This window comes from Suricata suricatta, chromosome 1, assembly GCF_006229205.1.
Source record: "Suricata suricatta isolate VVHF042 chromosome 1, meerkat_22Aug2017_6uvM2_HiC, whole genome shotgun sequence".
NCBI classification, from domain to species: Eukaryota; Metazoa; Chordata; class Mammalia; order Carnivora; family Herpestidae; genus Suricata; species Suricata suricatta.
The window spans coordinates 41,162,618-41,234,512 of record NC_043700.1 but is presented as its reverse complement, the minus strand read 5'-3'; the positions used below and the strand labels follow the sequence as shown (position 1 = coordinate 41,234,512).

The 71,895-nt window shown below is 40.7% G+C and overlaps 2 protein-coding genes and 1 long non-coding RNA gene across 10 annotated transcripts in view; 1 reads left to right on the top strand and 2 right to left on the bottom strand.

Annotated features, from left to right (window-relative positions):
- The window catches only part of LOC115289718, a 21,350-nt gene extending 14,580 nt beyond the window's left edge, over positions 1–6,770 (top strand). The window contains exon 3 of the long non-coding RNA XR_003907774.1: positions 6,674–6,770. This is a non-coding gene — a long non-coding RNA (uncharacterized LOC115289718). The remainder of the gene's footprint in view (positions 1–6,673) is intronic.
- NPM2 (nucleophosmin/nucleoplasmin 2) overlaps positions 1–7,625 on the bottom strand; it is a 19,080-nt gene extending 11,455 nt beyond the window's left edge. For 3 of the 6 annotated variants that reach the window (XM_029937083.1, XM_029937091.1, XM_029937117.1), the window contains exons 1-3: positions 7,008–7,283; positions 6,829–6,914; positions 6,553–6,678 (exon numbers count right to left, since the gene is read on the bottom strand). In XM_029937083.1, coding sequence (XP_029792943.1) covers positions 6,553–6,678; positions 6,829–6,914; positions 7,008–7,152 — 357 coding nt within the window. In that variant the 5' untranslated portion in view covers positions 7,153–7,283. The other 3 variants (XM_029937097.1, XM_029937107.1, XM_029937100.1) reach the window with 3 other exon arrangements.
- Positions 7,626–16,473: 8,848 nt separating this feature from the next.
- Positions 16,474–57,119, bottom strand: XPO7 (exportin 7). Of its 3 annotated transcripts, none has more exons than XM_029937052.1 (28): positions 57,059–57,119; positions 56,384–56,530; positions 54,233–54,326; positions 53,539–53,705; positions 51,717–51,809; positions 48,912–49,016; positions 47,134–47,299; positions 46,467–46,540; positions 44,691–44,810; positions 41,505–41,651; positions 40,163–40,335; positions 37,788–37,984; positions 37,011–37,116; positions 34,084–34,219; positions 33,506–33,579; positions 32,279–32,359; positions 31,298–31,361; positions 30,785–30,893; positions 29,738–29,844; positions 27,159–27,247; positions 26,364–26,471; positions 24,106–24,188; positions 23,671–23,885; positions 23,282–23,420; positions 21,319–21,479; positions 19,864–19,962; positions 19,090–19,217; positions 16,474–18,096 (listed from the first exon to the last, which is right to left on the bottom strand). In XM_029937052.1, exons 1-28 carry the CDS (start codon positions 57,077–57,079, stop codon positions 18,003–18,005), a joined length of 3,297 nt encoding a protein of 1,098 aa, XP_029792912.1. In that variant the 5' UTR covers positions 57,080–57,119; the 3' UTR covers positions 16,474–18,002. The 3 variants fall into 3 exon arrangements, with proteins under 3 accessions (XP_029792912.1, XP_029792922.1, XP_029792929.1); XM_029937062.1 differs by having other exon boundaries at positions 37,788–37,981; XM_029937069.1 differs by having other exon boundaries at positions 37,788–37,981; positions 51,744–51,809.
- Positions 57,120–71,895: the final 14,776 nt, after the last annotated feature.

Sequence of the window (71,895 nt, the reverse complement as noted above, 5' to 3'; positions counted from 1 at the left end):
GAATAAAGGTAAAAAGAAAAGTCAATAATGTGGGGTGACTGGGGAGGCTCAGTTGGTTAAGCATCTGACTTTGGTTCAGGTCATGATCTCGCAGTTTGTGAGTTCAAGCCCCACATCTGGCTTTGTTGGGCTCTGTGCTGATGGCTCAGAGCCTGGAGCCTGCTTCAGATTCTGTGTCTCCCTCTCTTTCTGCTCCTCTCCCACCTCATGCTCTCTATCACTCTCTCTCTCAAAAATAAACAATGTTTAAAAAATTAATAAGGTAAGATTCTGCCTTATAAAACTAGAAAAAGAGAAAATTAAACCAAACAGAAAAAAGGAAATAGAGACTAGAGTTCAAAAAAATACAACAGTGGGTAACCAATAGAGAGAAGTTGAGACCAAAAACTGGTTCTTGAAAAAGATGGATAGGGGCGCCTGGGTGGCTCAGTTGGTTGGGCATCTGACTTCAGCTTAAGTCATGATCTCACGGTTTGTGGGTTTGAACCCCGTGTCGGGCTCTGGGCTGACAGCTAGCTCAGAGCCTAGAGCCTGTCTTTGGATTCTGTGTCTTCCTCTCTCTCTGACCCTCCCCTGCTCACACACTCTCTCTCTCAAAAACAAATAAAATACATTTAAAAATTTTTAAAAAGAAAAAAATGGATAAAAATATTAAACCTCTAACCAGACTGCACAAAGAAAAGGGGAAGAAGACAGAAATTACCAATATCAGAAATAAGAGAGCAGAGTTTACTACAGATTTTACAGAAGAGGAAGAAAGGGAATATTATGGACAACTCTATGCCAATGAATTTGATGTGGACAAAATGAAAAAACTCCTTGAAAGACATAAGCAAAGTTCTCTTAAGAAAAACAACCCAAATTGTCCTAAATCTGTTAAAGAAATTTAACTTGCAGTTAACCAGATTGCTTCTCATGAGTTCTACCAAAACATTTAACAAAAAAATACCAAATTTAGATGAATGGTTTCAGCAAACAGAAGAGAATAATTTCTTTCTCATTTTATGAGGCCAGCATGACCCTAATACTAAAGCTAGACAAAAACATGACAAGAAAACTACAGTCCAATGTTGCTCATAAATACAGACACAAATATTTTTTAAAAAGATTTTATTTTAAGTAATCCCTATGCCCATTGTGGGACTCAAACTCACAACCCTGAGGTTAAAAGCCATATGCTCCCTTGACTGAGCCAGCCAGGCACCCCAAAACAAATATCCATAATAAAATACTAGCAAATGGAATCCAGCAGTATATAAATATGATAATATATCATGATCAAGTGGGGTTTGTCCCAAGAATGTACAGTGGGTTTAAAATTTGAGTGGGTGCCTAGCTGGGTCAGTTGGTAGAGCATGAGATTCTTAATCTTAGGGTCATGAGTGCAAGCTCCACTTTAAGTGTGGAGCCTACCTAAAATAAAAAAGAAAAAATTAACAAAAATAAAATTTGAAAAGGATAAATGTAATTTGCCATATAATAAAGGAGAAAGAAAAATGCTCAATAGATTCAGAAAGAATTCTTGGACAAAATTCAATAACCATTCATGATAAAATATCTCAACAAATTAGAACCAGAAGGGAGGGATGCCTGGGTGGCTCAGTCGGTTGAATGTCTTGACTTCAGCTCAGGTCATGATCTCACAGTTTGTGAGTTTGAGCTCCACATCAGGCTCTGTGTTGACAGCTCAGAGCCTGGAGCCTGCTTCAGATTCTGTGTCTCCCTCTCTCTCAGTTCCTCCCCTACTCATGCTCTGTCTCTCTTAAACACAAATAAAACATTAAAAAAAAAAAAAAAAGAACCAGAAGGGAACACTGTCATCCTCATATAGGACATCTACACAAAATTCCTACATGTGTCTTAATGGTAGAAGAGAAAAAGGCAAGGACAGACCTGCTGTCACCACTTTTATCTGACATTATACTTGAGGTCCTAGTCAGTGAAGGAAGACAAGAAAAAGAAATGCAAGAAGTTGAAGTGACTTTATTCACAGATGACATGAATAAATCCATAGGAATCTGAATAAATCCATAAGGAATTAACAAAAGGTGCTAGATTTCTATGCAAGTTTCGCAAGGTCAAATAACAAAAAAACAATTACATAACTATATATTGCTACTGAACAATGATAAAATGGGATTTTAAAATGCCATTTGCATACTTTATACTATACACAAAAATGATCTCAAAATGGATCATGGACTTAACTATAAGAGCTAAAACTTTAAACTATAAAACCCCTAGAAGAAAACATTGGAGCAAATTTTCGTGACCTTAGATTAGGTGACAGTTTCTTAGATTCAATACTAGAAGCACAAGCAACAAGATGAACCATACGCAAATCACACTACATCAAAATTCAAAATTTTATGCTGCAAATGATATCATCGAGAAAGTGAGAAGACAGCTCAGAAAATGGGAGAAAATATTTGCAACTCATCTGATAAGGGGCTTGTATGCAGAGTATATAAAGCCCTCATACAATTTAAAGTAAGAAGACCAATATTAAAATATCAAACTCAAATGCAATTTAAAAAAATGAAGCCCTGAATAGACAATTCTCCAAGAAAGATATACAAATGACCAATAAACAAATGAAGAGAGACACAAAATCATTAGCCATTAGGTAAAGCAAACTAAAACCACATTGAACTGCCAGTTCATAACCACTAAAATAACAAATTAAAACTACAGACAATAGCAAGTATTGCAAGGATGTGGGAAAAGTGGAATCCTTATATACTGTTGGTGGGATCATAAAATGGGGTGACTATGTTGGAAAATGGCAGTTCCTCAAAATGTCATATACATAAAGCTACAATATGACCTAGCAGTTGCACTCCCAGAGATATGCTCGAGAGCAATGAAAACATATGTTCACACAAAGGTTTGTATATGAATGTTCATAACATTTATAATACCCAAAAGGTAAGCATAAAACAAGTGTCCATCAACTGCTGAATGGATGATTTTATATATATCCATACAGTGTGTATTATTTGGCAATAAAAATAAAGTAGTGTTATATGCTACAACATGGATGAACCTTAAAAACATTATGCTATGTGGGGCACCTGCGTGGATCAGTCAATTAAGCATCCGACTTTGGCTCAGGTCATGATCTCGTGGTCTGTGAGTTTAAGCCCCGTGTTGGGCTCTGTGCTGACAGCTCAGAGTCTGGAGCCTGCTTCGAATTCTGTGTCTTCCTCTCTCTGCCCTCCCCCTGTTCATGCTCTGCGCCTCTCTCTGCCTGCCTCTCTCTCCTTAAAAAAAAAAAAAAAAAAAAAAAAAAAATTATGCTATGTGAAAAAAGTAGTCACAAAAGACCACACATTTTGAGATTCCATTTATATGAACTGTCCAGAATTGGCGAACATAGAGAGGCAGAAAATAGATGAACAGTTGTCTAGTGCTGCGGGTGAGTGTGGGAAATGGGGAGTGACTGCTAGTAGGAATGGAGTTACTTTTGGGGATAAGGAGAATGCTCTATACTTAGACTGTGATGGTCATACAACTCTTAAGTTACTAAAACCCATCTGATTGTACATTATAATAGGTAAAGCTTATGGCATGTGAATTATCTTTCAATAAATATGTTAATACCCTTTTCAATAGCACCTAAAATCATGCAGTATGTTGGGGTAGATCTTACAAAGTTCCAGTTCCCTGAAAACTACAAAATATTAGTAGGAAAAGTTAAAAATGTACATTAGAGGAAAAAGTGAAAGACTTAAATACAGAAATATATGCTTAATTATTAATGACTAAAAATTGTTAAATGCCAATTCCCTCCAAAGTAGTCTATAGATTCAATACGATCTCAGTCACAATCCCAACAGACTGATTTTTAAAGAAAGCCTATTTTGAGATCTATATGGAAATGCTCAGGACCTAGAATTGCCAACACAATTTTAGAAAAGAAAAAAAAGCTGGAAGACTCACACTAATTTTAAGACTAACCATAAAACTATAATAATCAAATCAGTCTGTCATGAGAGTAAACATAAAAATACAAATCAATGAAACAAAATACAGAAATACATGCATACATACACAGGCAACTGATTTTTGGCACAATGTCAACATAATTGTGTAGTGAAAGGATAGGCTTAAAAAAAAAAAAAAGGAAAGTAGTGCTAGAGCACTAGTTTTCAGCTTGGGGGAAAAATGTTTCTCTTAAACCACTTACTTTATACCACACAAAAATTATCTGGAAATGGAGGAACACAGACTTAAATATAAGAGCTTAAACAACAGCACTTCTAGAAGAAAACTTAGAAAAAGACATTTGCAACCTTAGTTCAGGGAATGATTTCTCAGGACACCAAAAAAAAAAAGAAAGAAAAAAAAAAGAAAAAGAACCGTAAGAGAGAAAAAAAAGCCAAATTGGACCTTATAAAAGTTAAAAACTTGTGTTCTTTGAAGAAATTAGTATGAATGAAAAGGCAAGTCATGTACTAGCAGAAAATATTTGAAATATTTTTGATAAGACTTGTATCCAGAATATCTAAAGAACTTCTACAACTCAATAAAAATAACTTGATTTAAAAATGGGCAAAACATCTAAACAGGCATTTTACAAAAGAAGATATCAAATGACCAGACAAGATGATCAATATCACTAATCATCAAAGAAATATAAATAATAACCACAATGAGATGCCACTATACATATGGCTAAATTTATGAATGGCTAAAATTAAGATTGACAATGCAAAGTGTTGGTGAGGATGTGGAACAACTGGTAGGAATGCAAAAATGGTGTAGTAATTTGGAAAATAGTTTTGCAGTGGTGTGTAAGATTTAACATATGCAAGAGGATGGGAGGGGGGAAATAAAATTTAACATATGCTTACTAATGATCCTGCAGTCTTACTCCTATGTATTTACACAAGAGGAATGAAAATATATGTGCATACAAACACACTCAAATTTCAAGGCAGCTTTATTCATAGTATAAAACTAGAAACTACCCAGGGCACCTGGGTGGCTTAGATGGTTGAGCGTCTGACTTCAATGTGGGTCATGATCTCATAGTTTGTGAGTTTGAGCTCTGACAGCCCTGCTGTCAGCGCAGAGCCTGCTTGGGATCCTCTGTCCCCCTCTTTCTCTGCCCCTTCGCTGCTCACACTCTTTCTCAAAAATGAAAAAATAAACAAAAACTAGAAACTATCCAAATGTCTGTTATCTAGTGAATGAATAAATAAATCTTGACATATGTATGTATTTGTAAAAGAGAATGTTACTCAGATATAAAAAAGGAGCACAGTACTGTTTTACCAACAACATGGAGAAATCTCAAAAGCGTTATGCTAAGTGAAAAGAGCCAGGTACTAGAGACTATGTATTGCATGAGTCCCTTTAAAATGAAATCCTAGACAAACAGAAGATAGTGAAAGTAGATAAGTGGTTGCCCGAAGCAGTGATACGTGGAAAGGACTGATGGCAAACAGGCATGAGGAGATATTTGGGGGGCAAAGAAGATTTTCTCTACCTTGACTGAAGTGGTAGTTACAAAATTATATACATTTGTCAAATGCATCAAGTGGTATACTTAACACTGATAGATTTTATTATATATAAATTATATCTCAATAAAGCTGATATAAAAATTGACTCAAAGAAATGGAAACATCTAGACCTAAAACTTAAATGACAACAGTTTGAAATCAAACCAGTCTAGGGGCTCCTGGGTGGCTCAGTCGGTTAGCGCCCGACTTCAGCTCAGGTCATGGTCTCACGGTTCGTGGGGTTGAGCCCTGATTGAGCCCAACCAGCTGAACCACCTAGGCGCTCTGGGAAAGACTTCTTCAATGAGATGACATAGTAAAAAGGGCTGAAGTGAGAGGCAAGTGAATTCCTAGCATGGGGAATGCAAGACTCCCAGAAGGGGGTATGTTTGGAATTTTTAAGGTACAATCAAAAAAGCCAGTGTGGTTTGACCAGGATTAGGGAGAGGAGAGTAGCAAAGGGTGAGATTAAGAGAGGTTTCTAAAGACACATCTGTGCCTACCAGATGTGCCACACTTAATGGAGAAACATTAGAAGCATTTCTTTAAAAATACATACACACACATATACACATATACACACACACACACACACACACACACACACACATACATACACATATATCAAGAAAGGAACAAGGACATCTACCATTACAATCTTCCCCAATACTACACTGGCGGTCCTAGACAGTGTGGTAGAATAAAAAAAAGACACAAAAACTGCCATTAACAGTGATGATTTGCATAGAGAACTCAAGATAAATTATTAGAGATAAGAGAATTTCTGGATACACAATCAATTTGGAAGTCATCAACAGTGTCCTGTTACTAGTATCAAAAGGTTTAAAATAGCGATTTTGAAGAGACGTTACTTGCCCAAGCTAGTAAAGGGTGAGCTAGATGGAAACGGGGCTCTCTGGCTCCTAAGTCCAAGGCTCTCAGTCATGCCCCCTGGCATTCCACCTTTGTGTCTGTCGACGCCCACCCAGGGTGTGAGTGCCCGGGGCGGGCAGCCTCCCTCAGCCTGCGGGGAAAGGCTCACCATGGGGAGCACCGAGGCCTGAAGAGAGGCGATGGTGATGGGCTTGGTCTTCTTGTCTTCCTGGCTGGCTGGGTGCAGGATTTCCACGAGGTTCATCTCTTCTTTGGCTTTCTCCCCCAAGCAAATCTGAGAGCGGTTGAAGACAGGCCACCTCACCGCCGGAGGGAAGCCCGTTCCACCTGCAGGGACCCGAGAGACCCACCTGCTCCCCCGCAGCAGTCCACGTACGTCCCGGCTGCAACCCTACCACCCCCTCCTGGGGGCCGGGGCACCCACCGTACTGAGCAACAGCTTACAGTCCTGCTTCCCTTCCTTCTGGGGTTTGACGGTCCAAGTCCGCTTGTCCTGGTTTAGTTCACAGCCTGCGGAAGGAGCGGGGCGAGAGGGCCGGGCCGGCTCAGGGAGGTTCCCAGTTTCTCCTCTGCCGCCGTCCCCCCGCCGGGCCCCCCACTCACCCCAGAGCACGGCTGTGGGCGCCTTCTCGGCGCTGCTCGTGCGGCTGCGGTTCATGACTCTGGGCGCCGGAGCCCGGGTCCCGGCGGCTGCGAGGAAGGGGCGCTCGCGGTGAGACGAGGCCCAGTTCCCCCCTACCGCCCGCATCCCGGCCACCAGTCCGGATTCCGAGCCCCTGCCGGGCGCGGCTGCCCAGCCCAGCGGCCCGCAGCCAGCGGTGCGGGGTCCCCGACGCTCAGGTCGCCCGGGCTGGAAAGGTGCTGGGCGCCGTCGCGGTACCGGCCGTACTTCGACTGGGGCCAGACCCGCTCGCCAGCCCGCCTCCGCCTCCGGGGCTCTGCGCGCTGGGCGCTTCGGGCTCCCCCACTCCGGCCTCCTCGCAGCCCCACCTGAGGGCCGCCGCCGGCTACAGGCTGTTAGGAGGCCCGGGAAGGGGCAGCAGGGGGCCGGCCGCTCCGTCTTAAAGGAGAGGCCCTTCTTTCCCCGTTCCGCTCCCCCATTCGTTGCTCTCCGTGCCTCGGCGCACCTGGAGGGCTCGTTAAGGCACCCGGTCAGGTCCCGGCGCCACGGTTTCCGGTCGTGGGGGGCTGGATAGGGGGCCAAGGTGATTTGCATTTCTAAAGGGTTTCCAGGTGAAGTTGCCGGTGCGGGTCCGGGACCGCGCTGTGAGCATAACCTTCATGGCCACTGGAGATTCACCAAAGCCTACTGCGTGACCGCCTAGCTTAGACTTGCTTTGCCACCCAGTGGAAGCAGCATTAAGGCTTCTTCTGCCCGACGCGTTCCTTTTTTCGGACCTGCCTCGGTGCGGGCCTTTTCCAAAGGCCAGGAGGGCCAGTCTTCCAGGGTTATGGGTCCCAGAGAAGAGCCCTGTTTCCAGAAGGGTAATTTCTCCCACGGACAGGAAGGGGAGAGGATGAGTTGGGACACCAGAGGTTACCAGCTGTGGCAGCTGGTAAGGAATATAGCATGGGACACAGTGAGTGACTTTACCAGGGCCGGTCATCTAACAGCAGTTCACAGGGCACGGTGGGCGGGGGTGGGGGTGGGGGTGGGGTGGAGAGGAGGTTGCCTTTCAGCCGGCCACATCCCCCTCTGTCCTGCTCTGCTCCTGTGACATCTCTGGAAGTAAAAAATAACCAGGGATATCTCTCTTTGAATTCCTTTTCCTTCCTTTCTCCCCCCACCCCTTTCAAAAAATGAAGTATAGTTGATCTCATTGCATCTTTATCCTTCCCTTCCATTCTGGAAACTTCTCACCTATACATAAAGTTCAAGGCTTTTCAACAAAAACAGTAAAGTAATTCAATAAGGAGAGGATAGTCTTTTCCAAAAATGGTGCTAGAGGAACTGGATATATATCGCGGGAACCTTGATTGGAGCTTCTGCTGTGCAGAAATCAGCTTTTAGTTTTTCCTTTTTAACATGTCAACTTTATTGAGACATATACAAAAATGCACTCCCTTAAAGTGTATAATCTGATGAATTTTGACAAACGTATATACCTGGGTAGCCACCACCACAGTCCAGTTATAATATCCATCATTCTCCCAAATTTTCTTTTTTCCCTTTGCAGTCCATATCCTCACATTAATGCCTAATTGCTTTCTGACACTGTGGATCATTTTGTAACTTGTTTCTGTTTATTGTTGAGTAGTATTCCCCAATTTGTGTACTCAGGTACCTGCCGGTCAGTTTTCTGTGTCAATGTGTCTAGGCTATTATACCTACTGTTCAGTCAAACACTAGTGGTGTGACTGTGAAGGCATTCTGTAGAGGTGACGGACACCTATAATCAGCTGTCTTTGTATAAAGATTACTCTCAGGAATGTGGGTAGGAGGTTTTCCTGAAAAAGTTCTGCCTGTGGATTGCAGCATCAGCTCCTACCAAAGAACTTCCAGTTTGCTTTTCCTGATGACTTGCCCTGTGGATTTCGGACTTGTAGCTAACCCCCATAACTGCATTAGCGAATTCCTTGTGATATGTCCCTGACCATTATACTCGTTGATGGATATTTGGATAGTTTTCAGTTTTAGACATATATTATAAATAAAAAAATACCACGACCATTAGAGAGCAAGTCTTTGCATGGAAATATGGTTTAGTTCTTGTTTGATAAACACCTAGGAGTGGAACTGCTGGATCATTTTGTAAGTATGTATTAAACTGTGTGAAACTGTGGGGCACCTGGGTGGCTCAGTCAGTTGAGCATCTGACTTGGGCTCAGGTCATGATCTCAGTTTGTGGGTTCAGGCCCTGTGTCAGGCCCTGTGCTCACAGTTCAGAGCCTGGAACCTGTTTCAGATTCTGCCTCCTTCACTCTGCTCCTCCCCAGCTCATGCTCTGTCTCTAAAAAATAAATAAACATTAAAAAAAAAAACCCCTCTGTAATGCCAGATGTTTAAAAAAAGGCTTAAAAAAATAATTTAACTATGGGAAACTGTAAACTACTTTCCAAAGTTCTGTACCGTGTTGCATCTCTACCAGCAATGTATGAGATTCCAGTTGTCATAGATCTTTACCAACGCTTGGCATTGTCAGTCTGATTAATTTTAGTCATTCTAGTGGATGTATATAGTGGCATCTTCTGTGTTTATTTGTTTTTGTTTGATGACAAGTGATGCTGAGTATCTTTTCAAGTGTTTACCGGTCACTGATGTGTCTTATTTTGCAAAATACCAGTTTTAATACTTCATCCATTTTTAAACTGGGCTATTTTGATTATTCTTACTGAACTGTAGAGATTGTTTATATATTTTGAATACCTGTGTTATGTCATGTATATGTACCACAAAGATTTTTTTACTCTTGCTTGTAGTTTGTCTTTTATTTTTTAAAATGGTGTCTTTTGGGTTTTTTGTTTAAAAAAATTTTTTTTTAACATTTATTATTTTTGATAGACAGAGAGACAGATCATGAGCAGGGGAGGGGCAGAGAGAGAGGGACAACACGGAATCAAAAGAAGGCTCCAGGCTCTGAGCTTGTCAGCACAGAGCCCGACGTGGGGCTCAAACCCACGAACTGTGACAGAGATCATGACCCGAGCTGAAGCTGGACGCTCAACTGACTGAGCCACCTAGGTGCTTCTAAAATGGTCTTTTGAAGAGCAGAAAGTTTTAACTTTGACAAAGTTCATTGGCTCATGGCTTTGGTCTTGGAAGAAATCTTGCTTCACCCAAGGTTGTAAAGTTTTCTCCTAAGTTTTCTTCTAGAAATCTTGTACTTTGAGCTTTTACATCGGAGATTGATTTGAAGTTAATTTTTTGTATGTGGTGTTAGCTAAGGGTCAGGTTCATTTCTTTTCCCTCACAAGTGGATCCCCACTCAGCTCATCTAGCAATATTTTTGGAAAAGCCTATCCTTTCTCTATTGAAATACCATGGCATGCTTGTTGAAAATCATTTAAACATGTACATGTTGGTCTTTTTCTAGACTTTATTCTGTTCCATTGATCTGCCATAGTGCCAACACTACAGTCTTGATTACTGTAGCATTATAGCAAATCTTGAAATCAGGTAGTTGAGCTCTCCAAATCTGTTCTTCTATTTCAGAAATGTTTTGGCTATTCTAGATGCTTTGTATTTTCACAAAAATTTTATTTTACTTTTAATTAGAGAGAGAGAGAGAGAGAGAGAGAGAGAGAGAGAGAGAGAGAGAGAATGAGAATGAAAATGAATTCCAAGCAGGCTCCACGCTCAGTGCAGAACCTGAAGTGGGACTCAATCCCATAACCCTGGGATCATAACCTGAGCTGAAGAAATCAAGAGTTGGACACTCTACTGAGCCACCTGGGTGCCTGGATTTTCATATAAATTTTAGGATTAGCTTTCCATTTTTGAAAAAAAAGCTTTCTGGGATTTTTATTGGGATTCCATTGAATGCATAGTTCAATTTGGGGAGAAAGGGCATCACAATTTTGAGTCATCCAACACATAAACGTGTTATGATCTCTCCATTTGTTTAAAGATTTTCCTCTACAATGTTGTACAGATTTTAGTGTATATATACTTGTTATGTATCTTGTTAAATTTATTCCTGTTTCATGTATTTCATGTATTTGCTATAGCAAATAGTATATATCTTTTATTTTAAAGTTTTATTTATTTTGAGAGAGAGAGGGAGAGAACAGGGGAGGAGCAGAGAGAGAGAGAGAGAGAGAGAGAGAGAGAGAGAGAGAGAGAGAGAGAGAATCCCAAGCAGAGTCTGAGTTGCCAGTGCAGAGCCCAATTTGGGGGTGAATTTATGAACCTGAAATCATGACCTGAGCCAAAATCAAGTTGGATGCTTAACCAACTGAGCCACCAGGTGCCCCTAATAGTTTTAGTATATAGAAATACAGTTGGTTTTTGTATACTGACCTTGTATTCTGTGATTTTGCTAAATTCACTTATTCCAGTAGCTTTCTGAACCCCAAATCATGACATTTGTGAATAGTGTTTCACTTCTTCCTTTTTTTACTGTGCACTATTAATTCATTAATTACGTGCTGATGTGCTCTGGTTAAGACCTGAAGTACAATGTTAAATAAAAGTGGTAAGAGTGGGTACCCTTTCCTTGTTCTTGATTTTAGGGGAAACATTTACTCTTTCACCATCACATCCTATTGGTAGATGTCTTTTAATAGGTAAAGGATGTTTCCTTCTATTCCTTTTTATCATGAGTACTGAATTTTGTCATGTGCATTTTCTTTATCTGCTGAGATGATCAACTTTTTGTCTTTCATTTTGTTGATACAGTGAATTATACTTATTGGTTTTCTGAATTTAAAAAATATTTTTAGAATATTTTTTGAGAGAGAAAGGGGGGGAGAGGGAGAGAGAAAGAGAGAGGGAGGGAGGGAGAGAGAGAGAGAGAGAGGGAAAGCACACGAGTGGGGAAGAGGGAAAGAGAAACAATCTCAAGCGGGCTCCATGATCAGCACAGAACCTGACATAGGGCTTGATCCCATGACCCCAAGATAAAGACCTGAGCTGAGATCCAGTATTTGATTCAGATGCCCCAGGTTTTCTTAATGTTTTAAACCAATCTTGCATTTCTAGGATCAAACCCACTTGGTCATGTATTATCCTTTTCATGTATTCTTGGATTAAGTTTGCTTGTATTAAAAACTTTTTTTGGGGTGCCTGGGTGGCTCAGTCGGTTGGGCTTCTGACTTTGGCTCAGGTCAGATCTTACATTTGTGGGTTCAAGCCCCGCGTCAGGCTCTGTGCTGACAGCTAGCTCAGAGCCTGGAGCCTGCTTCGGGTTCTGTGTCTCCTTCTCTCTCTGCCCCTCACCCTCTCATGCTCTGTCTCTCTCTGTATCAAAAATAAATAAAACATTAAAGAAAAAAGTTAAAAAAACCTTTTTTTGCATTTACAAAGGGTTTTGGTATCAGGGAGATGTTTGTTTCATAAAACGACTGGAAAGTGTTCCCTCTTCTGGTTTCTTATGTTTTATGCAAAAGCATGGACGTCTCCTTGGATCAGAGTTCCATTCAGGCTCACCAGGAGCTCTGCACTCATCCCTACATTGTCTCATGCTTCCTCTGCCTTGACTCAGTTGCTGCTCCATTCTAGAACCTGAGAATCCTATAGGATCCTCTATCCTTTATTCTTCACATCCAACTGGTCACAAAGTCTGTTGATTCCAACCTCCACCCCCTACCTCCCCAATCTTTCTCAATTCCCCCCCGCCCCCCACGGTCCTTGTCTTAGTTCAAATCCTTATTACCCACTAGCTGATGGGTTAAACAAAGAATGGTCACTAGCCTGCTTTGCAAAGTAGTCTTTGGAAACTTGAGGCTTTTAGAATCAAATCCCAATCATTCTCTATCTCTTTTTAAATGTTTTATTTGTTTTTGAGAGAGAGAGAGAGAGAGAGAGAGAGAGAAAGAAAGAAAGAATATGACAGAACGTGAGCGGGAGAGGAGCAGAGAGACGGAGACAAAGAATCCGGAGCCCGGAGGCGTGAGATCATGACCTGAGACCAAAGCTTAACTGACTGACTGAGCCAGCCAGGCGCCCCTAAATCCCAACCCCTTGTACCCAATCCCTCACCAAGACATGTACACTTTCCAGCCCTGCAATTTTTGCACCTTCGAGAAAGGTACAAGATGTTCCATGCTTCAGCTTTTTGCACTGCCTGAATATTCTTCCCAGCCTTCTTCCATCCGGCTCGTTCTGATGATAGGGCTCGACTAGGGGTCGAGGGCTGGGCTCCTTGGCACTCCCAGAGCATACTGAGCCGCCAATGATCACCCTTCACAGCCCGTTTGCCCACTTCATTGAGTCCTTCCCAGCCATGCAACAAGTTCTTAAACAATAACTCTATGATTACTACCGCAGATAGTGGGTGTGAAGCCACGCTACTCGTAAACTCGAACCCCTACAACGCACACTGTTGGGCAAGGGTTTTGCTGCAGCATTTGTAGTCTGGTTGGTAAAGTTCATAAATTGGTTTGCTTTGTGGCACACCTGTTCTGCACAGCAAGGTATTAAAAGGTAGGCCATCGGCTTTCTGATAAATAGAAATGGTAATAGTCTGCTATCTTAACAAGTGGCTTTATTTTGATTTTCCAGTTGAATTAATTCAGCCTCTAAAGGTTGCTCTACGTTCACTGCACAATATAACCAGTCTTTAAGAGCTGAGAAGAGCTTGGGTGTTTTGACTTTGAGAATGCTCTTAAGGTCACCCACCCTGTTACTCTGTCAGACTCTGTATAGTGGCCTGAACTTCATGAGGTCGAATCTCTCCCAGTTAATTAGTTTTCATCTTGAGTTTGGTTGTCCTCCAGACCTTGAATGGACTGAATTTGTTACCTAGTAGCAGGGGTTAGGAGATTGCCCACTTGTCACTCTTCATTCCTTTGTAACTGATAATGGGGTGATTTGTCCCATTATAGGTAATGCTGTTTGTTTGATCTATTATGAATTGTCTGTCTTCATGGTTATCAAACAATTAAAAATATAATTGTGATGCTTGCATAACAGTGTAAGTTAACTATGTTTTGGAGTTACTTTGTACGCTGGAGGGATCTTCTGGGGGAAGACTGGAAATGAATTTGCCTTGCACATGATACATGATGTTTGCTTTGGAGTTTCCTTTTCTGTTGCTGACCATCAAAAGGTATTTATCCTGAAGTGGATGCTAAGTATTTGATAAATGAACAGGAAGCAACAGTCAGGCTACCTTGAAAACCATAATGGTTTTCTGAGGACGGGGGATAATATTCTGAGCTTGATCCCATCCTCCGTTCTGATCATCTGATGTCCCATGGTCTAGCAGCTGATTTGTTTAGTTGACCCACTGCTCCTGAAATACATCAAAGCGGCTGACCAGTGAATTCCAGGGTATCTAAGAAATACAAGATAGATGTAATGGACCCAGGAGACACTCTACAGAGGCAAGACTTCTTAGACATTACCTAGCACTCGGTTGGCAGTTGTGTTAATTATGGTTGGTGTGTACATTTTTATCCTTTCAAATTTATTTCTGAAATATCTAGTGTAGGATGTTTAAAATGTTTACAATCATTTACAATTTATCAGATTTATGGTTTGTGCAGATTCCCTGTATTCTCTTTCCTTTTTTGCCATGGCACTTGGCACCTTGGCAGCATTAGAAGGCAGCCTAGGTATGTTTGTGGATCTAGCCAAAAATCTTGGGTGGAGAAGGGTTGGCTGGTGGCAAATGGATAGAGAGGTGCTTTGGTTCTTTACTCTCAATTCCTGTTTCCTCATGACCTTGGGTTAAAGTCATTACTTTTGAAAATGTCAAAACTTAGAATTTGACCCTGGGCCAAATCTTTGTCTATCTGATTTATACTTTAGTGGGAATAGATAACCCTTGTTTGGGCAGAGCCAACAAAAAAACACGTACATACATAATACAACTTAGTCATCTGCTGTATAGATTTTAGGTGTTTTGGGGGCACCTGGGTGGCTCAGTCGGTTAAGCGTCTGACTTCGGCTCTGGTCAGATATCACGGTTCGTGAGTTCGAGCCCCGCGTCGGGCTCTGTGCTGACTGCTAGCTCAGAGCCTGGAGCCTGTTTCAGATTCTGTATCTCCCTCTCTCTCTGACCCTCCCCTGCTCACACTGTCTGTCTCTCAAAAATAAATAAAAAGCATTAAAAAAATTTAGATTTTAGGTGTTTTGTCAACGTAAGGTACAGTTCGTGTAAGGAAACAGTGTCTAAAGACACCTAACTTGACAACCATAGTGCTCGAGGATAGCCTAGAAACTAATAACTCTTTTCACTGAATAAAGCCTGCACAGGACTTCTTGGGGGAAAACCAAAGTTTAATAACTGGCTTTCACATTTATTAGGTTGGATCATGTTCAACTGCTGAAAATTTGACCAGAAAAAAAAATCTTATTTGGCTTTTTTGGGGGTGCCCCTCTTGTAACTGTCAAGAAAGTAACAGCTTCACTGTTTAAAAAGTTTAATGTGGTTGTGGAAGATTTTAATTATGGCGGTTTGTCATGACTGCACAGCGTTAGGGCTGCACCGAGGAGATCACCATGTTTGGGGAGTCTCTTACCTCTAAAATTTTTGTGGAAGGGAAAGGAAGGCTCTACCATTTTGCTGGTCAATCAGTATCTCAGGATAGTTGGGGGAGAGGAGGTTCTTTAAGTACTGGTGAGAAAACCTTTTGTCTCATTTACTACAGAATTAGAATTCCAGATCACTGGGGCTGTAACTGGCGTTTTGCGTATTAACGAAGCCTGACCATTTTCGATTTCTCTTAGACTTGCAGAAAGACTTGGCTAAGGTGAATCAATTCTATTTGCCTTCCAGCAATTAGAATACATTTTTGCCTTCAGAATAACTTAGGACCAAGACACTACCCAGAACACTGAAACAACAAACAGAGGGAGCAGTATGTACATCTAGATAAGGTGGACAAGAGAGGCATTCTAGAGCCTGTGATTCATTGGCTATAAATCCACATTAGGTACAGATACAGTGTTTCTGGCAACTAAGTTCTCTTATACCTAGGTACTACATAGAATGGGGGTGAGAAATAGCCCTCATTAGCTATAGGGTGCTTCATCTGATTATTCTGGCCTACATGCCGGCAAAGCAGTATAGTGAAAAAAACTTAGCCTTGAACTTGTCAGGGTCTAATGAATGAAGCCCAGCTCACAGAAGAGGAGCAGGGATCAGGACATTAACAAAACTGGGCTTTCTGCAGTCATTACTTCTCTGCGGACTGCTAGTAGAGGTAGAGTGGTTTCACTTTTATAGCTGTAGACACCAGCACTCTATTTGTATCTATATATTTCTATCTGCATAGATATATCTCAACTAAAACAATCATACTTTTAAAAGAAATGGAGGCAGACTTAGTTGAATGAGAAACAAGCAAATTTTACAAGGGTGAGAGGAACTTGTCATCCACTGGTTTTTAAGAATGCGTGTTTCAAACATCTTGAGTGAGATATGTCCCTATAGACACACTAGACTTGATCGCTGAAGCGAGGTCAGTAGAAACCATTGAAGTTTATTGGCGGTCACAATGCTTACACTGTATGCAGCAAACACCCTTACAAGTCTATCCGCAACCTGATCACGCAAGAAAGGATTCACCACACAGTCGCCAGAGGAGAAGGAAAAAGAAATTAACAGGCTTGTTTCTGGGGGTAGAGGAGAGAAATAAAGATAAAACCTAATTGATGAGTGTCCCATGGGCAAGAGCTGAACTAGAGATGCGTACAACTAGCAGCAGCAATTGTGGAAAAAGTACAAGGCAAATAGCTTTCTCCATTAATTTTCTTCTGTAGGTTAATTTTTTTTTAATATTCAAAACATTTATTATGGTTTTTATTTTATAAAAATGTATATTTTTAAAGGGGTGGGAGATTGTTAAATACTTCATGCTAGGCAGACCTTGTTATTAAGAACCCCTCCACTGTAGTAACTTCCTCCAGTTCATACATTCACGAGTGCAGGGTACATATATAAATATCCACGCGCACACATCCACACACACTGCCTCAAGGGCTGGGGAAGACTCAAAGTTATCGGCCACACAATTGGGCCTCTGGTGGACTCATCCAAACTGCTCAACAGGAGAGCAACTGGCTCAATTCCATCTCTCTGGTCTCTATCTTTACAGAGACCGAGAACCCTAAATCATAGAGTTACATCCGACTTACAAAAGCAAGAGGCATCTGTCTGAGGATGAGGATAAGCAAAGTGGGAAAAGGATGAAGCTAAGAACACCAAACACTTTTAGCTGGAGTTATCCGTCACTGCAAGAGGCCAACGGACCTAGGGCAGCATCTATGGTTGAAGGGGAAGGATGGTGCTCCACATGGCTTAGAGTTCCTAATAACAAGGGTAATACAGTAACAGGAAGTGATAATTTTGGGGGCAGGGAAAGGGCAATAAGAAAAAATATACATTTGGAACTTTTACCTTTTTTTCTTTTTCTTCTTTTTTTTTTTTTTTTGCCTCTCTACACTGTGTCACTAAATATATCTCTGCACGTTCACACATCCTCGTCCAGTAAAGCTTCAGGCCACCAGAATACACATTTTTTCCTCACTCGCATACACAACCCCTCACATCAGCATTGGTGCACTAGACTCTGTAAAAATTTTTCAGTCACACTTTTTGTTTTTAAACTTGAGTCAATATAAACCTTGTTCAAAATGTTATGAAAAAATGTACATGTTTATACAAGGCAGGTTGTGGCAGGACACTGGGGGTTCCCCCCTACCCCCTGGGGTGGCCCCAGGAGGAAGGGCTGGAGTCTCACACATTTGTGTCTCTATGTCCTCCCACCACCCTTCCCACCCAATCCCCCAGGAACCAGCAGCGCCCTGCCCCCTAGTGAGTGCACTCACACCCCTATTCCCTGGGGAAGTAGCCAGTTGACCTTTGCCATTTTCCCCACACCCCTGGAGGAGGGGGCCAGGATCAGCCAGGCCCTCTCCCATCTAATTGTTTGCCCCTCTGGGCCAGACCAAAGGGACGCTGCTCTGTACAGGTAGAGTCCAAGGAGGTGTCAGCTCATCATATCATTGCTATTCACGCCATAAGTGGAATTCTTCATCGAGTCGTTGACTTCTCGACGAAATGCTGACAGGTTCTGGGTGAACCTGCAGAGAGGATGGATTGTAGGTTGAGGGAGGAGGGTGGAAGGGAAAGGTCTTTACCTAAAACATTTCTGGCAGAGAAGTAGCTACCAAGAGGCAGAATGAATGACTCTGTTTCTAAGGTCAGTTAACCTCAGTCTTAAGACCTTAAAAGAAAGCTGCTCTAGTTTTGCACTCCTTGTGGTAGACTTGGAGATCTGGTCAAATCTGGGGCTTTGAGGGCCACCTTGGGCTCATGGCAGCATAAAAGGAATCTGGCAGAGGTGGGAAGTAACCCTCACACAGGGCATGAAAAAAATGAAGCTTTCATTTCTTCATGTTGGAGACCTGTGGGCCGGAGCTGTGCAGTCCAATATGGTAGCTGCTAGCCTCACATGGGGCAGCTGAGCACCTGAAATGTACCCCGTGCAACAGAAGAACTAAATCCAATTGGATGAAATTTACAATTCAGTTCCCCAATTGTACCTGAATTAGCCTTAAATTAAAATGCCATTTTTAAAATGAAATAAAATTTAAACAAGAATTCAGGAAAACCTGATATTCAGTTACTGGACAATTTCTAAGTATGTTTGGTATACTTGAATATGGGAATCTACTTTGTCAGCTCTAAATTTTGTGAAGTCTAAATACAAATCAAGCATTTCAAATGAATACTTAGCATCTGAATTGAGATTCCCTGTTAAGTGTACAATACACAGAATTTTGAACACTTAGTAAAATAAAAAGGATGTTACAGTTCTCAATTTTTAAATATGGATTACACACTGACATGATAATATTCTGCATATGTTAAGTTAAATACAATGTGGTAAAATGAATATTGTTTATTTCCTTTTATCCCCTTTTAATGTGGCTACTAGGAAATTTACTTGTATGGCTTGCTTTTCTATTGGACAGCACTGCTTTCGATGGCCTCTGAAAGACTCCTCAGGAGTCTCCCATTTCGAGGATTGGAGAAATTGCCTATGACTTTTCGGCAGGGCTCTCTACACTCACCTGTCTCTGTTTTTTGTAAGAAGATTTCGCTCGATGCCTTCCATCAGGTTTTCAAAACACAGATGCATAGCCTGCTGCTTCTCTGGTGGCTGGCTATTCACGATACTGTTCCTTAGGTCAGAAAAATACTGTGGGGCAAGGAGTGAGACAGGGTCAGGAGAGATGTGGCTTAACCTTCCCTCTTCTGCAGGGTGGAAGGAAGGTTCTCCAGCAAGAACAGAATTATCTATTAAAATTGGGTACCTTTTTTGATTTAAGCAAGTACTTGCCAGATAGTTTATCTTTATCTTACTTAAAAATCAGGAGTTTTAAATTTGTAAACAAGATCCAGGTTCTTGATTCTGTCTTTTAAGTAATCCCTATACCCAATGTGGGGCTGGAACCCACAACCCTGAGATCAAGATCAATTGAGCCAGCCAAGTGACCCTGATCCAGGATTCTTTATAGGAATCTCTAGACTTCCTTATATTTGTGGTAGAGCTGAGCTCGAATTTTCTTCACAGGTGGTCTGCTCAACAGATATATTCCCTCCTGGTAACATTTCCTTAGCCTTTACCTTTGTCTGAATTGCTACACATGGTGACTTCTAATAGTAAAGTAATTATGTGCTTGTCAAACCAGGAACATAAAATGCTTAGAAAATGGCTATTTTCCCTCTGCTTTGCCATCATGGAGTGTTCCTATCATGTTTCTCACAGTGCCCTGGCAAATGATAGCCAAGTGTGTGTCTGTCCATGCTTCTGGCTCTGGGCACCAGGGAGCTGGCTCTTTTACCTTTCCATTAAGTAGTATCAAGCCAAGTAGGGGCCGAGACATAGACCACTGGTTCCTACAGTCTTCAAAGATGATGATGTTCAGCACCGTTGACAGCATCTGGAAATGGAGAATCTGAGGCAGTGACCTAGTGTGTAGCCACCCAAGACAGAATTATAGATTCCAAAAAGAAGAGTTTATTGGGTTCAAGGACTCTTCTGTCTAGAGTAAACCAGGCAAATAGTTTATGAAACTTTATTTTAATCTCCTATTATGAGGTAAATTTTCTAATTTTTAAAAATGTTTATTTATTTATTTTTGAGAGACAGAGACAATACAAGCAGGGGAGGGTCACAGAGAGAGGAAGACACAGAACCCGAAGCAGGCTCCAGGCTCTGAGCTAGCTGTCAGAACAGAGCCTGACGTGGGGCTCGAACCCATAAACCGTGCGATCATGACCTGAGCCGAAGTCGGACGCTTAACCAACTGAGCCACCCAGGTGCCCCTATGAGGTAAGATTTCTAAGGTATTTCCTTTCCTGCTTTTTAAATTTGTTTGATAATTCCTTTAAAAATGGACCTTTCCAGTTCACCCTTTTTGTGGGGAATAGGATGGGTCACACAATGATCACAGTAGGCAAAAGCACTTTGCATATAGCACCCACGTACTTGTCTGAGAGGAGATAGCTTTTTTAAAAGTTTTTTTTTTTAATGTTTATTTTTGAGGGGGGTGTGGACAGAGGATCCCGAGCAGGCTCTGCACTGACAGCAGGGGGCCCATTGTGGGCCCAAACTCACAAACAGTGAGATCATGACCTAAGTTGAAGTCAGAGGCTTAACCAACTGAGCCCAGGTGCTACAGAAACCGCTTTTATAACATTTTGGGAATGTGATGTGAATGTGAATTATTTCACTGATTCTTTAAAGATTAATGATGCAGACAAAGGTGAGACTGGTTAAAATTAACTAGTAACTAAAAGCTAAGTAATTCCACTGATCCCATTTCTTTATTTTTATCTAGTGTATTTCTGCAAATCTTATTTTGGAAAGATGCTGCATACAAATAAAACGAGGGCAAACATATGGTTTGATCTCTGTGTGGTCAGGTATTGCCCTCTGTCCTGCACTCCTGTTCCCACTTTGCAAATGGGAGTAAAAGCTTTACAGCTGGGCACTGCTATCTTGTGCCCCACTTTCGACAATGGGTGAGCACAGTTATTGCTGTAGGACAGGTCCAAGGCATAGAGGTTGGTGTGACACTCAGAACAACTCAGAACCTGATTTTTTCAGGTTGTTTCTGTCTGATGTTTTGAGCAAATTCAAAATCCACTGCAATTTTAAGGCGTACACTTCACTTGGGCAGCATTATCCTGGTGAGATGGGAGACTCTTCATCTCGCTTGGCCCTTCCTCTCTCCCAGAGAAGGTCTTCCACTGCAGGACACCCCACACTGTCTCCTCATGCTCATGTTCCTTACCTGCTGGATCATCTCTGGATGCTGCTGCATGATATGCAGAAAGCGGTCACTCTCCTGGTTCAGGGGTGTCGTCCTCTTCTTGGTGCTCCGTGACAGCTGCTTAAAGAGGTATGTCACAATGTGGTCCAGGCAGGAGCAGCAGCCTGTGCATACCATGGTGTCTGGAAGAAAGAGGGGCAGGGGCGGATTAGAGCAGGGAAACGCAGCTGCTGATGGTGACCTGGGCAAATATGGATTGCCCTTAGCCGAGATCCTGTAGAGGCAGAGGTGCCCTGGCAGACTGGAACTGCACCCGGTTCAGTCAATGCCTTGTGCTGGGTGCTTCCTGTTAGCCTCTCACCTCATCGGATAGCAAGGCCCAATCCTAAGTCTGAGAGTGTGTGTGGTGATAGACAATATAAACGACGAATATCGACATTCTTGACTTAGTGTATGGATGTAGGTCTTCTGCTTCATTAAGAAATAATGAATAATTTAGTATAGCAAGTACTTCCATTGTGCCGGATATTGTGCTCATAAGGACCTCATAGGTATTATATCTTATTTATCCTCTTGAGACCTCTGGGAGGTTGGTGATCATTTTACAAATGAATAAGCCAAAGTCTGGAGATCACACTCCACACTGCTAATAACTGGACAGGCTGTGAGGAGAACCCAAGTGTGAGCTGTGAGCCTCTGCTCTGAGTTACGGGCGGTGGCACAGCTTCGCACTGCCTAGCAACACTCCCGGTCTGTCAGAGGCCCCGTATTCCTGGTCTCCAAGGCATCCTGTGGGGGCTGCAGACTCGTGTGTGCGCTTTACAAAGGGGACACGGCAGCAGAGCCTGTAGACAATGCTCTGACCATGTGAGGCACAGGCCAGGGCACTGAGGCATGAACCCTTGCGAAAGTCAACCATTCTGTTTCTGTTTACAGAGGGCCCTCTATTTTTAAGGAGCTATAAATTCTAACAGCCTTCTAAAGCAGGGTCAGATCCCTTGGCTAGACTGTCCTAGATATGCCTCGGCACTCTGCTGGAGGGAAATACAAATCAAAGGAGCGAGACAGAGGTATGGATGACTCACCATGTAGGCAATCCAAGTCATCCTATGTGCATTTGCAATATTTGTGATTATTTTGCAGTTGACTTAATCCTCCCATTTACATTTTGGTCAGCCTACCATTAAAAATGTACTTTCTTCTCTGAACACATACATACCTATACACATCTACTAAGACTGCTTGAAGGTAGCCCAGGAACAAAAGGGTTGACAGGAACCAGATCGAGTTAAGGGGAAAAGCTTCTGCAGCTGGCTGTGTGAGCACCTTCCACAGCCTCCACTGCCGCAGGTTAGAATCCAAACACCCAGATACAATGGGCACCTTCCTGCCCTCCCACCCTGCCCCGCCCATCTCTGTCTCCAGTTCCACTCCCCCCTCCCTCTTCTCTACTGCACCAGTGCTGCCATCTTGATTTCCTGATTCTTTCTAGCCTGTAGATGCTTATACTTGCTGTTACCTGTTGTTGGGAACCCTCCCCACTAACTTGATACTGCCCATTCAGCTTTTTGGTTTATGCTTTGATATGAATGCTTTCAGGCAGGCCTTGTTTGACCCCCCACATCCTCAAAAACCAGTTCAGGTATTCTTCATGGTGGCCCTCATGGCACTCCATCTTCACCCGACTGTAGTAAGTTAGTTAAGTGTAGTAAATAGGTGGTTGCCTATGTGTCTGTTTTACCCACCAGATAAAAAGCCCCTAAAGGACAGAGGCTATGCGTTATTAATTACTGTATGTTTCGTGTGTAGCACAGTACTTGGTGCTTAGGACAGGGCCAGTAAATATTTGCTGGATGAGAATGTACCCATGAATCATACACTCGGTGGTTAGGGTCAATTCCCCAAAGCAGTAAAGCTTTTGGATCCTCAGGCAAAATTCTCTCTTTCTATTAAGTGGTAAAAACCAACCAACCCAGGCACTCACCAAGTGCAGTAAGTCCTTCAGAAATGGAAGAGAGAATATACATGATGACATGAGGTTCCAGGCTTGCAATAAAGTTCATGTGGTCCTGAGTCAGGACTTCCAGTAGTGAATAGTAAGACTGGCTGAGCTTGGGGTAATCCTGTGGGAGAAGAGGGCAAAAATCAGCTCAGCACTGTGCACCTCCATATGCAGAGAGCAAGATCTTGAATAAAACAGCTCAGTTCTCTTCAGATGGGAAGATAAAAGAGCTAGCTGGAGCTAGTAAGCTCTCCAGAGTCATATTCAATCACAGTGTTGGGAAAATAACAAACAAAAAACCAAAAACCCCTAACAAAAACACCTGAACAAGATGAGGGGCTCGGATCTTGTCAATGAGGTTTAAGGCTTACCAGGAGGTCACTATGGGGAATAGAGAGGAGCAGCTTGATGAAGGTCTGTAGAGCATTGTCCAGGGCATCGTCTCCATAGAGACGGAAGACTCCAAAATTGACATAACTCCCACTGAGGGCAGCCTTCAGCATGGAGAAGCAGATGGAGATGCCCTTGAGCTTCAGTGCATAGACCTGATCCTTTGGGACCTCTCCTAGTGTCAGGATGCGATTGCCTAAGTAGACAGACATGTGGTAATGTATATTTATTCAACCACATTCTAACTGATAGTTTCTGTAACCAATTCAACCCTCTTACTCAAAGGCCCTAAGTGCCGGCTGGCACTGTAATACTGTCCTGGCTGTTGCCAGGGCTAGCCTGAGACCTACACTGCATACAGTGTGGTGACTGAGCTGGAATTCATTCCCAGGGTTATGCTCCTCTAAAGCCCTTACCATACATTGTTATCATCTTGCTCGTTTCTCTGAAGAGTAAAATGCCATTGGGGGAAGAGACATCAAATTGAAGTCGCTGGGATCTAAGCAGAGAACACAGAAGCAGAAAAAGTCAGAGGTAAGTTGTTGGAAGACTGGGATACTTCAGGCTTGGGTGATTCTTTTTGCACTAAGATGTGCAGATTACCTATCCGAACATAGAATAGCCAAGTTAAAGATATTTAACCTGTGACAGAGCTTAAATTTTGAAGACCAACAGCTAAACTCAAGTTCTGCTTCTCAAAGTAACAGCATTTAAAAGAAACAAAAGTGAGGCAGCAGATGAAATCACTCTTAAAATTCCCCATTTTGATTAAAGGATAGTTTCTACTACAGTCATTTCTTGATAGTACTAACTTATAGCCAGTCAGACATGAATCTACATTTACCTTTAAAGATTTGGTGGCAACTAAGGGAGGGTACAAGCATTGTTACCACTTTATAAAAGAAATGAGGCAAAGGCAACTCTGAGCACTATATGAGAAAGTAGGTGAGGCAAGCATTTTAAACAACTTGAGTTCTGGGGTGCCTGGGTGGCTCAGGCGGTTTTGGCTGAGGTCATGATCTCATGGTTTCATGGGTTCAAACTGTGTTGGGCTCTGTGCTGGCATCTCAGAGCCTGCTTGGGATTCTTGCTCACTCTCTCTCTGCCCCTCCTCAACTCATGCTCTCTCAGATAAATAAATAAAGTTGAAAAAAAAACACAACCAAAAACTTGAGTTCTGAGTTCTTGACTCAGATCATTTCCTGATGTTCTCTTGACCAGAGCATCTCTTCTTTGGTTTGCTCCACCTTTTAATCAGCTTCTAGTTTGTCTTTTTAATGACTCTAGTTGGTTAAGGCCTCACACCCAGGATCCTCCTTGATTCTTCTTTCCTTTCCTCCCCACACTGGATCCATCAAGATCTAGCTCTACAGTATGCCCTGAATCTATCCACTTCTTATGTGGTCCTTCTGTGTCCACTTTTGTCCCCCCACAATCCCTACTTCAGGGTAGGGTGATACCTAATTTAAATAAGGTAAATGGAGATCGGTTCAATCCCATGCCTAACAGACTTCAGCAGTTTCCCACTTTAAGGAGAACGTGCTCCTTCCTCACCACTGCTGTCCTAAGGTGCTATACGACTGGGGCTCTGCGGGCCTCTATGACTCGTTGTCCACTGTGGCCTCCCTTGTTCACCATGCCTCTGCCGGTGGTGTTTTTCCGTCTCAAGTCCCCGTGAGATCATCCCACCTTAGGGTTTTTATAGTTGTTCTCATTGTTTAGAATGCTCTTTCCCCTTATTTTGTAGGGCTATCAGGATCTTTGTCACTCAGATCCCAGCTTAAATATCACCTTCTCTGACCTTCCTCTCCTTCAATTCCCATTAACTTTTTTTTCTCCTTAGTACTTACCACTATTTGAAATGATTTCCCATGCTTGTTTTACTGTCTGTCTTCTCCCCCAAACGTAAAATCTAAGAGGGGAAAGGTTTTGTCTGACACAACAGCTAGGAAAGTGGCTGGCAAAGAACAGTTGCTCTTCAATATCTATTTTTCTAAATGAGGAACTCTTGATTATAAGCTTGACAGAGGCTACAGCCATAAGTAAGATAGTTTTAAAAGTTAATTATCTTAGGAGTGCCATGAGAGGCAGATACACAGACCTGAAATTCTAGTGAAGTCAAGGTGTTGGATTATTTTTTTCCTCCATCCCTAAATTCTTGGGCGAATCTAAAATTTGGCATTTTGGAAATCTCTTACTTTCTTCTTAAGTAAATATTACCAATCCAGCTGCAATCTGCAAAACAGATTACTTCTCTTAAAGCAGGGCATTCTTATGCGCTCAGCACCACTCTTAATGAGTCTTTCTGAAATGATAACTTCGAAATGTTGTGGGCATGGAAGCATTCCTAAGTGTTAACTTTTATACATGGGCAGCGAAATCAGAACGTTGGTTGCCAAATTCACTTCTCGTATGGGTATCTTGTGACTCTTTTTAAGGTGACTTACTTCCTGCAAGCAGCTGTGGCTTTGTGTGGTTGGGGCACCCTTCTTTCCAAACATATAAAACCATACACACATGAACTTTTATAGATTTTGTTTGGCAAAAGTGAGTTGCAAGCAGTGAGTCTTACTACTTCCACAATCTGCCCAAAAACACTAGATAAAGTAATTTCTCAAAGAACTCTCTCAGGTAAAAGGGCAGCTGTGCCCTTTGAAAATTTCCTCTTGCTTACCTATTGTGAACTAATTCAGCCATGAGCTTGAGCACAGGTGTAGTACAGGCTGGATCGTGGTACCATAGCTCAATTGCCCGCTGGAGAATTGGCATGTAGGATGGATATCTGTAAATGAAAAGCTAAGGAAAAAATTTTGAATCCAGAAAGGTACAGAATTTAAAATAATCTCTCCGCATTGGCCAAGCACAAACTGTCAAGTTAAAGTTCTCTAATTTCCTGCCTCCTGCTTGCTAAATCTTGTAGTCTTTCTAACCAGACTATGTGTTCTTAAAAATTTTGTAGGCATCTAATAATGTGATGTGATTTATATAATGACTTTCTTCTGAAGAGCATAATGTATTTCATATTGTTATCTCTTACCCCTTTGTGACAGGGAAGCAGCTATTTCTGTTATCTAACTATTGGAGAAATAGAGGTACTCAGATTTGAAATGATTTGCTCAAGATTATGAATCCAAGAAGGCTACACTTTCTAATTCCTAGGAAAGCTGTCTTTTTTTAGTAGATTGAAATGCCTCTTTTTTCTAAGTGTGGCAAAATTCAGGTGCAGCAGCTCCATAGGCATTTTATAACTGGGACCCAGAAGAGAAAGTGGTGGGCTATGACCTCGCTGATTTCCCTACCTCTCTGACTATGGAATGGCAGCTTACAAGACATAGGGCAGGCCTCTGGGGGCAACTCCTTGCCTTCATTGCTTCCCTAATCCTGCCCACCCCTTTCCCCCATGACTATATTGCCCATCCACCCTCCAGTTAAGGCTTGCATGGCATGCTCCTGGTCGGTGTTAGGATACATCCACTCAAACAGCATCATGAAGCTGGTCTTGGCATTAAAGGCGAAAGCTATCCCTCTCAGGTCTCTTACTAGGCCAACCAGAGTTCTCTGTAGTAGAAGGCAAAAGGAGGTTAAAACAGAAGAAAAACCAAACCTATAACAGCTTGATGGGGATTTCACAAATGTGTAATCAAATTCTTCCACCATTCAACAAATACTCCTTCCCAGATATTCTGAACTGATCTCTTTCATTTTAGAATGGAATCTTTTTTCTTGGAAAATTAGTTTTGTAAGCCTGTTATCTATTAAGAAAAAGCAATGGTTCCTGATCCATCACAGCAAAAACAGAAGCTGATAAAGTTTTAAGACACTAATATGATAAGTTATAAGTAAAAAGGAGAAAAGCAAAAAAGGTTGATTCATGAAGAGTGAGAAAGAAAAAAAAATGGCCAAAACGTCCATGCAAGAAGAGGCGGAGGGACTACATCTCGTGAAGGTCTGGTGCCACACCTAGTTACACAGGCATCTGTGCCACAGGAAAGCAAACGCAGATCCTGCAGGGAGGAGGCAAAGCAGCCTCCATCTTATCTGACCCTTTGGTTGGAGTCCCTGGAAATAAGACTGTGTCAAGACTTGGGAGGGTAAAGTACACTTTCACAGTAAGAGACCGAGGCCTAAGAGGCAGATACCGTGCCCACAGTCACGCTGCTAGGCAGCCTAGGGCCAGGGTTAAGACTCATACCATCGAGACTCCAATTCTAATGCTCTGTTTCTCAGTAGGACTTTACTTGTCCTGTGGGCCCTGAACAGCAGTAAGACTGCTTTTGAAAGCTGATAATCATCAAGGGTCTCAAGGACACAGGCACATTTGGGGGTCCTCACTCATTTGTCAAAAATGACTACTTCTGGGGAACCTGGGTAGCTTAAGCTGTTAAGCATCCAATTCTTAATTCTGGTTCAGGTCATGATCTCTCAGTTCATGAGGCTAAGCCTTGTGTTGGGCTCTGTGCTGACAGAATGGAGCCTGCTTGGGATTCTCTCTCTCTCTCTCTCTCTCTCTCTCTCTCTCTCTCTCTCTCCCTCTCCCTCTCCCTCTCCCTCTCTCTCCCCCACTGTCCCTCTCCTGTGCTCTCTAACTAAACAAAACTGAATGTACTTCTATCAGCCTGCTTTAAGCAGACAGTTTTGCTCCTAAACTGATACCATAACCTGTCTTTAAGTCTAAGATAGAGCCACTTTAAAAAAGTTATTCCATGAGGTGTGACAAAGATGTGGAAAATGCTTGTAGTTCGTGGCCAAAACAGTTCTTTTCATTACTTTCACTTGCTTTGTACAGAACTAAAGTGATGGGGAAAAGGGCTGCTATTCACTGATATCCCTCAATTATCCTTGGTATTGGTTGGTACTCTAGCTCAGGTTACTGACGTGTTTCACACTAACCTCAGCTCTTAAGGGTACCTATCCCTAAACATTGGCAGAAAGAGGGGAGAGAGCTGGACAAAGTGGTGTTGCTCTTTGACTTCCCTGATGATTGGGAGACAGAAAACTAAGAGGCTTTCTAGAGATGAAGACAGAATTTTGGAATATTAGGTAAAGCGTGGCATTTTGGGGCCGTACTCCTGCCTATTTGGTGACTATAATTCAGCCTCAGTGTCATTATGAACACTGCAAAAAAGTCCTACAAATATTAACAGCCAATTGTTTTCTGGTTTTGGTACAGAGACCTATAGATATGGTGAAGATGAGAAGAACAAAAATCAGAAATGATAATTCTGAGAGCCAGAAATCAATACCTAAAGGTAACTTTAAAATTCCATATATGTGGAAATTCACAAACCCTTCTAAATGACTCCTGCCAAAGAAGAAATCTTAATGGAAATTAGGAAATCCAAAGAACTGAATGAAAATGAAAATGTTACATATAAAAACTGGAAATTCTGGAGGCCTATTTCATGACAGTGTTAATAAACTTAATGCTGTTCAACTGTACACCTAAAAACAGTAAAGCTGGTAAACTTCACGTTATGTAAATCAACGTGTAGAATAATATGCCTGGAGGAACAGTTATAGCTTTAAATGATATTAGGAAAGAAGGAGAGATGAAAAGAAGTTAGAAAAATGGAAAAATCCCAAGAAAACATATGAAATAAAGAGTAGAATAGAAAACAGATACAACAGACATTTTTTTGTGTGCAAAAACTAATAAGGTTGACATGTTTCTGGCAAGACTGATCTAGAAAAAAGAGAAAGCATGAATACGCAGTATTAAAAATGAAAAGGGGACACATAACTAAAGATACAACAGAGATCAAAAAGGCAATAGGAAAACATACAAAATAACTTTATGCTACTACATTTGAAAATGTAGACAAAAATCCTAAGTGTTACATAAGAACATGCTTTAATGTTAAAATAAAAGACTTTATAAATCTCTACTGGTTTGTCGATTTCAAAATCCCAGGAGCCCAAGAGATTAAACACAAAGTGAAATCGGTGGGAAATGTATGGATGAGCACTATTTTCAGCAGTGCTAGCTCATCTAGTCTGTCAGGGGCTGCCCCAAAGCAGAAGCTGGTCAATCAGTGGTGAAGGACTCACCTTTGCCTCTTGCTCGTTGAAACTATTAGTGCTAAACATCTGGGCCACAGCCTCAAATGCAGCTGTGAGTGGCAGCATGAACTGTTCATACTGATCTTCATCCTCTCCTGTAAGGTAAACAACCCATGGTGTGACTCCAATATAAAAAATTCAATGCTGTGCATGCAAGGAAAATAAGATGGTATGAAAGATGAGCAGACCCGAGGATAATTCAAGGGAGACCCTTTTTCATCCCCACAGGTATGGGTAGTAATTTCAGAATAAAATATATATAGAGTTTTTAAATTAGAAAATGGCCAGAAATCATCCAGTCCAGGGATGTCCACATTGTTTTTGACACTGAGCTACAATACCAGAGATTCCTGTGTGTACAAAGTACTATATTTTTATTTACTTCTCCTTAAGTGACAGCTAACAGTCAACTGACAAAGGACCGAGTCTGGTGTATGAGAACCTGAGGAGACTTGTACTGGATCAGGTGCCTGTGGAGGCTCTCTTCACACTTCTCTCTTTTCACTAATCTTCCATAAACCTGGAAGGTTCTGTAATGTTATTTAATAGGATTAAACTTAAATAGCTCAGAATGAGGAAGAGAGTGCTGCGTTTGTCCTTAGTTGACCCAAACAGCTAATATCACATGGCAGCTACAAAGGCTCTTAAGCCCTGCGGGTTCACATGGGCTAGTGAACTGGGGCATGAAAAGCTGTGTTGATGGTCTTGGGTGGGTTGCACCTTCATGTGGGGTAGAGAGTTATCTGGCCAACAATATGCACTTAGGATTCAATTCTCTTAATTTTCAGAGGAGGACTATGAAATAGGTTTTAAAACCACTGCACATCAGATGAAAACTTCTGGCACATATTGCTCTTCTCTTCCAGTTACAGGGACCATATGATCTGTCCTTGGTGAAATCAGACTGTTATTTCACATAGTTTTGTTATTGATGAAACAACAGGAAAGGCCTCCCCCACATCCAGTTTTCCATCTCAAGTAAGAATTAGAACAAGGCCAGACTACTGTGAGAGACTCTAGGATTTATTGCAGTACCTAAATCCACCATGAGGAGACGCCCAAGTGCTGTGTAGAACGTAGTCCGACACCGCATGTCTGTCAGGTTGGACTGATTGTTAATACCCAGAAATGAAAAGTGCTCGCTCTATTGAAAAAAAGAAGACAAGTTAAAAAGATAAAGACATGGGTCACAGGTAGAAGGCAAGCCAGGAATTTCAGAATTACTGAGCCTTTTCAAGCCACATCGTCATTCCTTAAGGGTATGAGTGGGATTAAACATTTTTTTGATGATTGCTGTTATCTACAACTAATTTATCTTTGTATGAGTAATAGTAGGCAGCTTCACCATAACTCAGATCATTTGGATTCCAAAGAGCAGCTCAGATGACAGTAAGTGTGATCTGGCAGTGTGTAGGGAGTCAGGGAGCAGTCCCTGGCTGGGGGTGGAGGGCACTACGGACCTCAATTGAAACATCCCCCTTATATGGCTGAGGAAGTGTGTGTGGCTGGCTGGAGAGGAGAACTGGGCAGAGGTGCTAAATCACTCACCGTGTGATTGTTCAGCATGAACTGTACCGCACTAAGCTTCACCAGTTTCCTTACACTACTGTATGTGAAGACAAAGAAAGTAGGTCAAGGAAAGTGTGTGCAAATGAAGAATCTCTAATGCAGAATGCAACTTTCTAGGATAAAGTAGCTTCTTTCTTGACTACGAATTCCATACCCAGATTATCTTATTTTCCTTAAGCACTTGAATATAACACCTGCCAAATGCGGGAAAAATGTGTTCTCTTTTAAGCAATATTTAACTGATTAGTGACAGAATACCCAAACCAAACTTCCATCTGTAAGAAAAGAGATAAAAGCTAACAGTTTTCCCCCAAGGATCATGAATATCCTACGGCAGCTTTTCTCACTGGGGCTTCTATGAGGGAATTAAGCCCTAAATCCCTGCCTAAGGCATCCATGATGTGTGGTGAATTAGATTCTCTCTTATGCATTTAGAATGTCACTAGTTATGTACAATCTTAAAAGTCACTAATTTTTATAGGGTTTGGTCTCTTGTAGACCCCTGACTGTAGAAGCCTGCCAAAAGGGTGATTCAAACTTTACCACAGATTTGGTCTAGGCCAAGAGGGAATGAAGCCACTAATTTTACTGCAGGACCTGGAATCAGGCTACTTCTACCAATGGGCTGACAATCAAGATGGTCTCTGTCATCACTGGGGATGCAAAAATCTTGGTCACAGAATGTATACTGATCAGACAGATCTGCTGGGTATTTCTGGATCTTAGAGATAACCAGGGATAAATCTGTAGAAACTGTTAGCTTGTGGGGTGGCTCCTATTTGGAATCCGGAATTCTCCCTGGATTCTGTGTGGGTATTGCCTTTGGCTCCTAGGAGAATGGAGGATACTTGAGCACACATAAAGTGAAATTAAAGTGGAAATAGCAGGAAGCCATGGTTTCTAAGACTGTGGCAAGCCACAGTTCCTGCTGTGCACAGAAACCAGCTTAGAAAAGGATATCCAATGGAGAGGTCATTGAGAAGCTGTAGTGTCTTGGAAGTGATTGGTTCACAGCGACCCCAGTACTTCAGGTTGGTGATGCTGGAGGACAAAAAAGAAAAAAAAAAGCAGGAGATACTTTTGATTTGCCTGGTTTCCTTGAGGGTTGGGAGAAGAAGAAAATCATCCATCAAGAGTCACCACACATCTGCATCACCAATTCACAGACATCACAACCACAAAAAATGGGTATAAAATCTCCGTACTTACATTTGGTTGACTAGAAAAATTATCCTTCAGATAATCTTCACTACTTGGTTCCAAAGCTACACTGGCCCATACCCAGGCCCTTGGAATTCTGGGGCACTCCAGGGCTGATTTCTGCAGCAAGGGTAAGAGATTTCTGCGGCAGTGATAACATGCAGACGTATGCAATTCTGCACCTGCGCCATCCACTGTCAGCTGCAGAATTCTAGTAGCCCTTGCTTCCGGGTTCTTGGCTGGCAGAGTCCTTTAGACCCCCTTTGCTTTTTGCATCTTAAATTATTAACCAGCTCATGGATATGAGTGTTTAGGATTGGGATGGCTGGAAGGGGCAAAATGTCACTTTGCACACAGCCCTGGGTAAGATATTTGGCTCCTAGTTGTGTGCTTTTAAATACTGAGCTCCTGAAGAGGGGAAAATGTCAACAAAGGGGGCATAACTTAAAAAAAAAAAAAAGAAAACAAACAAAAGAAGGGCCAATTAGGAGCTCCAACTTTGAAGACAGTTCAAATAGCACTAGATTTTGCAGATTCAAGACTCTCCAAGAATGTGATGGTTCTTGAGAGGAATAAGCCTGTTTTAAAGTGGGGCTCTTCTCCTAGGGGGCGGGGCATACCTAGTGGAAATCAGCACCAGAAAACGAATGCCCACTCTGGGCATCCCTGGCAGCAGGGTGATTGCCTGAGAGGCTGAGCTCCTCTGGGGAGGGAGGTCCATTTTGCTAATGCCATGAAAGGGTTTCACCAGTGATTCCAGAGGCTATAGAGGAGATTTCACATGAACAAAATTAAATCCTTGCCTGTACAAGCCTGGAATGCTCTGGGGCCGGGCCATATCTCTAAGCACAGCTTGTCACACACTCAAATGCACAATTTTCTGACGCAAACGATCAATGCTGGAATACCAAGGCACTGGCAGCATAATGCCAAGATCACATTTTACAGTTGCAAGGGACTCTTGCTGATGGCAAGTCAAACACTTACATTTTTCCTATGAAGACGCTTAGGACCATGGTCTCATCATTCAAGCCCAGAACTTCTGAGAGTCGGCGGTACAGCTGGTGTTGTGTTAAGGGAAGAAAAAGTAATAAGAAAATATGGATTAGAAAAATCACATCCCAGTACTGTTTTTGTCCTTATTGGGGGTAAGATGTGGGAAGAAAATGGACAAAATGTAGGAGAAGTCTTTCTTGAAGAGACTAAGCTATTTTCTAAGTATTTCTGGACACTGGATAGATGCTGAGCTATCTTACCAGTCCCCTTCAACCCTGAGGTTACAAAGACTGTCAAAGCCTTCTGTTGTTCTCAATATCAATTCCCAGAAACTGAGAATTGCCAATGTTGAGACCAACAAATGTTTTGACTGGACATTTGTTAAGCATATGGAGCATTAGAGAGATGGACCCAATTCTTTGATGAATCTCTCAAAATTCTAATGAAGAAGAGACATATGAACTATCCTGATACTAAACCCTGTGTCTGAACTGGTATCAGAAGTCTCTTAGTCAGCAATTCTGCAAGCCCAAGTGAGAATAAAGTAGAGCCAATTGAGAGTCTGTTACCTTAGAGGATTTTTGCACCTGGTCCCCAATGTAGATCTTACGAAACTGTTCAAAAAAGCTCAGCATGGCCAATTCTAGCTTCTCGTTACCCGCTTGCGCCAAGCGAGAATCTGTCAGGTTCATCAGCTGGAGCACCCTAGAGGAAGAAGAAGAATGATTCTCTCAACAGCATGACATCCTGGTCACTTTAGAAAACCCAAACTGCCCTCCAATGGTCATATGTGTCCCCTCTCCTAACCCATCCTATCTAAAAGGCATTCTCTGCAGGCTCTATGCTCTGCTGAGAGAACAAAATTCTCCATTTCTGCCCCCTCCAGGAACCAGAGCTGGAGAATGAATATGAATGACTGGTTAGATGCTTAAAACTTTTAGTCCACCAAGACTGGAGACTGAGTTAGAACTCATGATTAGCTTAAAAATAGTGAGGAAAAAACCCCCACTAGTATTGGGGTAATGGTATTCCTTGAAACTTCTGTGAGACCTTGAGTAAAGCAATTTATCTTCTGAATCCCAGTTCCTCACCCATAAAATGAGGGAGACTGGACTAAGCCCATGGTTCTCAATTATTTTTCCTGAAGGGCCATGAAGGGAATGGACCCAAGAAGGACAATGTCCACAGGTGGGCAGGAGCTCCAGGAACCAAGAGCAGATATACAACTGTGACCTCATCCCTGTGGTACCTGTGACTTCCTATCTTTTCCCTGAGTCTTTCCCCCCAAGAAAGAAAGCACAGTGGAATGCAAGTGTGTAAATACTGAGTGAATGTCATTACAAGCAAGTCATCTGACTTTCTGATGACATGAGAACAGGTGACAAACTATTTTTGTCACATAAGTCAATTAGACTCAGGAGTGATGCTGTAACACTCAGTGTGAGAACGAGTGTACAAAGACACTGTCTTCTATTTATATTATGACACACACACACAGGATCACAGCAGCCTGCTGAGTCAGAAAGCTTATTAGCTTTCATCCTTATCAAATCTTTGCTCAGTTCTTCAAAAAATGCCAGTGTGACATACCATGGAGACTTTTGTCAGGATTAAGGCACCTAAGGGCATATGTAGGACACAAATGGGGTTGTCTGGGAACCAATATATTCTAAGGAATCATGTTAAAATGTGTTTATTTCTAAGGAAAGCATCTCAAAGTTCAGAAACCTTCAGGGTGGCAGTTCCCCAACGTCACACAATACTGAAACATGACCTGCCCTTGCATTTGCATTCTGACAGGAGGGTGCATTGGGGTGTCCAATGGCTATCAGATGCATGACATCATGAGAGACTGAATGCAGACACAGATCTGAGAATCCAGCTGACTTTTGGGCCACGTTCTAAAACAAAGACACTTCTCATTAATCTTTTTGAAAAATATTTTTAAAAACACTGTTTTTGCTAACATGTAATGGGCTTTTTGTTATTTTTAAATGAATACATTTAAACATTCTCAGTTTTACTTATTTTTATTTTTTTAAAAAAGATTTTAAGTAATCTCTACACCCAACGTGGGGCTCAAACTCAACACTGAGATCAAGAGTGGCATGCTCTACTCACTGAGTCGGCCAGGCACCCCAGTTTTACTTTTTAATATTATAAATATCAATAGCTATCTCTTATTTTCTTTTTTAAGTTTTATTTTATTTTGCTTTATATTTGAGAGAGTAGAGACAGTATGAGCAGGGGAGGGGCAGAGAGAGGGAGAGAGAGAATCTCAAGCAGGCTCTGCACTGCCAGCACAGAGCATGATGTAGGGCTCAAACTCACGAAACTGTGAGATCATGACCTGAGCCAAAACCAAGAGTTGGAGGCTTAACCAGCTGAGCCACCCAGGTGCCCTTTCAATAGCTATAGCTTATAAACTCAATACTACTTATTTATTTATTTTCAAAGTTTATTTATTGAGAGAGAGAGAGAGAATATCCCAAGCAGGCTCCATGCTCTGCAGAGAGCCTGATGTGGGGCTCGATCTCATGACTATGAGATCATGACCTGAGCTGAAATCAGGAGTGAGATGCTCAACTGACTGAACCACCTAGGGGCCCTGAGATCCTCAAAACTTTTTAAGAGGGTGAACAGTCTTGGTGAAAAGGTTTGAGAAGCTTTGCAGTAGAGTATTAAAATATCCTGCTTTTTTATTTATGTTAGGTGAAAGTTTAAAAATCATTAAATGTTCATTTATAGGTTTTTTTCGGAGATGGATAAGAATCACAGGTACAAAGTAACCTGAAATCCTCCATGTGGAAAAGTGTACCTCAAGAGATTTGAAAGGCTGCAGAAACTCTGCAATTCCATATTTGGGAATGTTTGAAGAACCACAGTTCCCCATTAGTCTTACTCTGCTACTGCAAAGGTAGTCCACATTTCATTAACTCTGAGATACCGTCCTTAAAACTAAAAGCTACTCCCTACTCTCGTTTCCCTAATTCTGTATCCATCATTTCCTTGCTGAATTACTGCAGATGTTTCCTCAGTAAAGATTATAGGTAGAATTGGGGCACCTGGGTGGCTCAGCTGGTTAAGCATCAGGTTTCAGCTCAGGTCATGATCTCACAGTTCATGAGTTCAAGCCCCATATCGGACTCTGTGCTGACAGCTCAGAGCCTGGAGCCTGCTTAAGATTCTGTGTCTCCCTCTCTCTCTCTGCCCCTCCCTCACTTGCACGCTGTTTCTATCTCAAAAATAAATAATCATTAAACTTTAAAAGAAAAAAAAAAAGACTGTAGGTAGAATTTCTGCTGCATTTATAAAATGTCCGCATCTGGACCTGTACAGTTTTTCACTTTCATGGGCAATCAGCTTTGTGAGCTTACATTCTATAAATGGGGAGGAAAGCACTAACAGAAGCAGACCAACCTCCTGTGGTCTGAGAACACCAAGAGGGGGTGGCGGTCACAGAAGTGAAATGGAAAGCCTCTGTGAGACCACTTACCGACAGACAAGCTCGCCATCCATAGCATCTTGCTCATCAGTGCTGGCAAATGAAACCCGGCCACCAATCACTGCACCAATGATGTAAACCAGCCATGTGAGCCTTCCTGCAACAGGAAGAAGACCTATCAGCGTCCACTTCAGCGGTTATTTCATTGAAGAAATTTCCTCACAGTGAGGTTCATTTCTTACTATGGGCTTCTGTAATCTTAATAACACTATGGTAGAGTCATAATGCCTAACTTTTCCTACAGAGAACAGCTATAACCCCACTCTGCTAAGGGGGATATTCATTAGATAACAGACATTCTGCTATCAGACAAGGTCATTATTTTTAGAGTCCAGTATTTTCTTGAAGTTAAACACATTCATGTAGACAAAATTTCAGTCACTCTTCCCCAGCCCCCTTTGGCATTTATTTACAATAGTCTTTTGTGCAGATGGAGGTAACTGATGATGGAAGAGTCCTTTTGAGGTGAAGGCAGGAAAGAGAGGTGGCAATGAGGGGCACCTGGGTCACTCAATCGGTTGAGCATCTGACTCTTGATTTTGGCTCAGGTTGAAATCATGAGTTGGAGCCCTGCGCAGAGCCCCGAGTTGGGTTCTGTGCTGACAGTGCAGAGCCTGCTTGGGATTCTGTATCTCCCCTTCTCTGTCCCTCCCCAACTTGTGCTCTCTCAAAAATAAACATTAGATAAAACAACAGAGAGAGAGGTGGCAATGAGTGAAAGGGTACTGGCAAGCACCACCTTACAGGCCGCGTCCGCTGCCCACTCACCCTCCTGCACGGCGATGTCCATGGGGCTCGCGCTGGCGCTCTGCAGCAGCTCCTGATAGGACTGGGCAGACTGGTCGAACAACTGCACAAGGAGCGCGCATGTCTTCTCGTACTCGCAACGCCCGATTGTGGACAGCTGGTCCAGCTGCTGCTGCACCAGACCTGTGTCCTCCAGAGGGTCTTCTAGTCCATCCCTGCTGCCAAGGGGAAAAAGTCAACTCTCTTAAAATATGCAGTTGATTTTCTTACCACGGTAGCTCTTGTTCTTCTGCATTTACCACCACTTCCACCAGTAAAGGCCTCCACCCCAACACTCCCTTTTACACGGAAGAAATATATATGTATAAAAAGTGGGAAAACCTGTGTCTTCACCCTAGCATGTGTCTTTAGATAGATTCTATGTGTTAGTGTCCAGCCTTGTGCTCTCAACTCTTGCTCCCTTAACATTTGTCTGCCTTGATCTACTCAGTCCTATGAGCTCTTGGTCCTTAGTCTCTTGCTGGTTCTCGACTGTAATAACCTTTGGGACTACAACCATCCTGTCCTCGTGTGAGGCTCTTGTGGTCCAGTGTGTTTTGGAACTCAGAAATCTTCAGGTTTTAATGAGGCAATACGACGCTTCTACTATATAACATGAACCCTCAATGTACTCTCTGGTGTATCAAATGTACCATTCTTGTAGCCAAATGTATAAATATTATGAATAATCACACAAAACATAAGATAGAAAAAACTATAAATGGGCCCGTACCAGCACATGTCAAGTTTTGCCACCAAATGCATTTTGATTCCAAACTGATGAAAAAATTTACTTTCTAGGTGTTGGATTTCAGAACTGCAGATGAGGCACTATGGTTCTACACCAGGTCCTACCTTATCTCCTATTCCTAGATTCACAAATCTTGTCATATTATGAGCTCTTTGTGTGTTGCTACATTGTAGTGTGACACCCAAGTGGCTGCAGCACTGCCCCCATTACAGCTAGAGTTCACAGTTGTGCGTGCACCGCGGTCCACATACTGGGCGGAGACAGAGCAGTTAATCCTTCAAACAACCTTGCCCAAGAGCACACAGCTATTAACTGGCTACCGGGGCCTGCACATCTAACCACTCAACACTGCCTCACTGAAACCAGCTGAGTCCTCAGGAACAAATTATGTCGCTAAGAGGATGATGCTTTCAGGGCACCTGAGGGCTCAGGCAGTTAAGTGTCTGACTCTTGATTTTGGCTCTGGTCATGATCTCATGGTTTATGAGATCCAGCCCCACATGGGGATCTGCACACTGATATCACAGAGCCTGCTTGGGATTCTCTGTCTCTCTCTTTCTCTCTGCCCCTCTCCTGCTTGTACTCTCTCTCAAAAGAAATAAACATTAAACAAACAAACAAACAAAATGAAGTCAGCAGGCTTCACAAATACTTGGATTTTGAAATGACTCAAGTCATTAACAGTTGAGACTATCACTCATGACAATTAAATGCACTTGATTCTGAGCCAATTAAGATCTGATTTTTAAAAGAGCTCAGACCAGAACGCCTGAGTGGCTCAGTCAGTTAAGCATCTGACTTTGGCTCAGGTCATATCTCATGGGTTTGAGCCCTGCATCAGGCTCTGTCCTGAATGCTTGCTCAGAGCCTGGAGCCTGCTTCAGATTCTGTGTCTCCTTCTCTCTCTGACCCTCCCCACTCATGCTCTGTCTCACTGTATCTCTCAAAAATAAGTAAATGTAAAAAAAAAAAAAAAGTTTATTTCTTGGTTTGCCACTATTAAAAAAATTTTTAGAAAGCTCAGACCTTCAGAATCTAAGTAAATTCCCCTGAAAAACAGCCAACAAAAAAACTTCACAAGAAAGGTCCCTAAACAGAGAATCATTTCACTTTATATAGGTCATTTCTGAAAGGGTCTAATATTTCTTTAGCTACAGATTTCTGGTCTAGTTAATGGTCAAGGTAGACAGAAACCAGGTGCTCCTGTAACGCAACTGGCTTTCGGCTGTCTAGGATCCTCTTCTGGTGAGGTCTGAATTACATCATCTTATTTATCCACTTATTTCTTCAGTAAATTAAAGCACCTATAGCTTACAGATAATTCTTATCATCCTTAGCTTATAAATGTTCCTCTCCGGTTTAAAGGAAACCAGTGGCAAGGACAACGGTATGCTGATATACCTAGTAGTCAAAGATATTTTGAAGAATGGCAAAAGTGGGGGCCATAATAAGGCTGTAAAGAGAAAGACTATTCTTTCAGATGTTATACTTTCATCTGCTGACATGAAAAAATGGCCATTAACAGCATTAGTTCCAATGAGCCTCATGTTAAGCCCTACGCCAGGCACCTGGCGGGAGGACGCAGAGGCCTGCCCCAGCCCCTTACCGCAGTATGATGTGCACAGACTCCAGACGGGACGTGACGTAGGCTTTGGTGACCTCGGGGGTGTATGTCTCCAGCATGTGGGGCTCTGTGGCTTTCACGTACGGCACCGAGGCTGCCAACCGCTGCCACAGGCTCAGGAGATAGTGCACGCTGTTTGGGGCGAACTCCCAGTGCTAAGGAAAACCAGAAGAGTAGCAAGTCTATTTCTCATTTCTGTACACAATACATTAGTCCCATGCCACTTGACACAAAGGATAAAGACTTGGGGAAAAAAAAAAAGAGGACCAGTTTTTATGGGCTTTGTTTTGTGCATGACAACTCATCTAATGTACTTATTAGTATTTCAGAGACTATGCCTCTAATAAAAACAGCTGTTCTATCCTGGCTGTATAAACCTCCCCACAAGGAAAGCCTTGTATAAGTGGTTCTCAACAGTAGTATCCATGAGGATCACCTGGAGAACTTGTTAGACAGAGACACTCAGGCTCCACCTGGATCTACTGAAGCAGAAACTATGGGGGTAAGACATAAGCACCTGCATTTTTCATCACACTCCACAGAGGATTTTGAATCAAGCCATAAAATCTGAGAACCACTGCCCTATATTACATGCCTAAGAAAGAGAGGTCACTAACTCTTTGACTCTTCCGTCTAGCTCCCTGTTCCAATCTTGCCTTTTTCCGAGTGATAATCTAAATATTATCCCTGCAATTCCTACAAGTTCCTCTAGCCAAATACTTGCATTTTGTAACACAAACAAGTAGGCTGCAATAACTACCTGCAGGGTTGCCCTATACTTCTATTCACTTTGGCCTGAGGGAGAAAAGGGAATACAGGCACACCCATGGGTTTGGTTCTAGACCACAGTAATAGTGAGTCAAATGTATTTTTTCCCCACTGCACATAAAGTTATGTTTACACTATACTGTAGTATATTAAATGTGCAATAGCATTATGTCTAAATAATGTACATATCTTAATTAAAAAGTGCTTTATTGCTAAAAAATGCCAACTGTCATCTGAGGTTTCAGGGAGCTGTAATCACTGCTCTAAGATCGCCATAATATATGTGAGAAAGTAAGAAATATTGGCAGAATTACCAAAATGTGACACAGAGACATGAAGTGAACAAATGGTGCTGGAAAAATGGCACAGACAGAAGACTTACTCGATGCAGGGGTGCCATAAACATTCACTTTGTCAGAAATGCAGTATTTATGAGGCTAAATAAAGTGAAGTGCAAGAAAACGAGGTCTGCCTGTATTCTTAGAAGTTTAAAACCAATGAGACAGAGAAGAGGTTCCTATGTGCAGGAAAGAGAGACAAGCAATCAAAGACAAACCTGTAGGCTGGTCACTGTGAAGTTAGCTATCAATCGGATGACCTCAGGATAGTTTTCCACCTTTACTAATTCTCCCAGTTGATAGTTACTCTTCAATCGGGCCAGTAGTCTGCAAAACTCATGGTAATTGTTTGGGTCTGATAAACTCTGGTGACAGCACAGAAGGAAAATGAAATGTAAAATGTGATTCACTATACTTCCAGAATGACATTTGGGATGGCATGAGGGGAGGGGAGAATCTACTTTAACTTCTGAGCTACTGGTCCTCCCTTAGAATGACACATCTGGGGTGTCTAGTGGCCCAGTTGGTTAAGTGTCTGACTTCAGCTCAGGTCATCATCTCGTGGTTCCTGAGTTTGAGCACCGCATCATGGTTTTTTGCGGACAGCTCAGAGCCTGGAGCCTCCTTCAAATTCTGTGTCTCCCTCGCTCTCTGCCCCTCCCCCACTTGTGCTCTGTCTCTGTCTCTCAAAAATGAATAGATGTTTAAAAACAATTTTTTAAAAGTTGTTTTTAAAAAGGGATGGTCGCATCTATTATTTCATGTATTCATAAAAACCATCCTGTGAGATGAAATTTCTACCATCAATTAAGAGTCTGAAATGGAAACCCAGAAGGATCACATTACTTGCCTAAAGTAGCGATTAAATAGCACAAAAGGCAAACAATCTAAGGTGTGACCGGTCTGTTTGCCTACCACTGATCAAAGATCATGAAATTTGCATTCTCACATCTGTCAGATTGATCATAAATAAGACTGCACTTCAGTGGCAAAGTTACACAAATGTTTAGTTATTTATATCATCGCTGTTATAATAAATTTATTCCTATGTTAGTATGTTAATATATTTTACTTCATATTTCTATCAAACACTTTGGATTTGTTTGCATATTAGATGAACATTATCTGTTTTCTTATAAAGGTCTTCCTCTACTAGCATACTTCGTTCTGTTCAACATCACATCCCTGGCACATAGTAAGTACTCTATGTATCTGCTGAATAAATATATGCATTTTAAACAGTCTTCAATAAACGGTGCTGGGAAAACTGGACAGCTACATGCAAAAAAATGAAACTGGACCACTTTTTTATATCATACACAAAAATAAACTCAAAATGGACTATATACCTAAATGTGAAATCTTAAGCCATTATACTCCTAGAAGGAAATGTAGGCAGTCATCTTGACATTGGCTACAGCAACATTTTTTTAGATATATATCTTCAGACAAGTAAAACAAAAGCAAAAATAAAGTACTGGGACTATACTAAAATAAAATGGTTCTGCACAGTGAAGGAAACCATCAACAAAATGAAAAGACAACCCACTGAATGGGAGAAGATATTTGCAAATGATATATACAATAAGGAGTTAATATCAAAATATATAAAGAACTCATACAACTCAACACCAAAAAAACAACCTGATTAGAAAAGGGGCAGAGGATCGGAACAGACATTTTTCAGAAGAAGACATATAGATGTCCAACAGACACATGAAAAGATGCTCAACATCACTGATCATCAAAACCACAATGAGATACTACTACTTTATGCTTGTCAGAATAGTTAAAGGAAGACAAAAAATACTGGGGCATGTGGCTGGCTAAGTCATTAGAGCATGCTACTCTTGATCTCAGAGTCATGAGTTTGAACCCCACAACGGGTGTAGAGCTTACTTTAAACAAAAAAAAAAAAACCTGACCCAAAAAGACAAAGAGTAACAAATGGTGGCGAGGATATGCAGAAAAAGGAACTCTCATGCACTGTTGAGAGAAATGTAAATTGATGCAGTCACTGTGGAAAACAGTACGGAGGTTCCTCAAAAAATTAAAAATAGAGGGATGCCTGGGTGGCTCAGTTGGTTAAGCGTCCTTCAGCTCAGTTCATGACTTCATGATTCATGGGTTCCAGCCCTGCGTCGGGCTCTGTGCTGACAGCTAGCTCAGAGCCTGGAGCCTGCTTCAGATTCTGTGTCTCCCTCTCTCTCTGCCCCTCCCCTACTCATGCTCTGTTTCTCTCTGTCTCAATAATAAACATACAAAAAAAAATTAAAAACAGAAATACCATATGATATAGTAATTCCGCTACTGGGTATTTACTCAAAGATAACAAAAACACTAACCTGAAAAGACATATGCACCCCTATGTGTGCTGCAGCATAAACAATATAATAGCCAAGATATGGAAGCAACGTTAAGTGTCCACTGATGAAGAAAAAGTGTGTGTGTAGAGAGAGAGGCAGACAGAGAAAGACAAATACCACAGAATTTCATTTATATGTGGAATCTAAAAAACAAAACAAATGGACAAAAAAGCAGAGACAAAAAAAGCAGAGAAATACGAAGAACAAACTGACGGCTGCCAGAGGCGAGAGTTTGTGGGGATGGCCAAAAATGGGTGAAGAGGGATGGGCATACAGACCACTAGTTATGGAGTGAATAAGTCACAGGGATAAAAGGTACAGTATAGGGAACAGAATCAATGGTATTGTAGTACTGCTGTTCGGTGATGGAGGGTAGCCACACTTGAGGTAAGAAAACCATAACGTACAGAGCTGTTTCATTACATCGTACATCTGAAACTAACGTGACATTCTGAGACAACGACAATTTAAAAATTTTTTTTAAACAGAGGGACAGAACTAAGTATATTTAAAAATGAAATGCTTGTATGGTATTTCCTAGTGTAGAGAAGTGGTACTTTAAGAAAAGTAGATATTGGCTGAATCTCTGGGATTGAAAAAGAAAAAGGGCAATCGAGTTACCGAATGTATATATTTAGAAAAGGCACTTTATCTCTCTTCCCACCTAAAAGCAGCCCTATACACTTAGATAAAAAAATGTATATATATAAAAAAAGAAACAAAAAACACATTTCTTGAGGGAAAATGACTAGCCCTCTCCCTATTTTCCTGTAAATCCTGCATTCTTGAGCGAGAGCATACAAATCCCTTGTCTGGGTGAACACTCTCAAGAAACTGCCTACAGATAGATTCACTTAAACCTTCTGAAGAATGACACATCCACTGCTCCCTAGTATTTCTGCTAAGTGTGGCCTCTAGATGGATTTCCTTGTGACTCCTAACAGATAGGCACATACTAATCATACCCTGCCCCCCACAACAGCATATATATGTATGTATGTATGTATTCAAATAAAAACAAATTCTCAAAAATCTTACCTGTGGGTTTTCCAGTATTCGTTTAACACCATCAACAAGATGAGAGAGAAACTTGGCCCTCTCTGCATTGTTAAACAGGGATCTTCTGACTGAGGCAATCTGTACTAAGCAGGATAATACCTAAAAGCAGGTGTAATCCAAACACAATTGATTAAAAAAATGATATGGCTATTCCATAGTATCTTTTCCCTCCTCCCCTCCTATAATATTCTTCTTTACATATGCCACTAATTCTGTTTTTCAACCCCTGCTACCATTTCAATGCTGCAGAAAGGTCAAGGAGGATGCAACTTAGAATACTGGAAACAGCTTTATTAAAAGAAATAAAAATCTTTAGATCCAAGTTACCATAACAACTAGTTAAATTCAGAGTTTAGAAATTCACTTAGGTATTATTCTTTGACCACCCACTGGCTTCTTTGATTCCTGTTAAGATGTATTTAAAGTTTGAAAATAACATACAATTCATAGTCTAAGTAAAGTTTTAGATTTGGTTTTCTCTGTTTCATGAAAACTTTTGGCTCATCAGACTTTACTATGTAGTGTTATAATAAAATAAGTTAAATCTGTGTCCTAAAAAAAACACCAAAACCCAACCAGGCTTCATACTGAAAACATTCTACCATTTCCCCACTATGCTAGATATTTATATTGTTTGCCTCTCCAGATCTATATCTTCTGCCCTTTGTCACACTGCTCTACTCCCTCAGAAGCTGACTTCTGTTAACTAAGTGGAGCCAAGCTCTGCTGCTCTTTTGCCTCTAGTAGGCCTCAACCACTGGAAAAGTTCTAGTAGGAGAACTTTAAGGGCAGGAAGAGAGAGGCACTGCCTCTCAACTCCTGGCTGGGCCATGACTGGCAGTGTTCCTACTTCTGCTGTCCAGCCCTCCCCTAAGCCACAGCTTCAGCTCTTTCCAGAGTTTCCTCCTCTTGCCCCTTAGGGGTCCCCACTATTGCACGCCCTTGAGGGTGTATGGCACCTCACCACCCCTTGTTGGATTCCCTTCACGTTGCCCACATCTTTATAAAAGTCTTATCACTAACTACCCCTCTTGAGTGAGCTACCTTTTCCTGAAGTAAACTTAATGACACAAACAACACCATTTCTACTAAAGCAAAGGTCTACATTTGGAAAAGTACCATAATAACCAGGAAAGCAATCTACTGTAGAAACACTATGCAAAGCAGCCATTACTTTCCTGTTTGTGTAGCATTTTATACCAAACAATCTGAAATATGAGACCAATATCTTTTAGGACCTGGATGAATTTTGAGAGTTGGGGAGGGTAATTACTGCTGCTCTGAAGGAGAAATGCATCACTTCCAAGAGCCCTCAAAGGTTGTCCAGGATAGCATACAAATTTGCCTTCCCTTTATAGCTTCCATTTATCACCTATGTAACATGTGCCTGAGGATTTTAGAAACTTTTCTTGGGCAGGATCATCTTCATTTAGACAATACAAGGTGAACTCTCCCACTTCAGTCTGTGGTGATTTGAGGTGCAGTATAAAGTCAGATTCAAGATGAGACCAGAAGAGCCTGGCATATGCAGCAAGTCTGTCCTTAGACAGGAATAATCTCAAGAGAACTAAGTTAAGACTTTACTGCAAGAAACTTTAGGGTACAAGCTTTACCACAAAAGGCTAGATAACTATCCCTTTATTTCTATGCTCTGCTTCTAGGATTTTGTACAACAAAATGAAAAAGCATAAGGCTCATTCACCATTGCCACTTTCTGGTACTAGGTTTGTTTTAGAAACTGTGGTCCTGACTCACCAAAGGTGAAAATGAAGGAGGGATGGAATGATACAGGTCAAAAAACAGCTGCAGAGTTGAAGAATCTAAGAATGCTGGAAAAAGACAAAGGAGTGCGTTACTGAGTACATCTGCTCATTGCCAGTGGTATACTTATGGTACTATGTATCAGTGGACACATCTCCCCACTTTCCTACCTCCCAGTGTCTACTTCCTTTCAAAGTGATAAGCTAAGAGGGGCTCTTTGTTTCCCTCACTGTTGTTTTTAGAACACTAAGATTTAGCACCTCTAAGAGGCAGATTCATTTTTCTAACTCTCAGAGCACTTAGGCTAATCAGGACTATGTTCAAAGCAAGTTTTATCCTAAAGAACACAGAAAGACGCATAAGAACAAGTTCTTTTCTTTGATTTCATTTTTAAAGCTAGAAATTAGGTCAAACGAGTAAGATCACAGAGGTTGCCAGGTGATTAACGCAAGAAGGTCAAAGTTATATCCATTAGTAACCCAGTAACTAAAAAAGGTTCGCCGAGGCTGAGGGGTAAGATTCCTCCAACAGCCTCTTCCTCACTTCATCAAGGCAGATGCTGACCTTCTAAATTGTCTCTAACAGCAAGCAAGGGGCTGTCATCCCACAGACGCTGTGCAGGGCTGAGTAGCAATCTGTCCCAGGTGTGCAATTCTGTTACCTGATCTCCAGCTGGTGGGGATCTGGACTGTGCACAGGTCATCTGAGGACTCGTCAGTAGAAGTGCCGATGAAATCAAAGTTTAGGCAGTTGTGAGTGAGTTTGAGCAGTTGCATGAGCAAGCCGTGCTGACTTTCATCATTCAAGTTTAGATTCTTCCCTGAAGCCTATAAAAATGACCACAGTAATGAGCCCCAACCAACCACTCCTCTCTTCCCAGCTTGTTGCCAGACTCCTGAGAAGGCTGTGAAGCCAGAAGAGGAGGGCGGGATCTCAATTCAATGAAGCGAGGTTGCCTGCAGAAGACGCCACGCTTCCATCACCTTAATGTCACTAAGAAAATCCTAGAACCTTCGTTTACAATAAAAACACGAAACTGGTATTCAAAGAAATCCCCCTTTGGACACACATGCTTTACATGTTGTAGACACAGTGACCACAGGGGGTTCTGAAGTAATATGGGTTGTGTGGTTATCCATTTGCTGTGAGATCCTAACAATTTCTAGACAGCATCTGTGACCTCAATGACCAGCTGGCTGTTTTTGACAGTATCATTGAGGAGGAGTCAATCCTCAGTTTTCGCTAAAGCTTTTCTCCTCCAGAGGGTACAACAGCTTTTGCCAGGCAGCTTGTCTAACTTGAGGACTGTTTGGGAATTCTGAGGTAGAATGAGGTAATTAAGGAAGATGACATCATTAAAAAGGACAACAGGAAGAATTCAAACCTGCTTCTAAAACTTAATAATGAAAATGGCGACTAAGAACAAAACCAACCTCCCCCAACACCCCCCGACAATGAAACAAAAACAAACAAAAAACCCCAAATCCACAGACAGAGGCTAATCCCATTTAACTTTCCTTTTTTTAAAAAAAAAAAAAAAATTTTTTTTTATGTTTGATTTCTTTTTTAGATAGAGAGAGACAGAGCCTGAGAGGAGGAGGGGCAGAGAGAGAGGGAGATGCAGAATCTGAAGCAGGCTCCAGGCTCTGAGTTGTCAGCACAGAGCCCAACATGGGGCTCAAACCCACAAATGTGAGATCATGACCTGAGCTGAAGTCGGACGCTTAACCCACTGAGCCATCCAGGCGCCGCCCCTCCCCGCCTCATTTAGCTTTCTACAAGGAGAAGCATCCTTACAGATTATTATAAATGTGTAGAACTCATAGGTAAGCATTTCTTTCTTAGCTCAACTCTATCCATAAATGAACCGCAACACCAATTTTCTGTTTTAAAACAGGTAATTTCCTTACGTGATAACTGTCTACCCCTTCAGGATATGAAGTCTAAATGGATGTTAAAAATTCAAAATCTACTTTTCCTTACAGATGTTGCTTGTTTAGCTGCTGCCTGTAACTCAGCAGGGGGCAGAGGAGCTGGCCTGTTTCAGTATGCTAGCAATGCAGCCTGAACCTGCTTTCAGAGCACTAAGAATCCAAACACCATAAAGCTAACATGCCTTTACTCCATGCAGAAGATTTTATGTGCGTATAAAAAAGGCAAACAACAAAATCCCAAACTTTGTGCTATACTAGGTTCCTTGGGATGTGTGTTCATTGCTGTGCTTTGCTTAGGGGAACAGCTCTGAAATAGAGCAATTCCAATCCTTTCTCTAATGTCAGTGGTCAGTGTGCCACTTCTGCATCTCGCAGAGAGATGGTGATGGTTAAAGAGCTGCTCCAACTCTCAACAGGTTGGCCTGGAGCTGGCCCCTAACAGGTCGCCACTCATTCTCATTCTTTCAAAGGGGACTGGGAAGAAAGACCCAACCTACAATCTCACCTGTTTTAGTAAATTGCAGGAAAGTGTGAAGATATCAAATAACGATGAATCTCGGAAAGAAGAGGCTATTTTTCTGTGCTTGGTTAAAGGATGGGTGGTGTCTGCCTGTGCAAAAAATAAACCAATCTAAGCTTTAGAATTAATTGCAAAGAAAAAAAATTTCCATGCATACATCAAATAAACTAAGATTCCCAATAAAACCAACTTATATATACAAAATACATTTTTAATGTTTAAATCACCGTTAACGTAATATAGTGAGAGGATGCCAAGGACAATAAGCTGCTAACAGCTAGCCAGGATATGTCTACAGCTTGCAGACAGAAGACAGACAGAAAGATGAATATTTCCACTGCAAAATTTTAATTTCCTCTGCACAAGGGGGTAAAATTTAACAAACTGCTGGCAGATGTTGCTAATAATTACTAGCATGTTGTATTGTGGCTTAGTCTCAGAAACAGACAGTGGCAAGGTTTGGGTTTGGTAAACAATCCACTCAGGGCTAAAGTTACCATAGATTTCTAAAACAAGTCATTAATCAACAACCATCAACCTAGGATAACTGACAACAGCCCATAATACTCTCTGCCTTCTCTAATCCGTTTCAACATGTAGTCTCTATCTCAGAAGTGAGCACTTCCTTCGAATGGTTGTATTGGTCTTTCATTTTCCCCCCTCGATTCTTCTCTTTTCAGTCAAACTTTAAAGGTTTCTGTGGTTAAGGACTCTATCGATGATTTCTTTTCGTACACCCTCTATTCCTGACAGGCCCTTCAGTAAGTGGAATAAAGGGATTTCAAGGTCATCAAGGGAATTTTTAGTCCAATCACCTACTGAAAGCTTAAATCTCTTCTACAGATTAATCAATTCATTCAAGAGGGGGCTAATTAAAGGGCTGGCACATTAAAGAAAAATGCAGCACTCCCCTTTATTTTCTTTTTTAATGCTTTATTGATAAATAATCTCTACACCCAACATGGGGCTGTGGGGCTCGAACTCACCACCATGAGATCAAGAGTCACATGCTCCTCTTGATTTTATTTCTAAGTTCAAACAAAAATGGTAACAGAAATATGTTTTCTTATTTAAATCTGACAACCAGAAAAACCCCTCCAAAAAACCAAAAACAAACCCAACAGAAAACCTAGTTTTTCAGAAATTCTAAATATTCCCCAGTTCTAGCTTCAGTGTCACTGTGTCATCATAAATGTCTTGAGTATTATTGCATTGCCAGATTATGTATCATATTCCAAATATAATCAGTTATGTTGATAATACAGAGGATAATTACATTAAGTGCATTACATACATTTCTACTGTAAGAAAGACAAATAAAATTTTGGAGTTTTGTTTTTTTAGATAATATCAACATTCACTGATGTATTTCGTGGGGCCAAGCTTCAAAGAGGAAAATATTAAAAAAAATTTTTTTTAATGTTTATTTTTTATTTTTGAAAGAGAGAGAGCATGAGTCGGGGAGGGTTAGAGAGAGAGAGGAAGCCACAGAATCCAAAGCAGGCTCTAGACTCTGAGCTGTCAGCACAGGGCCCGATGTGGGGCTCACATGAAACGTGAGAACATGACCTGAGCTGAAGTCAGATGCTTAACCGACTGAGCCACCCAGGTGCCCCCAAAGAGAAGAAGATAGACTCCACAATCTCTGTACTCAGTTAATGCATCCTTTCCTATTACAGAGGTAAGTAGTTACATTAGTAAGTTAGTTGTTAAGAGCACAGGCTCTAAAACAAGACTATGTGGGTTTGAATTCAGATACTTCTGTTTGCTAACTGTAACATCTTAGACAAATTATTTACCTTTATGTGCCTCAGTTTCCTTACCTAGAAAATGGGACAACCATAGTACCTACCTCACAGGACTACTGTGAGAAGAAAATTGGTTAATATAAGTAAACTGTTTAGAACAGTGTCTGTCACATAGTAATCACTCAAAAGTATAAGCTATTATTATTTTGATAATGACTGACCATGGTGGGGACTGCATATAACATAGAATACAATATGGACTCCAGATTTTAAATGGCTGTAAGCTGATGCATTTAAAAAAGTACTAACTCACAGTTAAAATTTCTCAGGGTTAATAAAAATATCTGCATAAATATGCGCCATAGCAACAGTGATGCCAATGTAATTTAACAGCTGACAACTGAAGGGTGAGACGTCACAACTAATATTAATACTGGCCTGTTCAATAATTATAAAATTTTAGCTGGATACAAAAGTAAATGACCACTAAAATAATAGCCAGAGCGAAAGAAAGCCACTGGTGTTTCCTCTGTAGTAATCTATAGATGTTAGCATTAATGACTACTCAAATAAGTAATTGGTACTTAGCAGAATGTTTTATGCATTCTAAAAAGACCACCAAGAAAAATCTTTAATAGCACATGGGAATTGAGTTTTAAATGATTATAAACACATACTAATGTATACAGAAGTGGCACACAAATATTCTGGTTCTACTGTTGTGTTTCCTTTTTTGGAATCATTCTCTTTTATTAGCAAAGCCATTGTTTCATTAACGTTTTGACAGGACTCTTGCTCCCATCTCTCACAATGAACATTAATTCCAGCAAGGACAGCTAGCTGATGGGAGGATAGAATATTCTGGAGACAGAAGCGGACCAGGACATTAAGACTCAGGTAGGCTGCACTTACAGAGGAAAACCCAATGGAACTATTGTTTCAAAGGGCATTAATCACTTACCGCAAAAGCACACAACTGCCAAAAAAGATCATCCCACACATAGCAGAAAACACCAATACTGAGAAAAAATATGGCACTTACTTCAATGAGGAAGGCTGTAGCACTTACTTGATTAATTTCATTGGTTAGCTGAGATAAAATTGTGACGCCAATGATGCAGTATTCAACACTATCCTGGTTAAGAAAAAAAAAACAATAACCATAAGGCAGAAAAGTTGGGCTGTGCAGCTTGATTTCAGCAATGGCAGTGCACTCACACTTTTGAAATGGCACAACCCTGTGTGGCTATGAAAACTGCCTGGATAAGGTAGCAAGGAATTGGAAGTTTAAGATTGTTGGCTTTGCTGGGGCGCCTGGGTACCTCAGTCAGTTAAGTGTCTGACTTCAGCTCAGGTCATGATCTCACGGTCTGTGAGTTCAAGCGCCCAGTTGGGCTCAGAGTCTAGAGCCTGCTAGGGATTCTGTGTCTCCCTCTCTATGTCCCTCTCCTCCTCATGCCTCTGTCTCTCTCTCAAAAAGTAAATAAACAAAAAAGTAAAATAAAATAAAACTAAACAAAACCACTGCTTTGCAGCACAGTAAACCTAGCTGTCATGAAGGAAGACTGCTAAATCTGCCTTCAACACTGAGACCCTCTGTATTTTAAAAATACTCGTAAGCATTACCCCACACCCATTACACAAAGATAAACTGGCAAAATACATTTAAGGTAAGCGACAAATGAATGCAAAATGTAATTTACACAGGCTATATACAGTAAGAAAAAGACAAAGAACCAGGTTTTTTAAGTGCACATAAGATATAAATAAATTCACAGATAAAAATACGTACTAAGTTAACATTTGAAAATTTTGTTCTGTCTCATTCATAACTCAAATACTGAGATACTAATTATTTTTAGCTATTAAACTGGAAAAATTAAAAAGCAGAGCCCCCAGCATGGCGGTACTGCCAACAAACAGGCAGGTACTCTTTAATTGCTGTAGGAAGCAACTTTTTTGACAATAATTTGGATATATCTTTGACAGCCAAAAACGCACATATCCCTTTGACTGTATAATTCAATGGCTAGGAATTCACCCTTCAAACACACTTACTCCAAGTATGACAGGTATCCATATTCTAGGCAAATTCAATTTGCTTTATAGTCAAAATACAGAACTAAACTAAATGCCCATCATGTTCATAGCAGCACTGTCAACAATAGCCAAAACATGGAAAGAGCCTAAATGTCCATCACCTGATGAGTGGATCAAGAAGATGTGGTATATATACACGATGGAGTACTACATGGCAATGAGAGGGAATGACATATGGCCCTTTGTAGGAAAGTGGATGGACCTTGAGGGTGTCATGCTAAGTGAAATAAGTCAGGCAGAGAAGGACAGCTACCATATGTGTGCATTCATAGGTCTAACAGGAAAACAGGAGAATCCTAATGAAGGACCAGAGGGAGGGGAAGAGGGAAAGAGAGTTGGGGAGAGAGAAGATGCAAAACTTGAGAGACTACTGAATGCTGAAAATGAACTGAGGGTTGAAGGGGAAAAGGGAGGGGAGAAAAGAGGTGGTGGTGATGGAGGAGGGCACTTGTGGGGAAGAACACTGGGTGTTGTATGGAAACCAATTTGACAATAAACTATTAAAAAAAGAAGCAAGTGTAAAAAAAATAAATGCCCATCTATAAAAAATTAGTTAACTAAATTATGGTATTTTAAGATTGGAACAGAGTTTGCCTGTGCTGATATGTAAACATGTAAAGCCAAGGCAAATTAAAGGTGAAAAAGACACAGAAGAGAATGTACAATATAATTCCATTTTGTGTAATGTTTAAAAAGTGGATTACTACATACATGTATGTATGTTGCTTCTCACATTCCTATTACATCAGATATACACCTCTTACCTGTAAAAACCTTGTGACATCTGTGATTGCATTTCTGAAGACATAGTCATCCTTCTGACAGTCGAACCATCCCAGTTTTGTGATTCTGGCATATAACTGAATAAGTGCTTGCGTCACAAAAGTCGCCAGCTTTGGCCGAGTGGCAAGGTAGTTGAGCACATAGTTCCCTACAAAACAAAAAAGCCATAGAGCAATTTCTACCAGGGGAAGGGCAGACATCTTTAAATACACGAAATGTCTGAGAAATGGTAAATGTAGACTATTTCCCCTAAACCTGTTTTTGTTGTATTCTCTTAATTCTTAATGTTACTGAGAAAATGGGACTTTGAATTTAAGATTACTAGGCTTTCCAATTCAAGGATTTTATACTTGTCGCAATGAGGACCCTGGAGTGTGGCAGCCCTGAATGTACTCCTAGACAGTTAAATAGCATGTCTGCACAGAATTCAAATCCATAACAGTGTTTTTCTCAATTATTAGTGGCAGTAAAGGCTGAACAAAAGAAACCTCCTGATGACTTTATGTAGAAATAACTATATAAGGCCCAAATTCTGGAAAAAATCTGGATTCTACATATTTTGTATGCTTAGCAATTTCAGAACATTATCAAACAAGCAACACGAATTTAACTATTACTAGCACTTCATTAAACAAACTAATTTCTTGAGGGGAAAACCGATACTTCTCTACTTACGAATATCTATGCGTTGCTCCAGCGGTAGAGGGTTGTTTGTGCGTGACACAAGCTTTGTAAGGCATGTAGCTGCCAGTAACTGGGAGTAAGAGGACTGTGAAAAGAAGGGGGAAAGACTCAGAATTCAATTTTATTCAGTTAGTCCGTCATGAGGTTTTGTATTTGGAGATCTATGCTCAGATTCAAGAAAAATCAATCAGTTTTGCTATTTTCTTTGTTCCTCCTCATTTTAGAGGGTTTCAGGAAAAACGAGTCCCAAACACCGTTGTGTTCCCTGAGCTGATTTCAATTACAAACAAGGCAGTACAAAGTGAATGGCCTGATCAAACTGAATCCAGTGCTGATTGGGCATCACTTAGAGGAGGTCATTTCAGAAAGATATTAAGACAGATTAAGACAGATCTCTTCTTTCACTTAAACCAAGAAATCTTCTGTCAAGCCTTGTTATAGTGATGCTTCAAAAAGTTTCAACTCAAAATATTCCTACAGTATACCATTAGAAGGTTAAAAAAAAAAAAAAGCAGCATTAGAGGGAGTCATTACATTGCACTGTATAGTTAATCCCTAAACTTTTATCTTCATAGCAGCATAACTAGCAATCAGATACAGCTTTGCAGAATGTATATGGTAGTTTTAAAGTAAATTTATTAACAATTATTTATGAGAAAGAAAAATTATGCCCTATTTAAGGGAACAGTATTATCATATTCTCACATGTGGATTTTATGAATTTTAACCTTATGGAGAGTCAAAAGTATTCTAAGTGATCATAATGTATAAAAAGGAGCCATGGACAAATTCTTCCATGTGGCTCTGTTATGATAATGTCATATAACAGGGACACACTCAAAACTATTAAAACAATTTAATTAAGGTTTAAGGATAATTTCCTATGACATTAGAAGTCTTTAAGACAGCAGGCTATCCATAGGCACTGCATAATGCCACCAGTTATAAAAAAACTTTATGCTTAAGAAAAAAAAATCTATAGAAAAACCACTTGACATGTGACTTTTACTCAACAAGCCCTGAACATGGTTTAAACTGACTACAGCATGTATGTCAAATCACTAATAATGTAAGAGAAGTTACTCAACTACAGAATATAGCACATAGCTGTAACTATACACTATACAACATCTAAATGGTTTTTACACATAATTCCAATAAATCTGCTAGGTCGCTCTAAGAAGTCAATAGATTAGAAGGAAGCATCCACTACAATTTGTTTAATACTACACCAATTTATTCCAGCCTGTTTTATTCACTGATTGCCAACAAGAAGATCAGGAGTTAACAAGGTCAGATACGACAGATTGCATGGGCCCCCGTGGGAGGCACCTGCAAGAACTGGTTGTGCATCTCCCATTGCACAAATATACAAATCTAAGTGGGTCAATCCTAAAACTGAGTGGAAAGAAATACACAAAACACTTTATGTGGAAACACAGCAGAGCACTATACAACCTCTGACCAGGCTCTCTGTAACCTTCAGATGTTTGCTGCTAGTCTGGTTGGTGTTCTGACTCTCTTCGTGGGTGCCCTTTCAGGATACCCTGGTTGGATTCTTACCCTTCCTAAGACTTCCATCTTGCCCCAAATAGTAACTTAACCAAGTTATATCTCATTAACAGAATTATATTGATCACCACACTGCCATTTTTAAGTAGGAAAGGGCTCTGATTCCCTTTTTAAAAACTGTAACTTCTTGTAGTGTTTGTTGTTAAGATTTCCCCTGCCCCCTCTGAGGCAGCACGCAGCAGCTCTGGTATGGAGGAGGAAGAGCAGAGAGGACTGTGGAGTGTGTACACTGTGTGACACAGCCTGTGCGGGTAAGAAAGGTCTGTCTTCCCTGTAAAGGATAGGAGGTGGTACTTAAGTGTGAGAAATAGGAAAAAAAAAAAGTCCCAGAAATTTGATTCAAGATGAAAAATGAGAGAACAAAATATATTTCAGTGAAATTTTCCCGATGAGGCTGTGTGTCCTTTTGTTGTCGACCACGCAGCTGGCCATGATGCTTTTTTAAAGGTGAAATTAAGGAGGCAGGGGCATCTAGAATTAAGAACAGAACTTATCCCAATCCACCCTTAAATTTAGAATATATCTTCCTAAACCTCTCTGATCCTTCAGGAGTTTTCAAGCCTTACGTACACTTCCTCTTTCGAGGAGCAGCTGGCACTTGCTCAGGCAATCAGGGCTATTGGTGAATTCAACCAAGGCTTTCTCTGCCTGCAGTCGAGTGGTTGTGTCCGTTGTTTCATAGAGCTGTTTGCACAGATTCTCGAGTTGGGCCAGGCTCTGGAAAAGATCAGTCAAGAAAGAAATCAGTCTGGCCAGCTATACACACAATGTACCGTCTCAAAGCCACTAGACGAAGATAAGTAATCATCAAAGGAGAGAGACTTGCTTCTCAACTCTGAGGAGAATCTGGGTGACCTTTATCTAATAATAACTATTTATAGCTTTTTAAAAATTTTATACCTTAGAAGACAAAATGATAAAACATCTAAAATATCTATACTTTAGTCATTCCCTTAAAGATCAATAACAAATGATACATTTTTCCTTGCAAATACCCATCCTCCTAAGTTTTTCCAAAAGGCTTTCAAATAAAAATTCAGAATTTACTTGCTCTGCCATCAACTTCAAAACTCAATACTAGAGGCACTCCTGTAAAATTAAGCACATAAACACACAATGTGTCACATATATCTTTATATAGTTTTAAATAGTTTCCCTCTGCCTGGTAGTTATTAGCTTACAATTCTGTGTATGAATAAAGATGGGACAACTTCTCTGAGAAAGCGTCAGGAGGGATGTACGCACCTTCCTCCCTGGATCCCTCATGTTTAAAGTTCAGCAGACTCTCTTCTCCTGTACTTTAAACTCATGCTTCAGCTCCAAATTTAAAGTGGAAGGGTCAGAATAAATTCAACCCTAGCATATGCTCAGACGGAGATAAGACAAGGGACACGCCCCCAAACAAACCCTTCTCTCCAAATCTTGAAACAGTTCCAAGGAGGCAGGAAGAGGATGGGTGTGTGCTTCAGTCAAAACCCAAAGGGATGCAAGTCTACTTCCAGTGAACATGGAAGTGTTGAAAAGCAAAGAGGAAAGAAACCAGTAAGAGTTCTCTTAACTGTCACCTCTCACTGACTGAAGAGGAGGGCAAACATCTGTTAGTCTTTAAAGAAATGGTTTGGACTTTAAGAAGAAATCTAAGCCTATTTTCTATAGTAGCAAGCAAGATTTGGTTAAAAAGTTTGAGGGATCCTACTATTAGAAATGACAATTCTGACAATACAAATAATAATAATAATAAATAATACACTGACCTGTGTAAATAGTCTAAAATTTATTACACAGGCAATCTGCTCAAGGTTTTTCACAATTACTTTATTTCATTATGGTGCTACTTTATAAATCACAGCTTTTTCACTAAGCAGGAAAGCCCTTAGGGCAGGATACCTATTTTACTCAACCTGATTAAGAATTTCAAATATGAACCTAAAGGAAACAAGAAAGACAAATACTGACACTCTAAGATCAGGAGTCTTGCTTCAGAGAGCACAAAAAATACAACGCCTACTCCAAAACAAAACAAACCAGCCACCCTTACCCTGCAGGACTCTGATCAGCCTTATATTTAATTTGTCCCTCTCTGACCTCCAGGAGTCTCACTTAATACCTTCTTGAATTTAAAAGCACAGACAAAACTATACTTGCAAAGGCAGATCTCCATAAAATTCCTCTATAAGTACCTGATTTTTTTCACAAGCCTATATAAACACAAGGAATAGAGTATAAGCCCAATTAATTATATATATATATATATATATATATATTATAAACACATGAAGAAGCGATATGATTGCAATATTGGCCCACAATCCTACTGACAAATGAATCGTTTAATTTTAAATATTTATTTATTTTTGAGAGAGAGCAAGCAGGGAGGGAGAGAGAGAATCCCAAGCAGCCTCTGTGCTGTTAGTGCAGATCCCAGCAGAGGGCTTGATCCCATTAACCGTGCGATCATGACCTTAGCTGGAATCAAGAATCCGAGGCTTAACTGACTGAATCACCCAGGTACCCCAACTCAGTTTAATTTTAAATCCCCATGTTCCTAAGCAAGGGATTAAATCTCCTTCACAAAGTTTTGTTTCAGCCTAGTAGGCTGGATCTCCGCCTCCACCGCCACTGCCCTTCTATGAAAAGATTCATTTAGAGGCGCCTGGGTGGATCAGTTGGTTGGGCATCTGACTTCAACTCAGGTCATGATCTTGTGGTTCATGAGTTCAAGCCCTACACTGTGCTCTGTGCTGGCAGCTCAGAGCCTGGAGCCTGTTTCAGATTCGGTGTCTCTCTCTCTCTCTGTCCCTCCCCAACTCATGTTCTATCTCTCACTCTAAAATAAATAAACATAAAAAAGAAAGAAATGATTCACTTAAAAATGGAGAAAAATTATTTTAGAAACAGGTACCAAGAAACCATCAGCAGCCTCATAAATCCACAACCACCACACACCTAGATCTTTCCAAAATCTTAAACAGATACTCCCTAAACACTCATGCTGCTCTCTAAGGTATAATGACTCTCCTTAAAGTCTCATCAATCAGTTCTGGTAGCTCCCCCAGTGCGTCTCTTGTTTATGTTTATTATAGCAAAGTTGTTCACATGACAATGGCGAGGCATCTGTCTCGGTAGTTCCTTACTGCTAAAAACCTACATGCAGGTTACGGTGGGCCTTCTTGGTTGTTGTTTTGTTTTGATCTGCTTTAATTCAGCAAACAAAAACATACTGCAGGGGAAGTCTGTTAATGAGTTCTCAGCTCAGGAAACAAGTCTGTTTAAAAACCAAAAAAGTAATTTGACCATTTACACAAACAGTTTGAAGAACTATAGCTCTATTTCTGCATCTCCAGAAGAACAAATGAAAAAAAATTTTGTTTTTCCAAACAATTAGTGAAAACATCTAAAATCCACAGGGTTAACAGTCATTTCATTTGGGTTACCCATTCTACCCACAGAAGGAGAGGGGAATGAGACATTTATCTTTATGCTCTCTTGGATCCTAATGTCTCCAGAGCAAACCTAACAGTCTTCTGAATCACCTTTTTTGGGACCCTGAATAAAACAATTTATCCTGCAGTTATCTGACCAGCTATTAAATTTCACATTTAGGATAGCAACAACACATCACAGCACATTCCTCCTTTGCACAGTAACACCTGTACTAAACCTTCTCCCACCCACCAGTTTTACTGAGGACATCTATTGCATGATGCAAGTTCAGTCACAGAAAAGCCTCCAGAGAAGAATGTCTATTTTCTATTCCTGAGTTTGCCAAATGTATAATCCACAAAGAAACTTCCATCTGGTCCCATTGGAACAGAAAAGCACATTTGAGTGAAATACTTCACAAGACTAGAAGGGTTCTTTCACTAGCAAAGTACGGTTTTAGTACAAAAAAAGAGACGGACTCCCAAACCTAGACCACACAGACTTCATCACAACAGTTAAGATGAAGGTACTGAAAGAATGTATCTTCACTAATATTTAGCAATACTATTATTTTATATAGTCTTTTAAACAGAGAATGCAGGTCATTTATTCTCACTTTTTAAAAGTTTGTTTATTTTGAGAGAGAGAGAGAGAGAGAGCGAGCGTGAGAGAGAGTGAGAGCACGCGCATGAGCAGGGGAGGGGCATAGAGAGGGAGAAAGAGAATTCCAAGCAGGCTCCACACTGACAGCGCAGAGCCCGACACAGGGCTTCAACTCATGAACTGTGAGTCCATGACCTAGGCTGAAACCAAGAGTCGGACACTTAACCGACTGAGCCACCAACGTGCCCGTTGTTCTCATTTCAATATAACTGAGACCAGAACCCTCAGAATATAATGATTTACCTGAAGAGTTTCCTTTAGATTAGAGGAAAACGAAGACTCCACATTGGAAACAAAGCAGAATACCTTGGAACTTATCTGTAAAATACTGCTTTTTAAAAAGCATAATGGTATATACTTTTAAATTAGCCTCACTGTTTAAAAAAATTCACTTGGAGATTTCTAATCAGAGACTAAGATACTCATTCCCAGGAAGGATTTGATTATGGTAAACTGTCAATTCCTATATTAGGTATTTCTATAACTTTTGAATTTTTGACTATAACCCTATATTACTTGTAAGCAGGAATCTCCCCCTCTCCCCAACAACTGTATATTTTTTAAAAGGGCAAATTTGAGCTACATTCTTTTTAAATTAACTCTTCTAATTAGTAACATGTTACTAATTAATGCCGATTCTGTTTCCAATCAGAATTTATTTAACCAATTAAAAAAACCAAAAAGGCAAATGTCTATTCCAAAAATGAAATTTTTTTAAGAAGTATGTCTCTATTTATTACTTTTATTTTGTTCTTTCTTACCAAGGAATGCTGTAAGTTTAAATGCTGATAGTTTAAATAGCCTAAAAAGAACATTCCACACAAAGTTTCCTCTTGTTTATAAAGTTATCTAGAAGGCAATCTGTGGGCCGAAGCCATTTTGGTTTTACACGTTATAAGCAGATCTCTAAGATATTATATACTGCAGTGGAGTTAATGAGTGGAAAGCAGTTAGCTCGAATGAGAATGTTTATATATGCAAACTACTTATTTTTAAAAGTTAAAGAAGGGCGTGTGGGTGGCTCAGTTGGTTAAGCATCTGACTCTAGCCCAGATCATGATTTCAGGGTTTGGTTCATGAGTTTGAACCCCACATCAGGCTCTTTGTTTTCAGCACAGAGCCTGCTTTGGATCCTCTGCACCGCCCGCCTCGCTTTTCCCCCAATGGTTCTCGCTCTCAAAATAAACAAACTTTATATATAAAAAAAGAAAAGTTAAAGAAAAAAGTTTACAAAGCCAGTGCACATTACAAGATATCCAAATGGCCAATAAGCAAAAGAAATGGTGCTCAATCACAATTATCAGGAAATGTAAATTTAAACCACATGAGACATTCATCAGAATGACATAATGGAAAAAAAAAAAAAAGAATGACATAATGGAAAAGCCAAGATCTAGCATTGGTTAGGATGTAAAACAATAACTCTACTACTAGCAGAGTCTCAACTGGTTCAAAGACACTGGCAAATTGGCTGTATTTATTAAAGCTCAAAATATGGATACTCTATGACCTAGCTATTTCTACTCCTGTGTATATAATTAAGAAATGTGTGCTAAACAAACATATACAAGAATGTTCATAGCAGCACTAAATGTAATTGCTCCTAAATGGAAAGCCAAATGACAATCAACAATAGTATAAATATTTCATTTCTTAATCTGGGTGCTGGTTACACAGGCAAGTTCATTTTGAGAAAATCCATGTAACTGTAAAATTTGTATAATGTTCCGTGTTTTACTTCAATGAGAAGCTTTAAACAAAAAAGAATGAATGATACAGTTTTCCCATAATTCTCCAGGTATTTACTCTCATCTATTTCTTTCTGATACTAATGGAACAGAAGTTTATCATAATCGACAGCTACACTTTAGATTTAGAATGCTGTACTTTTATACCAATTCATGCTTTTAGAACCATAACTTCCATCATTTTCTCAAGAAATAAATAAGCCAAGACTTCTGGGTGCTTCTGGGAACATTCTAGGTCTGAGAATACTAAGAGACTGAGTAAAACTTTTTGGTTGCAGATGCTGTGTAATGTCTACAGCCATGAAACAAGATAAAATATGTATTTTCAGCAAGTGATAATACTATGTCAGAGGTTTGCAGGCATTAGATAAGGACAGCATGTCTGCTAACATATGAGACTGCAAAATTCTACTTGGCCTCAAAATACTAATCAATTCAAACTTGTAATAAACATGGAAGATCTTTGCACTGTGGGTAACAGGCAGCCAAAATACATGTAAACAAGCTATTTCAAGAAGTAAACAGATTAACTGTGCCTGGTCACTTAATGGTTTATTGACTTATAAACTTGACTCAAGCATTTTCATTGAGCCTGTCACTGAACTCTGGTTTTGGTTCCTTCTCATAGTCACTCACGGTGCACAGGAATGAAAGCTGCAGTGTAAGCTGAATCCTCTAAAGTATGGGTTTCAAACTGCTGGTGGCCTCACACCGGCTCGTGGACATTCTTGTTTTTTGTCTTACAGTGTGGTTTTAAAGTCTGACATAGTTGCCAATATTCCATAATAATCTCTAGTTTTTGAGCTTCCAATGAAAAATTCAAGGATCTGATAAAACTGGACCAGCATTTTCAAGTGCCACTAAGCAGATGACACTTGCCTCGGCAGGCTCTCTTTTGCTCACCGGGGTGCGTGAGTGTCTGCGAGCCCTCTCCCCCTGCTATACCGTACATCTGTCTCCTACCAGTGGCTCACTCTAGGATGTCAAGGTTAAAGAAGTAGTGAGCACATATGGCAGTAGATTTTGGCTTAATTCTGGGTACTCTTTGCTGAATCTAGTTAAAACAATCTTTTGAGTACAAGGGACGACATAAAACTTAGGCAGCGAGAAGAGTTAGATGGAGAGTTAAAGCAATTTGGATAATGGTCTTTGTAATTAACTGTGTGGGCAAGTTAATTTCCTGAGACTTCAGTTTGCTCAAGTATAAAATAAGTGGATTTTATTATATTATTTAAAAAAGACATTCCAGTTCTAAAATTCTGTGATTGTAATATACTATTCTTAAGTAAAATTAGTAAGTAAATCTCATTTAAAAGTAAGCAAAGTAAATGAGATTTAAAAGCAAGCAAATATTAAATTAAGATAATCACGAAAACAGGGCAAATTTTCTTAAAAAAAAAATCAATCTGGTAACACTCCCACACATCCCTCTCACAATAGCATGAAAGCTTCACTAGGAAACCACTTCAATGACCCAGCAGAACAAGGATCCTTCCGGAGGGGAGGTTGGGCACAGTGTAATGATCAAGACCTTAGATGTCAGACAAATCCCCACTCCTCTATTTACTAGCTGTGGGAGTAGGAGTACGTTACTCAAATCTTTCAAAGTAGTTTTCATTTCTTTTAAATAGAAATATTTACTTCACAAGGCTGTAAAAGTCAGTAAATTAATTGTTAATGACTTAGTTTACTACTGGCTATGATCAATTATACTGGCCCCTAAAAACAGTGGGGGCACCTGGGTGGCTTAGTATAGCATGCGACTCTTGATCTTCGGGATGTAAGCTCAACCCTCATGTTGAGTATAGAGATTACTTAAAATAAATTCTTAAAAAAAAAAAAAAAGAACATTTATAAGTGCATGCGTAGGGGTGCTTTGGGTGGCTCACTCAGTTAAGAGTCTGACTCTTGATTTTGGCTTAGGTCATGATCTCACAGTTGATAGGATGGAGCCCTGTGTTGGGCTCTGTGCTGACAGCACAGAGCTGGCATGGGATTGTCTCTCTCTGCCCCTGGTGGTTCTCTCTCTCTTTCAAAACAAATATATAAACATTAAGAGAATAAAAACGCATGCATAAATGCATACAAAAGTGGCACTATTTCTTCTAGAAGAGTTATAAATGCCTTTCCCTGTAGGAGTAGCTAGGGGGTTGGGGATAAGTGCTCTTCATGATTTGTGGATTCCATATCTGTGGATCTGTCTACTTGCTAAAATTTATTTGTGATCCCAAAATCAATACCTGTGGCAATTTTACGGTCATTTATGAACATACACAGAATTGTGAAAAATTTGAGTCACTCAACACAAGCGTCCTTTTTGTGGTTTGTTTTTTGCTTTTTACTTGTTTTTTACATGTTTTTGTGCTTTTTATTTTTGCCATTTTTCTTTTGAGAAAAGTACTTTATTATTTACAATTTTTAAAATGTTTATTTATTTACTTTGAGAAAGAGAAAGAGAGTGTGCAAACGTACACAAGGGGGACAGGTAGAGAGAATCCCAAACAGGCTCTGCGCTGCCAGCACGCAGTCCGATATGGGACTCGATCTGGCAAGCTGTGAGATCATAACCCGAGCCGAAACCAAGAGTCAGATGCTGAACTGACTGAGCCACCGAGGCGCTCCTATTATTTAAAAATTTTAAATTAGGGGTGCCTGAGTGGCTCAGTCAGTTATGCATCTGGCTTTGGCTCAGGTCATGATCTCACGGTTTGTGAGTTTGAGCCCCGTGTCGGGTTCTGTGCTGACAGCTCAGAGCCTGGAATGTGCTTCAGATTCTGTATCTCCCTCTGTCTCTGACCCTCCCCTCCTTGTGCTGTCTGTCTCTGTCTCTCAAGAATAAATAAAAAACATTAAAAAATTAAAAAATTTTAATTAATGTACAGATGACATATTTGATTGTGTTGTTTAAAATGGTTCCCAAGGATAGTGCTGAAGTGGTGTCTAAAGTTCCTAAGCCCAAGAAGGCTGTGTGAAAATACATGTTAGATAAGCTTTACTCAGAGGTATTAAATATGGTGTCTTTATTTTTTTTTAATTTTTTTAATGTTTTTTATTTATTTTTGCAAGACAGAGACAGCGCAAGCAGGGGAGGGTCAGAGAGAGAGGGAGACACAGAATCTGAAGCAGGCTCCAGGCTCTGAGCCAGCTGTCAGCACAGAGCCCGACATGGGGCTCGAACCCACTAACCGTGAGATCATGACCTGAGCTGAAGCCAGATGCCTAACCGACTGAACCACCCAGGTGCCCCAAATATGGTGTCTTTAAACAGAAAGAGAAAAAACAAAACCAAACTAGAAACAAAAAACACAAGGTTACAGGTTGTTTGGTTGATGAAAATATCGTGACCAGAGGTCGGCAGAAACCTAACACTGTATGTCCTCCAGGAGCAATGTTCCAGTATTTTCGAATTCAGTGTTCTTGGTGACTCAGACAATAGAACCACCATGAATAATGAGGACCAACTATATTCATGGCATCACTAGGGAATATTCAGTACATGTTTCCCCATAGAAACAGATCTATATTGTCACTGTTCTAGGCATTTGTATCAAACAGGGACATTTATTAACTTATATAACTTCCATATTAAAGTCTATAAAACACGAATTCTTGCACAACTGACTCGAATGTTTGCTGAAACTGCCTATATATTATTTATAGCATTGTGATTTTTAGTTAAAGAGCAGTAATGAACACACTTGATGGAAAAGACAATACTGTGCATAAGTGGCACATAATCAGAACTTCATAAAAACGTCCTGTATAAACGGTTAAGCCTAATTTTTAAAAGCTTCTAAAGGGACTATGGGTTAATAGCAGGCAGACCACACATCTAGCTTTGATCCTTCACAAAGCCCAATTAAAACAACACTACTGGGATTTTTAAAAGTCATAATCCCTCAAGGATGGGGAAGACAGTAGAAGACACAAATAGCAACAAAATTTTGGAATCCAAAAAAAATCACTGGTAAGTGACTTAACTGACTCAATGAAGCCAAATCCCTTACCAATGAGAAGATCTGAAAACGAATGTGATTTGTACTCCATGCTCAGATATTAAGGTGAAATGGGGTAGCCAAAGTGAGGAAGAACAGGCTGAAAAGCATTTTTGGTAAGTTAGATTCCAGAGACTTTCCCTCACCCCATGCCTCTAAATGACTGCCCCCTCTCTTGCTGGAATGGAAGACACCAAGCAGCCAAAAGCATATCTGAGAATATGGGCACCACATAGCTAAGAGGTCAATTATACAGGGACAAGGACACGAAATGCTATGGAGTCTTCCTCTCTTGGGTTTCTTCAACCCAGAAATGCCAGCATTCAGACAGCACTCTCTCAAACAGCACTCTCTAGGCAGGAATTGAGAAGCTTTTCCCCAAGAAAGGGAATACTTAGAAGACCACTGGTATGGGGGTTACCCAACAAATGGCCCAGTCAGATCCCCCACTGTGATGCTTCAAGCAAAGAAGCCTCACTCCCAGACTCAGTTTCCAATCAGTTTTGTAGTCTCTTAATCTTGATTCTGAGCAAATAATCAAGGATTACTAGAAACCTAAAGAAGGCCTTTAACATGGAAGACAGTATTTAAAAACAAAACAACAGGCCCAAAAAGAAGTCATTTATGCTAAATTCCACGTCACCAAACTGAGACTTAATTACAGGTTTGACTCTCCCAAGAATAGAATCTTAAACCAGTCAATCAGGAAATCACCTGATCAGCACTAGTTAGGTAATCTGCCTGATAGACCCCTGCCATCATCCCCTAAAGGAAAGTAACTTTGCAATAACCAATCCACTTTTTTGGCCTACAATGACTTCCTTATTCTCATTTCCTTCTTGCCTATAAGTCTTCCATTTTGGGCAGCAACTCAGAGCTCCTTTCTCTCTACTAGATATGATACTGCTCAATTCTAACTAATTTTTGCCCAAATAAACTCTTCCAAGTTTTAATATACCTCAGTTTATCTTTTAACAATAGTGATTTAGGGGCACATGGGTGGCTCAGTCAGTTAAGCGTTGGACTTTGGCTCAGGTCACGATCTTGCAGTTTGTGGGTTTGAGCCCCGCAGCGCGCTGTGTGCTGACAGCTCAGAGCCTGGAGCCTGCTTGGGATTCTGTGTCTCTGTCTCTCTCTGCCCCTCTCCTGCTCGCACTCTATCTCTCGAAATGTTTATTTACATTAATAAAAAAAAAAAACCCACACAACAGTGAGCTAAACAAGCAAATAAAAAGCCAACGCAACCCATGGAAGCTGTGTAGGAAGAAGGAAACTTGAAGAAAAAGAAAAAAAAGAGATGGGGGTAGAAAAAAATATTAAGCTTACCAAAGAGATAAGAAAATATATTGCAACTGTGGAATAAAACCGGTACAAAAGAAACAAAGAGCATAAAAAGAGATCTCAGAAATTAAAAATATGATAGCAGAGATAAAATATTTTATCAGAGGGTTGGAAAATGAAGTTAATGTCTCTTAGAAAGTAAAGTAAAAGGACAGAAATGGAAAATAAGATAAAGGCAGAGACCAGGTTCTAGAGGTCCAACATCCAAGTAATAGGAGTTCCAGAAAAAGAAAACAGAGGAGAATAAAGGAGAGAAAACTACCAACAAAATGATTCAGGTTTACTTCCTCGAACTAAAGAACATCAGCTGCCAGAAGGAAAGGGTCTACCAAGTGCCCAGCATCATAGGTGAAAATCAAGCCAAGGCACACTGCTGTGAAGCTTCAGAAACCTGAGGTTGAAAATACATTCTGGGGCGCCTGGGGGGCGCAGTCGGTTAAGCCTCTGGCTTCGGCTCAGGTCAGATCTCACGTTCGTGGGTTCGAGCCCCGCGTCAGGCTCTGTGCTGACAGCCAGCTCAGAGCCTGGAGCCTGCTTCCTGTTCTGTGTCTCCTTCTCTCTCTGCCCCTCCCCCCTCATGCTCTGTCTCTCTGTATCAAAAATAAGTAAAACATTAAAAAAAAATACATTCTATAAGCACCCCAGGGGGTGGGTGAGTGGGGGATGGGATGCCAAGGGGGGTGGGTGAGTGGGGTGGGTGAGTGGGGGGTCAAAAAATAAACACAAAAACAAAACCCATGCCAAGTCACATGCAAATGATCAAGAATCAGATGTCTCTGGATATCACAAAAGCAACACTAGAAACAAGCCAACAAAACATCTGCAAGATTCCAAAGGGAAATGATCAACATAGAACCCCAAACCTCCAAACAAGTAATCAAGGGTGAGGGTAGAACAAAGCTATTTCAAACATGTAAAGCCCTACCAACCTATCACCTGTGCTCCTATGGAAAGAAAGTGCTTCATATCAAAATAAGACTGATCCCGTATATAAAGGTAATTATGGAATGCAGAAATTGGGAACTCCCAAGGCTGGAGAGACATCGAAGAAACCCCTAGAGGGATGGGGAAGGGAGATCCTAGGATAACTGCTATCCATCCAGGCAACCAGGCCTTATTCAAAGTGGCTCCAGGAACAAGTCTTGAAGGAGACATCACCTATATCCCTCAAGAATACCTGGGTGAGGACTCTTATGCTAAGATTTCACCTTAATCCATGTTGAAGTAAAAAACCCCTCAACTGACAAAGTAAACACTCTCTATTAAACTTCAAAGCTTTTCTACAGAGCTATGTAATGTAATAATTTTAAACTAACATTCCAAGAACAAAGGCAGTTGTGCAACATTAAAGGACCGGTTTGAAATTAATACTGCATTGTATGGTTACTCACAGCATTTAAAAAATCTGTAATAGGCTTTAGGCATAAGCATTTTGCACCCTATGATTTATAAATGGAGTTCCAATAAGAAAAAAAGGAACAATATACTTGGCTTTTGCCACGTTCACTTCCTTTATAAATAAAGTTGTTTGTCTCGGAAATGCTTTTTAAGGCACTTGATTCTGTCACCGACAGTATTAAAAGATGAAAACAATGTATTCTGCTATGAAAATGGCTGAGTACGAGAGCAGACTATGTAGGCCAAGCAGATCACCTTATGAAAGGAAGCCAACACCCCAGCCGCGTGGGAACCCAAATTTGAAGTGTAAAACAACATACCTTTAAATTAGCTTTTTTGCTATATTACCATCTCCATTAAACTTTTCTCCCCACAGTGGGCTCTACACCCAACATGGTGCCTGAACTCACAACTCTAGATCAAGAGTTGCAAGTCAGACACCCCTCAAACCTCATTAAAAAAGACCCTGATGCAGGGTTTGAACCCACAAACTGTGAGATCATGACCTGAGCTGAAATCAAGAGTTGGATGCTCAACTGACTGAGCCACCCAGGTGCCCCTAAAACCTCACTTTTAAGAGCAGATCTACACATAGAGATAATCCTATAATAGTTCAATACTCTTGTTCAGAATGTTAAACCAAATCTCTAATAATTTAAGTTAGAATGATACTGTCTCCTGATATCAGATTTTTTCCTTATAAGTTTAATAATGATTCTTATCATATAGCAACCATGGACAAACAAGATAGCCCGTTGGTTAAAGGAGCCAAACTATGAGAGGTGTACAGAATTTCACTTCATTTAGTCCTGGTTTCAAAGAGTGATTTGTTTTTGAGTTATTAAGTTACACTATAGAGGCATGTCATTGGGCCTGTGTACATTTAATTACTTTAATTTAGTATCCTTTCTCCCCTCCACCTTAATGTTTTACTTATTTTTTGAGAGAAAGAGAGAGCATGAACAGGGGAGGGGCAGAGAGGAACAGAAGTTCTGAAGTGGGCTCCATGCAGTGAGCCTGGAGTGGGGCTCGACCCCACAAATGGGAAGATCATAACCTGAGTCACCCAGGTGTCCCTGGTTTTGTGTTCTTAGTATCAATTTGGTGTAAGATTAAAACTTTAGAGTATTGGGAATATTCTGTACAGAATCATTGAAAAATATTCAGAGTGGGGTGCTTGGCTGGCTTGGTAGAACATACAACTCTTGATCTTGGGGTTGTGAGTTCAAGCCCCACACTGGATGCAGAGGTTACTAAAAAAATAAGTAAAAACCAAAAAAATATATTAAAAGTGCCATTGAAACACTGATTGCAGGGGCACCTGGGTGGCTCAGTTAAATATCTGACTCCTGATTGTGGCTCAGACCATGGTCTCACAGTTTGTGAGTTTGAACACTACGTCGGGCTCCATGCTGACAGTGTTTATTTAGCCTGCTTGGAATTTTCTCTCTCTCTCTGCCCCTCCTCCTGCTCTCTCTCTTTCTAAATAAGTAAACAAACTTACAAAAACTTGGAATTCTCTCTCTCTGCCCCTTCCTTGGCTCTCTAAATAAACAAACAAACATAAAAACTTGGAATTCTCTGCCCCTCCCCCACCCTGTGCTCTCTCTAAATAAACAAACATTAAAAAAATAAACACTGAATTGTATATAATAGTGCAAAGAAAGGGATCAAACACAGAATCACCAATTATCTTAGGCCACCAGGTCACCAAACTTTATTATGTTTTACAATGACTAAATAAAAAAGGATTTTAGATTCAAGCATTTACACTCAGTTTTATTAACAGGCTATCCAAATAAATGTGACTGGCCTGGTATTCAGGGAACTTCAGGAGTCTTAGGGCTTTCCCCCTTCTTTTTATGTTGCTAGTTCTTACAATTCCCATGGCTGATAGGAACCGCATTTACAAACAATCTATTTTGCTTAAGAGGATGAAAAGACCAGCCACAGAGTGGGAAGTATCTTTGCAAAGCATAATATCTGAGAAAAGACTGGTATCTAAGATATAATTCTTAAAACCTGACAATTAACAGCCCAATTAAGAATTCAGCAAAAGACCTGAACAGATACTTTACCAAGAAGATATACAAATGGCAAATAAGCATATGAAGCGATGCTCCACATAGTATGTTATCAGGGAAATGCAAATTAAAACAATGACAAACTACTACACATCTATTAGAATGGCTAAAATCCAAACCACTGAAAACCCCAAATGCTGGCAAGGATGTAGAGCAGTAGGAACTCACATTCATTGCCGGTGGGAATACAAAATGGTATAGCCACTTTGGAAGGGAGTTTGGCAGTTTCTTATAATACTAAACACACTCTTGCCATATAATCCAGAAATTGCACTCCTTGGTATTTGGTGAAAAACTTATGTCTACACAAAAACCTGTACATGAGTGTTTACAGTAGGTTAATTCAGAATTGCCAACACTTGGAAGTAATTGAGATGTCCTTCAATAGGTGAAAGGATAAATATACTGTGGTACATCTAGATGGTAGAATATTATTCAGGGATAAAAAGAAATGAGCTACCATGCCACAAAAAGACATGGAAGAACGTATTAAATATGTATTATTATGTGAAAGAAGCCAATCTGAAAAGGCTACATCTATATCATTCCAAGTAGATGACATTCAGAAAAAGGCAAAAGTATAGTTTCTATAGAAACAGTAAAAAGAGCAGTTGCTGCCAAGAGTTTGGGGGATAGAGAGAGATGAAAAATAGGTGGAGCCCAAGGAATGTTAGAGTACAAAACTACCATGTATGATGCAGTAATGATGGATGCATATCGTTATATGTTTATCAAAACCTATATAATGTACAACACAGTAGACTTTAATCATTAAGTATCAATACTGGCTCATCAATTGTAATGCAAGACGTTAATAAGAAGGAAAGCCATGTAGGAAAGGATAAGAAGGTATGTGGAAACTAGTTTCCCCTTGATTCTTCTTAAACCTAAAATGCTCTAAAAAGTACATTAAAATATACAGTCTATTAAAAATAAACCTAATTTGACAGTTTAAAAGTGCTACTTTCCCTCCTCAAATTTTATTTCAATATTGTCTGGTTTACTAACCAATGTTCTATAATAAAACATGACATTTTATATCCTAGCTTTCACCCTGCTGTTCATCTGACAGAGCAATAAAATGGTTAAAATTCTCCAGTTTAATACACAGCATTATAACACCACTATTCATGTTCAAAGACAATGTAGTTGACAGTGATTCTCTGCAGCTCTAAATTAATTTTTTTTAGTTAAAAAAGTTTTTAAATTATTATTTTTGAGAGAGAGATGGAGAAAGAGAGAAAGAAAGAGAGAGAGCTGAGGAGAGGGGCAGAGGGAGAGAATCCTAAGTATGTTCCAAACTAAGCATAGTAGAGCCTGATGTGGGGCTCGATTCCATGACACTGGGATCATGAGCTGAGCTGAAATCAAGAGTTGGACGCTCAATATACTAAGCCAGCCAGGCGCCCCTAAAAAATGTTTTTTAGGTA

What these genes read in the sequence shown, in the direction of transcription:
- XPO7 (XM_029937052.1), bottom strand. Translation starts at nt 57,079, where the DNA reads ATGAGGGATCCAGGGAGGAAG. An exon ending in TCTGTGCACATCATACTGCG is followed by an intron (nt 37,985 to 40,162) that starts GTAAGGGGCTGG and finishes TCCCCTTGGCAG; the next exon opens with CAGGGATGGACTAGAAGACC. An exon ending in TGAAGGACTTACTGCACTTG is followed by an intron (nt 21,480 to 23,281) that starts GTGAGTGCCTGG and finishes TCTTTCTTCCAG; the next exon opens with ACACCATGGTATGCACAGGC.